This window comes from Thunnus maccoyii, chromosome 21 (assembly GCF_910596095.1).
Source record: "Thunnus maccoyii chromosome 21, fThuMac1.1, whole genome shotgun sequence".
Taxonomy (NCBI): Eukaryota; Metazoa; Chordata; class Actinopteri; order Scombriformes; family Scombridae; genus Thunnus; species Thunnus maccoyii.
In genome coordinates, this window is record NC_056553.1 from 142262 (window position 1) to 214350 (window position 72089).

At 40.2% G+C, this 72089-nt stretch overlaps 3 protein-coding genes and 1 long non-coding RNA gene across 11 annotated transcripts in view; 2 read left to right on the forward strand and 2 right to left on the reverse strand.

The window, feature by feature from the left end:
- Positions 1-575, forward strand: part of LOC121888255 (glutamine-rich protein 2-like) — a 2647-nt gene extending 2072 nt beyond the window's left edge. The window contains exon 2 of the mRNA XM_042399691.1: positions 1-575. This exon is cut by the window's left edge and continues 1362 nt beyond it. The gene's annotated coding sequence lies outside the window, so the exon portion shown is untranslated.
- Positions 576-9271: 8696 nt separating this feature from the next.
- On the reverse strand, positions 9272-12081 carry LOC121888108. 3 transcript variants are annotated; one of them, XR_006093143.1, is made up of 3 exons: positions 11995-12081; positions 10122-10193; positions 9272-10043 (listed from the first exon to the last, which is right to left on the reverse strand). It is a non-coding gene; the product is annotated as an uncharacterized LOC121888108 (long non-coding RNA). The 3 variants fall into 3 exon arrangements; XR_006093142.1 differs by having other exon boundaries at positions 9272-9482; positions 9760-10193; XR_006093141.1 differs by having other exon boundaries at positions 9272-10193.
- A 1101-nt stretch (positions 12082-13182) lies between these two features.
- On the forward strand, positions 13183-28136 carry zbtb14 (zinc finger and BTB domain containing 14). Of its 2 annotated transcripts, XM_042399546.1 has the most exons (11): positions 13183-14117; positions 14647-14905; positions 19913-20101; positions 20187-20357; positions 21501-21596; positions 21676-21819; positions 22103-22347; positions 22812-22897; positions 23047-23186; positions 24732-24827; positions 27113-28136. In XM_042399546.1, the coding sequence occupies exons 3-11, from the start codon at positions 19913-19915 to the stop codon at positions 27251-27253; spliced, it is 1308 nt and encodes a 435-aa protein (XP_042255480.1). In that variant the 5' UTR covers positions 13183-14117; positions 14647-14905; the 3' UTR covers positions 27254-28136. The 2 variants fall into 2 exon arrangements, with proteins under 2 accessions (XP_042255480.1, XP_042255479.1); XM_042399545.1 differs by lacking the exon at positions 14647-14905 and having other exon boundaries at positions 13184-14117.
- Positions 28137-31687: 3551 nt separating this feature from the next.
- Positions 31688-49975, reverse strand: arhgap28 (Rho GTPase activating protein 28). 5 transcript variants are annotated; one of them, XM_042399544.1, is made up of 14 exons: positions 48729-49975; positions 48441-48658; positions 44154-44265; positions 41391-41638; positions 40584-40746; positions 40067-40158; positions 39854-39931; positions 37701-37863; positions 37072-37154; positions 36657-36872; positions 36455-36580; positions 33492-33619; positions 32066-32103; positions 31688-31984 (listed from the first exon to the last, which is right to left on the reverse strand). In XM_042399544.1, exons 1-14 carry the CDS (start codon positions 48889-48891, stop codon positions 31902-31904), a joined length of 1911 nt encoding a protein of 636 aa, XP_042255478.1. In that variant the 5' UTR covers positions 48892-49975; the 3' UTR covers positions 31688-31901. The 5 variants fall into 5 exon arrangements, with proteins under 5 accessions (XP_042255478.1, XP_042255475.1, XP_042255474.1 ...); XM_042399541.1 differs by having other exon boundaries at positions 36657-36902; XM_042399540.1 differs by having other exon boundaries at positions 48441-49975.
- Between the last annotated feature and the right edge of the window lie 22114 nt (positions 49976-72089).

Here is a 72089-nt window from a genome sequence, read left to right on the forward strand (position 1 = left end):
GTTTGGCTGTTTCTCAGGTGAAAGAAACATGATCAAATCAGCGTCTTAATGTGAGCATCAAACCTCATGAACTGGTCAAAAATCAGACCGAGAAGATGAGGATGAGGCATTGAGGTTCTGCCTGATCCATGAGAGAAGATTATCAAGACCAAGCATCAAGACTTCAGGTTTATCTGCATTTAACTGCAGAAAATTATTTGCCATTATTATTTACCAAATTATTATTGATGAATTATAATTATTTGCCATCCATCACACATCAACTTTGATGTATTTTGCTTCCTTTAGTTCTGTCTAGTCTTTCACATCTATCAGATGTTAGTGTTACTCAGTAACATTTAGATTAATGTCTGAATCTTACATTAATGTCATTCAGGTGTCACTGAATGTAAAACATCAGTACTGATGTGTGTCAGATTCTGCAGCAGAAACCAGAAGTGTGTCTTTAAACTGAGACAGTGACGTGTGCATTTACCGAGCAGAAACCTCCAGGACTGACGCATGAAGTTAACATGAAGCAGGAGACTGCAGTTCCTTGAACAGCCACTTGAGGCTCCAAAAGTGAGTCAGTCCCCAAAGACGCTCATGTTAAAATGCCAACTTTACAGCAGAAATAAACATGTTTACAGCCTGGTACAACAAACACTTTTGGTCTCTGTAGCTAATTTCCACATTCATGACAACTGTACAGGGTGAATTTTTATATATCTCAGCCATTTAAATTTCAGTAAGGCTTAAATTTCATTCAGTTATCCATAATTAAGGACGTGGCTGCTTTGAGTGACAGGTGGGTGCCGTCACAGGCAAGTTGCTACCATGGCAACAACATTGGTTAGGTAACGTAACATTAGTGTAACCCCAGATTCACAGAGTTTAGTCGTAGCGTCCCTATTTCAGTGTGTTTTCAGTTCATGAAAGTTAATTGTAACATTTTGGTCCTAAAAAGTCTTGTTCAGTGTTTGGTTGTAATTAAAGATCCTCTACAGAGTCAATGTTCAGTTTTTCTGATAAGTACATTTTGTTTCAATGGTTTTCAGCCTATTTTTCACAGTGAAAATTACTATTAGCATTATCACAGTTAACCATAGACTGTAAATGCACAGTGTTACCCAAGCAAGCAGCTAACAGATAGCAGCTAGCGTTAGGGTCAGCTCCACCCTCTCGTCCATATATGGTCACTTTTGGCTCCAAAAATCCAAGATGGCGACGGTCAAAATGCAAACTCGAGGCTTCAGAACAGGAGTCCACAAACCAACAGGTGACGTCACAGCGACTACATTCGTTATTTTTTTTACAATCTATGGCATTAACACATGTGACACAGCAACAGTAACTTTGTTAACAGGATCAGTCAGGATTTAAAGGTAATTCATTTTCTGTGTTCAGCTGTTAAACTGATTCATGCACTAAATGGAGTTTCAGTGTTTTAATTGCAGATGTGAACTTTTTAGCTGCTCAGCTGCTGAACCTGGGCCTCTTTCCTACTGGTCCATTTAAAGGGTCAATTCACCCCTTTTTCCTCCCATAACTCCCATAAACATAATTTTTCTACCCAAAATATGATGACCATGATTGCCCTGGTGCATCTTGCACCATTAAAACTGGAACTAAAACAACTCATTTAAAACTACTGAAAAGTTGTTAGTGATGATTGTTGAGTGTTTTTATGTCTTCAAAAATCTTTAAATGTCCTCACTAGAACCTCTCTGATGTTTCCCTGTAAGTTTGTTCCAACAAACTCTCTAAATCACTGGTTTCAGCCTGATGAACATCACCTGTTCATGAGGAGATTTTATCCTTAACATCATTGACGCCCCCTAAAATCTCCATATAAGGCCCTGTGTGAGTTTCATTCTCAGAAAAAAGAAGAATAAGAAACCAGCAGACACATTTCTCAGTATCAGTAGTCGTATTAGAGGAGCTGAAATAATCAGAAAATATTAATCCAGTGGGAACACTTTGACATGAAGTTAGATGCTAGAAACATCTTTCTAAAGCAACGTGCTCCATGTCTAATATGAGAGGTGTCATGTTGTGGCAGTTCTCTTACCCCAGAAGAGGCCTGAGAACCAGGAGTCTGTTTCAGGAAGCAGGTTTAGTGAAAACTCTGAGTTTATTCACCCAGAGTTGAGGGAAATTCTGGGTTTTCAGTTTCAGAAAGAGAGCTAGCTTAAACTCTGGGTCAGTAACCATGGTAACTCAAACTCCAGGTGAGTTACCATGGTAACTGACTCTGTGAAGCTAACCTGCTTGCTGGCAGGTTTTCTCTCTGTTTCTTCTTCATTCATTCAGTCGTATCAAAGCTTGAAGCTCGTTCATTAGTGGAGCTTTACTTTCTGTCAGAATCTAAATCCTGGTTGGATATTAATTTGTTACTCAGGACTTTCTAAAGATTTTATGCATCAATCATTTCTTTGAACAGCAATTCAAATATTCCACAGTGTGAATTGATCCTCAGCTCAGAATCAAACTCATGTCCTTCTGTTCATAACTCTGAGACTCTGACAGTTTGTTAGAGCAGCTGCTGGCCTCAAATCTTTATTACACATAATGTTTAATCTCAGTTTAAATTTAAACAATCTGTATGAAGCTTGAGATACGTGGGATCAATGAATAATGATCCCTATCAGTCTGTGACTGGTCCACTGATGGATCATCGTTCCTATAATATTGTAGATTATATGTTAATATTTCTGAGTGAGCAGCATCACTGAATGATGTTGAGCTGAGATACAAACAGACGTCTGAACATTTAAAATCTGCTGTATTTTAACCTCGACGCAAATCAGCAAACACATTATTATTGATCAGACTGTGAGCTACAGTCACCTCTCTGTGTCTTTGATCAATATATGTTTTAAATCTCTAACTATATTTTTCATCTTCAGTTGCTGCTTCCCGTGTTTTGTCCGTCAGATTAAAGCTGAACAAATATATTTAAAATGTAATGTAGCTGCAGCCTGATACACAGATTCCACTTTATCATCATTAAGGAAATGTAAGTCTGATAAATAATCAATTAATGGATGACACTGAACAAAACTTTATTGACACTTTTCCAGCTCGGACTCAGACTCTTTTGAAAAGATAAATGTGCATCGTCTGCATACACATGCATTAATATCTCTACGTTCACTTGATTCACACGGGGGCTCTACCTTTTATTTACCTGTTGCCATGGTGACTCGTAGTATCGGAGCTCCATTGATGATGACTGTTTTCATTCATCATCATGAGTTGATTGAACTAACTCTCATCAGCTGTTCTGTCATCTCAGGTTCATCAGCTCAGAGTTCAGGTTAGTCAGAGTTTGATAAACCTGCTTTCTAAAACAGACCCGAACCAATTCAACCACGTAAAAACAGACCCGAACCAGTTCAACTACGTAAAAAACAGACCCGAACCAGTTCAACCACATAAAAACAGACCCGAACCAGTTCAACCACATAAAAACAGACCCGAACCAGTTCAACCGTGTAACACCAGACCCGAACCAGTTCAACTACGTAAAAAACAGACCCGAACCAGTTCAACCACGTAAAAACAGACCCGAACTAGTTCAACCACATAAAAACAGACCCGAACCAGTTCAACTACATAAAAACAGACCCGAACCAGTTCAACTACATAAAAACAGACCCGAACCAGATCAACTACGTAAAAACAGACCCGAACTAGTTCAACCGCATAAAAACAGACCCGAACCAGTTCAACTATGTAAAAAACAGACCCGAACTAGTTCAACCACATAAAAACAGACCCGAACCAGTTCAACTACATAAAAACAGACCCGAACCAGATCAACTACGTAAAAACAGACCCGAACTAGTTCAACCGCATAAAAACAGACCCGAACCAGTTCAACTATGTAAAAAACAGACCCGAACCAGTACAACTACATAAAAACAGACCCGAACCAGTTCAACCACTTAAAAAACAGACCCGAACCAGTTCAACTACGTAAAAACAGACCCAAACCAGTTCAACCGTGTAAAAAACAGACCCGAACCAGTTCAACTACGTAAAAACAGACCCAAACCAGTTCAACCGTGTAAAAAACAGACCCGAACCAGTTCAACCACGTAAAAACAGACCCGAACCAGTTCAACCACATAAAAACAGACCCGAACCAGTCCAACCACATAAAAACAGACCCGAACCAGTTCAACCACATAAAAACAGACCCGAACCAGTTCAACCACATAAAAACAGACCCGAACCAATTCAACTACGTAAAAACAGACCCGAACCAGTTCAACTACGTAAAAAACAGACCCGAACCAGTTCAACCACGTAAAAACAGACCCGAACTAGTTCAACCACATAAAAACAGACCCGAAACAGTTCAACTACATAAAAACAGACCCAAACCAGTTCAACCGTGTAAAAAACAGACCCGAACCAGTTCAACCATGTAAAAAAACAGACCCGAACCAGTTCAACTACGTAAAACCAGACCCGAACCAGTTCAACCGCGTAAAAAAACAGACCCGAACCAGTTCAACCGTGTAAAAAACAGACCCGAACCAGTTCAACTACGTAAAAACAGACCCAAACCAGTTCAACCGTGTAAAAAACAGACCCGAACCAGTTCAACCACGTAAAAAACAGACCCGAACCAGTTCAACTACGTAAAAACAGACCCAAACCAGTTCAACCGCATAAAAAAACAGACCCAAACCAGTTCAACTACATAAAAACAGACCCGAACCAGTTCAACTACATAAAAACAGACCCGAACCAGTTCAACTACATAAAAACAGACCCGAACCAGTTCAACCATGTAAAAACACAGACCCGAACCAGTTCAACTGCGTAAAACCAGACCCGAACCAGTTCAACCATGTAAAAACACAGACCCGAACCAGTTCAACCATGTAAAAACACAGACCCGAACCAGTTCAACCGTGTAAAAACAGACCCGAACCAGTTCAACCATGTAAAAACACAGACCCGAACCAGTTCAACCACGTAAAAAACAGACCCGAACCAGTTCAACTGCGTAAAAACAGACCCGAACCAGTTCAACCACGTAAAAAACAGACCCGAACCAGTTCAACCACGTAAAAACAGACCCGAACCAGTTCAACCACATAAAAACAGACCCGAACCAGTTCAACTACATAAAAACAGACCCGAACCAGTTCAACCACATAAAAACAGACCCGAACCAATTCAACTACGTAAAAACAGACCCGAACCAGTTCAACTACGTAAAAAACAGACCCGAACCAGTTCAACCACGTAAAAACAGACCCGAACTAGTTCAACCACATAAAAACAGACCCGAACCAGTTCAACCACGTAAAAACAGACCCGAACCAGTTCAACTATGTAAAAAACAGACCCGAACCAGTTCAACTACATAAAAGCAGACCCGAACCAGTTCAACCACTTAAAAAACAGACCCGAACCAGTTCAACTACGTAAAAACAGACCCAAACCAGTTCAACCGTGTAAAAAACAGACCCGAACCAGTTCAACTACGTAAAAACAGACCCAAACCAGTTCAACCGTGTAAAAAACAGACCCGAACCAGTTCAACCACGTAAAAACAGACCCGAACCAGTTCAACCACATAAAAACAGACCCGAACCAGTTCAACCACATAAAAACAGACCCGAACCAATTCAACTACGTAAAAACAGACCCGAACCAGTTCAACTACGTAAAAAACAGACCCGAACCAGTTCAACCACGTAAAAACAGACCCGAACTAGTTCAACCACATAAAAACAGACCCGAACCAGTTCAACTACATAAAAACAGACCCAAACCAGTTCAACCGTGTAAAAAACAGACCCGAACCAGTTCAACCATGTAAAAAAACAGACCCGAACCAGTTCAACTACGTAAAAACAGACCCGAACCAGTTCAACCACTTAAAAAACAGACCCGAACCAGTTCAACTACGTAAAAACAGACCCGAACCAGTTCAACCGCGTAAAACCAGACCCGAACCAGTTCAACCACATAAAAACAGAACCAAACCACTTCAACCGCGTAAAAAACAGACCCGAACCACTTCAACCGCGTAAAAAAGAGACCCAAACCAGTTCAACCACGTAATAAACAGACCCGAACCAGTTCAACCGCGTAATAAACAGACCCGAACCAGTTCAACCGCGTAATAAACAGACCCGAACCAGTTCAACTACATAAAAACAGACCCGAACCAGTTCAACTACATAAAAACAGACCCGAACCAGTTCAACCGCGTAAAACCAGACCCGAACCAGTTCAAGCGCGTAAAAAAACAGACCCGAACCAGTTCAACCACATAAAAACAGACCCGAACCAGTTCAACCACATAAAAACAGACCCGAACCAATTCAACTACGTAAAAACAGACCCGAACCAGTTCAACTACGTAAAAAACAGACCCGAACCAGTTCAACCACGTAAAAACAGACCCGAACTAGTTCAACCACATAAAAACAGACTCGAACCAGTTCAACTACATAAAAACAGACCCAAACCAGTTCAACCGTGTAAAAAACAGACCCGAACCAGTTCAACCATGTAAAAAAACAGACCCGAACCAGTTCAACTACGTAAAAACAGACCCGAACCAGTTCAACCACTTAAAAAACAGACCCGAACCAGTTCAACTACGTAAAAACAGACCCGAACCAGTTCAACCGCGTAAAACCAGACCCGAACCAGTTCAACCACATAAAAACAGAACCAAACCACTTCAACCGCGTAAAAAACAGACCCGAACCACTTCAACCGCGTAAAAAAGAGACCCAAACCAGTTCAACCACGTAATAAACAGACCCGAACCAGTTCAACCGCGTAATAAACAGACCCGAACCAGTTCAACTACATAAAAACAGACCCGAACCAGTTCAACTACATAAAAACAGACCCGAACCAGTTCAACCGCGTAAAACCAGACCCGAACCAGTTCAAGCGCGTAAAAAAACAGACCCAAACCAGTTCAACCGCGTAAAAAAATAGACCCAAACCAGTTCAACCACGTAAAAACAGACCCAAACCAGTTCAACCACCTACAATACAAAAACAGACAAAACATTTTTACTTGGAGAAACAACCTCACAACGTCTCCTTAATAGTAACGAACACACACACACACACACACACTGTGCAACATAACATGAAAGTGAACAGAGAGCTGCAGCTGTTCACTGCTGACAGAAACATCTGGCAGCAAGATGATGATGATGATGATGATGATGATGATGATGATGAAGACGTGAAAGTTTCAGGTCAGACGAGAGTTTAGAAAGAAAGTCGCAGGATCATTCAGAATAATCGTGTCAACATTTCACCGACTACACACGCACGATGATGTTGATGATGAAGAGCAGATAAGACGACATGTTTGACACAGACAACAACATGATGTCACTTTATACATTAGAGATGAGTTTTACCTGTGCAGGTGACCAGACGGCTCCCTGATGAAGATGAAGATGAGGATGAGATGAAGGCTGAATGCGTCCTCTGTGTCTGTCTGTTGTTCAGATGGATTATTGCTTTTTACTCTGACACATCAGGCCCCGCCCCCGCAGATTAACGCGCCCCCCCCCCCTCCCCCGCTCCGGGGCATCACTCAGTCATGATGCGTTCAGGGGCTGCAGTGCATTGTGGAGCTTGTAGTGGTGAGAGGTGATCAGTCAGCAGCTGTCCAGGTGTGACTCCTGCAGCTGACACATGTTGTCCAATCAGAGGCTGAGAACAGCGGCTGGTTTTACTACAAACATGCACTGAACAGTTAATATCTGTTGTCGTGGAAACGGTTCTAAACAGGCAGACTGATGAGAGAAAACATCTGTTCACAGTGATGACACTGAGCATGCTCAGTATTGATCTGCACAGCCAACATGATTTAATGCTGTGTTCACTGGAGGTGGGAATTTCTGCTTTTACCACCTGATTGGTTGTAACAGAAACCAGTAAGTGCTGATGTTTTTATTATTTATGACCAGTCATCTTCACCTTTACTTATGTATATGATATATATATATATTAGGAATGTGCAGAGAGCCCAGTATTTGTATCTGTATCTGTTTTTAGTACACTTTTAATTTTAGAAAATTAAAGTATTAAAGTTAAAGTATAAATCACAACTGAAGACTTTTCTGTTTGCCGCCTTTTATTAAACCAAATTTGAGGGTTAATATTTAACACTGCACTGTAACTTTTATTCTCCTATTTTTTCTGTCTTATTCTTTTTTAGCTTCTTTTTATTTCCTAATTTAACACTTTTTAATTGTCTTTAAATGTCTTTTTACTTGTGTTGCTTTTATATTCTGTCTTGATGCCTTTTATGCTCTATGTAAAGCACTTTGAATTGCTTTGTTGTTGAAATGTGTTATACAAATAAACTTGCCTTGCCTTGTTATGATAAGTGTTCATGAATAAACTATCTTATGACGTTGGTCCCCACACCGGGTCTCCAACTGGAGTCTCCCAGATCATAGACGACTGCGCTGACTACTGAGCTAAAACTTTACTCATCGCCTCATTGAATACAGACCTCTACTTCTTTATTCACCCATAACACAGTGACAGCACAGCGTGTAACGTGTAGAGAAACACCTCAAAGGTGATTTTTACTTTGCACTTTTCATTTATTGTCTATTTTTTACAACCTAACTTTGTGGAAAGGAGAAGAGGAACAACAGAATATGGAGAGTCTCTTGAGAGCACTTCATGTGTCAGTAGTTCAGCTTTATCTCTGGGGAACACCCCCAACTCCAGGACTGATGTCAAAATGTGGAAATGTGCGTCATGCAGCAGGTGGATGTGACTCCCCTCGTTGAGACCTGCTGATAGACGTCACAGCGGAGCAGAGGAGAGACACTGAGATAGTGATGTACCGACCCGCGAGCTGATATCTGACATGTTTTTATTTTCTTCCCGAAAACAAATAAGTTAAAAATATTTGTATGAAACAAATATTTTTAAAAAAACTCCACTATTTGTGCTTTGCCAAATAACGTATTTGTATTCAGGCACACTCCTAATATATATATACCGTATGTGTACATACAGTATATGCAGTTTATTAGTACCTGTAATATTAATGTATTTGCACATCATTGCATTTTCAGACGAGCTTTGAAGGTCACATGATGTAGAGTTAATATTTCATTTGTGTTTGTGATGTGATTATTACGTCCTGATACTTTACCTTGTTAATCTTAATATTTGTTATATATTTCCGACAGTTAGAAATAAATAAAATAAATAAACTCTGATTTCAAAAGATTTACACACAAAAGAGCCATGACGACATCTCTCTGATATACACTTGTTTATTTATAATATAATGCAGATAAGATGAGATCAACAGTTAAATAAAACTAGAATTATGTCCAACATGATTACATGAATTATAATATGTTTGATAAAACTGATTCATGATAATTAAAGGTGAAAGATCAATGACTGAAATAAACACTTGATAATAAAATAACTGTGACAGTTTAGTGATGAATCTTCCTGAAGACCTGAGAATAAAGCCAAAACAATACAATCAATCATCATATTGATCAGTGGAATCTTTCACATCCACGTGTTCCTATTGACCAATAACAAAGTTTTATAAAGCACACAGATTAATTTCACTGTGACAATGTATTCAATTAATAAAATGATGTCATTGGTAAATGTGATGTGATGTTGGTGGATTTGTTTCCAAATCTTTTGATTGACAGGAAGTTCAGAAACAGAAAACCAAACGTTAAATCAGAAATAAATCAGAATGTTGCTGCTTTAATAACTCACGTCTACTGCAGCTGTGGATCCATAACCAACCTGAAGTCCAGCATGGAGAGGCCAGCATGTGGTCTGGACTCTGGAGGACCAACGACCTGAGAGGGTTAGGGTTAGGGCACATCTGGTCTTCAACCAGCTCCCGCCTACCTGAACTCCTCCCTCCCGACGCCACCGCAGCTGGACTCTTCTCCTCTATAGTCCCCCGATGGTGGAACGATCCACAGAGTCCCTCTCCATCTTTAAGAAAAAGCTAAAGATCCAGCTGTTTCACGAACATCTCCGCACCTGATGGACTGAAGAGAGAAAAAAATGAAATAAAATAAAATAAATCTGCTTCTATGCATCTCTCTGCGTTGCTTGCTGGCACCTACGACGTGGTCTGATGTCAAATGAAGAAAGAGGAAGGAGAACATTCAGCAGGTTGTTGTTCCTGGTTTCCACCACTAGATGGAGACAGAACATTACTGATGAACAAGAAGCTGCAACATCTGTTAGAAATGAAAATCTGAAAAACATCAGATTCCTACTGAGAAACATGTCTGAGTTCAGGTTATAAATAAACCAGAGTAATTATAAACTCTCACACTGAGAGAATCCAGGACCAAACTGGAGAAGAAGGTGTCTGTTTGACATCAGCAGTAATATTTTAACCACTGAATCACTTTTAATCTAATTTAATACCTTTTCATTTGTTCTGTGGTTCAGCCTTTCAAAAGCAAACAAAACTCCTGCTTCTAAAATCTTCATCAGGCAGTTTCATCAACATCATCATAACATTGTTGTTACACCACAGTCATCATCATCTTCATCAATAACATCATCATCTTACTGAACATTTCTGACTTTGGTGACTCAGTAGAATAAAACAGTTTTTATAAAAACACACACTGCCTTTCACTTCAATCACATTTACTCTCTAAATGTTCCAGCTGTGGTTCTGAACTACATCTGGAACAAAAATAACAATAAAGCACAAAGCAGCAGGGTTCATTCAACACCAATGACAAGCTTCAGTTTATGACACAAACGAACTGTGAACAAATACTCCGAGAGCTCAGTGACAGAATTACAACACAATATTACACCAGTATTTACACAACGACAGCAGAGTCTGTAATGACATTCTGTACATTTTATAGACTGTATTGATTGATTGGAGAAAATAATCCATTGTCTCTGGTTCTTCCTCTGTTTCCTTGGTTCTAGACCATTTTAAGGACGAGTTCCTGCAACTAAATCTGGTCTCTGCTGAGGAGGTCTAAATCCAGGTTTAAGTACCTTTAGGGGTTAAAATCAGTGTTGTTTATTATGATTGGGCAGATGTGATGTAACTTTGACACAACTTATACCATTTATTTGTGATTGTATATATAATGTGTGAAGAGGCTGTGGGCACTAACTGGGTTAACACACACACACACACACACACACACACTCTCTCAAATTCATGACATGGACACTAAATACATTTACCATTTCAATCATAATATTTTTATGTTTATGTGAGAGGTCAATTGATATTTACAAGATTGTTTATGCTTATTATTTTTGTATTGGTTATCAGGGACCCCACAATTTACTTGAGTATAATTCAATTTAATTCACTTAATAGATTAATTTAAAATTCTTTTCTCTGCAGGTTATGTTTATATTCCAAGATGCAGTGATCTGGCATGTTTTCCAGGATAAAGTGTTCATAATTTAATATTTTCTGCAGCATTAATCTGTGTTGTACGGTTTCCGCCACCAGGTTGTGTCTTTGAGTAAGATGAGAGTTTTGAAGCAGATGTAGTAGATGAACATATGAACAGACTTGGCGGTGCGCCCGTGTTCAGTCACCAGTCTGCTGTGGTAGGTTGATCCCTACTGAGCTCCATTAATGCCTTTTGTAACTTCATTTTCATTTTTCAATATGTTCTAATACTTCTAGACGTCAGAGGGAAATATTGTACTTTTCCTGCAGTACATTTATCTGACAGATTAAACACTGAATTATAATACGTACATAAAGTCTGAGGCAGTGCTCTTGAATCAACTTGAATTATATTTTTTTGCTTTAAAACGACAACATTTATTATAATTCAACATTACAAGAAAATTGAAATGAACACAGATGAAGGAACACATGTTCCTGTGCTCACTGGGAGGACGGACACTGTGACAGATTTAAATGTGTTTGTTGATGCTGTTTCTTCATGTTGCTGAGCTGAACCATGCTGACTGGCTGCAGGGTGTTACCTCTACCTTTCTTCAAGTCTTCAAACATGAGTCAGCTGCTCGTAAACACTGAAACAGGTTTTTCCCGCTGTGTGTTCATACAGTTCATACTGTGGTGTCTTTCCTCTGCAGCTCACACACACCTAAAAACACTTGAATTAAAATGAATTCAGTCTGTTGCAGCTTCATATTAATGTCAGAATATGTTTACACAGAACCAGGACTTATTTAGAGGCATGTTAGTGAGGTGATCTGTTAGTGGTTGCAGCTCACCTGAGAGTCAGCGACTCACCCGAGAGTCTGAGGCTCACCCGAGAGTCTGAGGCTCACCCGAGAGACTGAGGGTCACCCGAGAGTCTGAGGCTCACCCGAGAGTCTGAGGTTCACCCGAGAGTCTGAGGGTCACCCAAGAGTCAGCGACTCACCCGAGAGACCGAGGTTCACCCGAGAGACCGAGGCTCACCCGAGAGTCTGAGGTTGACCCGAGAGACCGAGGCTCACCCGAGAGTCTGAGGTTGACCCGAGAGACCGAGGCTCACCCGAGAGTCTGAGGTTGACCCGAGAGACCGAGGTTCACCCGAGAGACCGAGGCTCACCCGAGAGTCTGAGGTTGACCCGAGAGACCGAGGTTCACCCGAGAGACCGAGGCTCACCCGAGAGACCGAGGTTCACCCGAGAGACCGAGGCTCACCCGAGAGTCTGAGGTTCACCCGAGAGACTGAGGCTCACCCGTTAGTCATCAGCAGACATGTTCCTGCTGACCAAGGGTTAGGGTAACTAACCCTAACTAACCCTTAATAACCCTAACTAACCCGTAATAACCCTAACTAACCCTTAATAACCCTAACTAACCCGTAATAACCCGTAATAACCCTAACTAACCCGTAATAACCCTAACTAACCCTTAATAACCCTAACTAGCCCTTAATAACTCTAACTAGCCCCAACTAACCCTTAATAACCCTTAATAACCCCAACTAACCCTTAATAACCCTAACTAACCCTTAATAACCCTAACTAGCCCTTAATAACTCTAACTAGCCCCAACTAACCCTTAATAACCCTAACTAACCCTTAATAACCCTTAATAATCCTAACTAACCCTTAATAACCCTTAATAACCCCAACTAACCCTTAATAACCCTTAATAGCCCTTAATAACCCCAACTAACCCTTAATAACTCTAACTAACCCTTAATAACTATAACTAACCCTTAATAACTCTAACTAACCCTTAATAACTCTAACTAACCCTAACGGTAACTAATGGTGACTAATAATTGGCCAGTAGCGCCGCCTGGTGGCAGAACCACTGAACTGACTGTATACAGTCTGATGATGTCAGCACATGTTGTCTAAACACGATCTGCTAAACAAACACTGAACATCACGACTCTCCCTATAAACTTTATTGATCAGAACATCAGCAGTGAGACAGACCTGTATTATTGATCAGAATATGAGCAGTGAAACACACAAGCCATCACTAAGTGCAACTAATGATTATGCTCACTATCAATGAATCTGATCAGTTTATTTTATCTACAAGATCAGTTATCTGAAAGTAAATATTGAAACGTCCTGTTCTTCATTTTACTGTCACATGAAAAAAGAGCAGCAGCTGAGAAGATAAACGGATACTTTATTGATCCCAAAGTGAAATTAAAACTAACAACAAATAATTCATAATAATCAATTATCAGAACAGTTGCTGAGTCATTTCCTGTCGCGTGATTGACTCCTTGATTCATCTCTGGTGCAGGCATCATTGACGCGGACGGTTATACTTCTATTAATATAATAATTACTATAATGATTATACTTAAATCTCAGAGTGAGTGACATCATGATGACGTCACACGGCTAGGTCCTGTGTACAGCATCAGGGCACGCGCCGCAGATCTGCGTACGTCACGTACTGTTGGACCATGTGACCAGCTCGTGCCCTCTCTCTGTGAGGCCCGAGCACAGGCGGAGGACGCATGCGCGAGAGGCAGTGATCCGTTTGGCCCGCGCCTGCGTGCCCTGCAGTGTCCGCGTGCCCTGTGCTCGTCCTCAGCAACAACAACAACAACAACCGGACAGAGTTTACCGGCCGCCGGTGCGCTGACCCCCCTCGAGGAGCACCCTGACACTGGGCCGTAGTGACGGTAAGTCCGCTCTCCGCTCTCCGGCCCCGCGCCCTTTCTCCCCGCACCGCCGCCGCCGTCTCCGCGGGATGGCTGCGCGCTCTCGAGCCGTTCATGGCCGCTCGAGCCTTCTCTCGTTCGTGTCGCCGCTGCTCGCGTGCCTGCGTGTCGGTCCCGGGGACGGCGGAGCGTAGCAGCCGGCACGCGGCCCCGCGGCCCGCTCACCGGCCGCCCGGTGCCGCTGCCGGTCCGCGGGTCACTGGCGAGCGCTGGCGGCCGACAGAGAGCAGAGAAACGCCATTTTGTTTCAGCAGGCGGACTGTCCGCCATTTAACACAAACATAGTTTCATCTGACGTTAAAGCACCTGCCTCCGGTACACACCGACAGTTACAGTAACGTTACAGCTGCCGGTAAACACGGAAAACACACAAGGCAGCAGGGGTGCCGTTTATCTACGGTGTTTAATTATCATGTTAGCTACAGGCTAACGTTAGCCTTACAGGTGACCGTCTGAAGGCTCCGGTAAACCGTTATTCTCCCTGCTGCAGGTTCCGGTCTGATCCCGGTCTGAGGATCTAATCCAGTCGGTAACGTTAGCCCGGGACCCGGAGCCGCTGCGGTCTGAAGAGGACCGGAACTCGGTGTCGGTTAAGGGTCCGGGCTCAGGTTCACCCCGGACTGTGGAGGTTCACAGATGAACCCGGTCCCGTTGTGTCCGGTGCTGACAGTCGGTCTGCCGTCTGTCCTCCCGGTGAGAGCATCACGGTGCGTGCACACGCCCTGGCGCGCGTGTCCGCGGTACAAGAGGTACATGAACTGTGTGTGTGTGTGTGTGTGTGTGTGTGTGTTTGGGGGGGTTAAGATGCTCCACATTCCTCACGTGAACTCTGACGTCTCTTATCTTTCCCTCCTAAACAGGCTGTTACATTTTTTTTGAATTATTTCTCATGAAAGTGCGACTTCTTGTCGTAATATTCTGGGTTAGGGTTTCCTGGGATGTCAGTGGTTTTCCTGTCAGTGGTTTTCCTGTCAGTGGTTTTCCTGTCAGTGGTTTTCCTGTCAGTGGTCCTGATACTGGAGGATGAAAACCAGCATCATTATCAGCTTCATGTCAAACAATCATCAGAACCATGAATGAAACTGAATATTTATATCCAGTAAGAACAAAACAACACACAGGAGGAAAAACTAAAGACAGGCGTACAGATCACTGGCCCGTCTCAGAAGTTAAAAAACATATTAATGTTATTTTTCTGTTTGTGTTTTTGTATTTTTAGTTATTAAATTTCCAGTGAAGTTTATTGTTTCAGTGCAGTGATTTAAACATCGTGTCTTGTATTTGATATTTGAGGGATCATTGCAAAAATTGTGTGTGTGTATAAATATATACAGACGGGTGACAAATGAAAAGAAAACCTGGTCCAGGTCTGGATGCTGGACCCCTGCAGTGAGGGGGTCTGGTCCAGGTCTGAATGCTGGACCCCTGCAGTGAGGGGGTCTGGTCCAGGTCTGAATGCTGGACCCCTACAGTGAGGGGGTCTGGGGGCTCTGTTATGCTGGCAGGGTTTGGGGAAGGGTCACTGCTAATCAATACAAAGTAGTTGTGAGTGATCAGCTGTATCCTGATGGGAGTGGTCTCTTCCAGGATGAATCACATGTTACGACCTTCACAGTCACCTGATCTCAACCCAGCTGACGTGTTAGACAGCGCTCTGCATCACCATCATCATCATCACAACACCACATGAGGAAGATCTTTATGAACAATGATGTTCATCCTTCTATAAGAGTTCAGAGACTGTAGAATCAATAACAAGGCTGAGGAACAGCACCCTCCTCTGACATACATACACATATATAAATATATATATATATATACACATATTCATCAATATATCAATGTCAGAATTCTTTTAGTCCCTAATATCAGTGTCAACATCGGCCCCACTAACCCAGTATCAGTCGGGCTCTAGTTCAGATTAATAATCAAGTAACATTAGTCACTAATTTCACAGCTTGGCTAGAGAGTTGTAATAGAGCTCCATATCGATTAGAAATAAGATGAAGTTTGTTTTTTTATTGGTACATTTCATTTAATGTTTGTGGAATTAAATTATGAACAGCCGGATTAAAAATCTCACATTCTTGTTCACAGAGTTATTTTGTTTAGAGTATTTCACATTGCGACCAGATAGAAAGTTTACATACATGAAAACATAAGTGAAAATAGCTTGATTGTTTAGACTACAGAATTCAGAAGAATAATAAATATTCAGTTTTAAGCTTTGCAGGATATACTCTATGTAAAAGTTTAAATGAGTCCTCTTTCATTTTATTGTTAAAACAATATTTGTCTAATATTCTCAGTGACTTTTTTATTTTGATTGAATTCTCTGGCACTTTATTACCTCCTTTATATGTTACTGTTTTCAGTAAAGTTGAGGGGAAAAGTACTGAATAAGATATGATGAAACGGTGATTAGAGAGGGGAATTATTAAGATTTTATTGATACCAAAGCCATTATCGGCTTATTGGTCCAATTCTTTATCAGTTCCCTTATCGATTGCTGATCAATTTTCTGTGTGGAAAAAAGGAGGCCTACACAGCGTTTCATGCCTTGCATGCTGATGATTATATGAAACATAACTGGTAGATAAGATAAATGGTCCACAAACAAAAGTTAATTGTGTTAATTAATGAATGAATTAATGTGAAAGCATCTTACAGTCTCCTGCCTGTATGAGAATAACAAACTGAGGGGAGGAGGAGGCGGTGAACTGCTCCTCTGTGTTATTAACATCATGTCTCCAGCAGTGAGCAGCCTCTCTGCTCCGCTGTGTTATTAACATCATGTCTCCAGCAGTGAGCAGCCTCTCTGCTCCTCTGTGTTATTAACGTCATGTCTCCAGCAGTGAGCAGCCTCTCTGCTCCTCTGTGTTATTAACATCATGTCTCCAGCAGTGAGCAGCCTCTCTGCTCTGCTGTGTTATTAACATCATGTCTCCAGCAGTGAGCAGCCTCTCTGCTCCTCTGTGTTAACATCATGTCTCCAGCAGTGAGCAGCCTCTCTGCTCCTCTGTGTTATTAACATCATGTCTCCAGCAGTGAGCAGCCTCTCTGCTCCTCTGTGTTATTAACATCATGTCTCCAGCAGTGAGCAGCCTCTCTGCTCCTCTGTGTTATTAACATCATGTCTCCAGCAGTGAGCAGCCTCTCTGCTCTGCTGTGTTAGTAACATCATGTCTCCAGCAGTGAGCAGCCTCTCTGCTCCGCTGTGTTATTAACATCATGTCTCCAGCAGTGAGCAGCCTCTCTGCTCCTCTGTTATTAACATCATGTCTCCAGCAGTGAGCAGCCTCTCTGCTCTGCTGTGTTATTAACATCATGTCTCCAGCAGTGAGCAGCCTCTCTGCTCCTCTGTGTTATTAACGTCATGTCTCCAGCAGTGAGCAGCCTCTCTGCTCCGCTGTGTTATTAACATCATGTCTCCAGCAGTGAGCAGCCTCTCTGCTCCTCTGTGTTATTAACGTCATGTCTCCAGCAGTGAGCAGCCTCTCTGCTCCGCTGTGTTATTAACATCATGTCTCCAGCAGTGAGCAGCCTCTCTGCTCCTCTGTGTTATTAACGTCATGTCTCCAGCAGTGAGCAGCCTCTCTGCTCTGCTGTGTTATTAACATCATGTCTCCAGCAGTGAGCAGCCTCTCTGCTCCGCTGTGTTATTAACATCATGTCTTCAGCAGTGAGCAGCCTCTCTGCTGCTCCGTCAGCTCCGGGGAAAAACATCGCTGTCCAACACGCTGAGCGGCCGCAGGGTTTCTGAGGTGAAACAGACTGAGCACCGAGTTATTTTCTTCTAATTTTCTGTTTTCTTTTCTTTTTCTCACCTCAGAGTCGGTTTAGGTTGTTTAATGCAGCATTGTGCGTTATTCAGCCGGTCTCATTTGTCACTGCTGATTGCTGCTCTGCTCTGCTAACGTTAGTCTCTGAGCGATGGCGTAGAAAGTTCACAATATACTTCACGTTCGTCTTGCAAAGGTAATTATTTACTCATTAAATCAAGAAATGCTTACAACTGCTGCTTTTGTAAAAGATGAGTTACAAAATAAACAAAGATAACTCTGGCATATGCGCTGTAGACCGGAGGCTGCACTGACGTCACAGGTGAGTTCCACCTTTTTCGTTACGTCAACATCACGTCTGGGCATCGATATGTGGAACTGATGAGCTCAGAGGCGTACGATTCCAATGGACCGGACAATTTGGAACCGGTTTTTAACTGGAACCGGTTCTTGATTCCCTCACAGTGATACTAATAACCTGCAGCTCTTTTTAAGCAAAAGTAGAAAATCAAATTCAACAATGTGAAGAGTAAAAGATGTGGAAACACTAGAAATCATTTCCATATATAAATATTAAAAATAAGCTTGAAGTAGGTGTGAGTGATTATATGTGACTGTAGTACAGAGAGAGTATTTCTGCTTTGTAGTTGGATGATGAAGTGATAGAACAAGCGAACAGCTGATGTCTGACCAACATGTTGTATTTATACTGATGGGAGCTCATTAACAGCAGGGATTATTTTCCTGATAAAAGACAACAGAGGGTTTGGTTTTTATTTCCAGCTGTCTCATGTTATTCTGAGCTGCAGTGATGAATCAGAGTGTTGAGTATTGACCCTGTCAGCAATCACTTTGGGGATTAATTAATACAGTTAATGCACAATTAAGATGCAGCTAATCATGTTCATGAGTTTAGTGTTATAACTATCTCTCTGTTTGTCAGAGGAAACCCAGAGTGGAAGCCTGGAAACATATATATTATATATATATATATATATATATATATATATATATGTATATATTTCTCAGTTTAACTCGTCACTTTATTGTAACACAGGACTTGTGTACACGTCAGGATCCTGTAGGAGTGATGACTCTATTTCCAGTGATCTGATTCGTCAGTGGTAGGACAGCTAACTTGCTCCAGAGCAGGTCAGCTGTTCAGCATAGGTTACCTTGGTGATTCATTTGGTTACCATGGTGATTTATCCTGGTTACAAGTGAGCCAGCTTTGTGATACCTGAAACCCTGAGTTAAGCCCAAAGTGACGTACTGACCTCACTTCATGGTGCAGATCTCACATCTACTAACTAGTACTGTATGTGTATCAAAGCTGATATATCTGATTAAAAACACGTCAGTGAGTCTCACCGCTGCTCTGGGTCACATGTTCCTTCATCATGAAGAGTTTGGTCATGTTTGTTTGTTTAGAAACGGCTCCAAAGACTAATAACAGCATCACGTTTTTAGTCTCCAGAGAGCAGTTCTGTGTAAGACAAACGCTACTGAGCATGTGCAGGAACGCTGTTCTGTTTACAGCTTCACCAGTTTGTTGTGCTGCAGATCACAACCTCTGACTTTGTACTGAAGTTGTTGAGAAATTAATGATGTAGGCTGAAGAAGAAAAATATATAAAATCACCAGAATGATCCTTTAAAGGGAAAGTTTATGGAAACAGAGACTAAGTTCACAAACTGCCAGAACATAATGAGTGGAGGTTTTGATCATTAAACGTTGATTGTTCATTATTTTCTGTTAATCCATGAGTAGTTTAATTGAGTAATTATTTTAGCAGCAGCAGGAGAGAAGACTAAACTGAGCACTGCCATCTCAGCAGGAGGAAGCGCTATCGCCTGGCCTGAGAAATATCACCTCTTATTGTGTTCTCATCTGTTAGATGATCTTCCTACAGAGCCTCAGAAAGCCCTGAAACATGATCTATTTTACCTTGACCTGAGTCTTCTCTGTGTTCAGATGGCGGAGACAGTGAAGTACGTGGACGACGAACATAAGAGCATCTTCCTGAAGCTGCTGAACGAGCAGCGACTGGAGGGCGAACACTGTGACATCGCTGTGGTGGTCGAAGACGTCAAGTTCCGCGCTCACCGCTGTGTGCTGGCGGCCTGCTCCAACTACTTCAAAAAACTCTTCAAAAAGCATGAGGTACTGTCCAAAACTGAGTACTTTAACATGTACTCTCTAAATACTTAAAAATATACTCTCTGAATACTTGATACTGTTTATGCAGGTGGACAACTCTTCTGTGATCGAGATCGACTTCATCCGTTCAGACATCTTTGAGGAGGTGTTGAACTACATGTACACCGCCAAGATCTCGGTCAAGAAGAGAGACGTCAACCTGATGATGTCATCAGGACAGATCCTGGGGATCCGCTTCCTGGATAAACTCTGCTCTCAGGTAACACACACACAGGTAACACACACACAGGTAACACACACACAGGTAACACACACACACAGGTAACACACACACACAGGTAACACACACACAGGTAACTAACACACAGGTAACTAATCCAAACACAGGTAACACACACACGGGTAACACACACACACAGGTAACACACACACAGGTAACTAACACACAGGTAACACACACACAGGTAACACACACACAGGTAACTAACACACAGGTAACACACACACAGGTAACACACACACAGGTAACTAACACACAGGTAACTAATCCAAACACAGGTAACACACACATAGGTAACACACACACAGGTAACACACACACAGGTAACACACACACAGGTAACTAACACACAGGTAACACACACATAGGTAACACACACATAGGTAACACACACATAGGTAACACACACACAGGTAACACACACACAGGTAACACACACACAGGTAACTAACACACAGGTAACACACACATAGGTAACACACACACAGGTAACACACACACAGGTAACTAATCCAAACACAGGTAACTAACACACAGGTAACACACACATAGGTAACACACACATAGGTAACACACACACAGGTAACACACACACAGGTAACACACACACAGGTGACTAATCCAAACACAGATAACACACACACAGGTAACACACACACAGGTAACACACACACAGGTGACTAATCCAAACACAGATAACACACACACAGGTAACACACACACAGGTAACACACACATAGGTAACTAATCCAAACACAGGTAACACACACACAGGTAACACACACACAGGTAACACACACACAGGTAACACACACATAGGTAACTAATCCAAACACAGGTAACACACACACAGGTAACTAATCCAAACACAGGTAACACACACACAGGTAACACACACACAGGTAACACACACACAGGTAACACACACACAGGTAACACACACACAGGTAACACACACACAGGTAACTAACACACAGGTGAAGTTTGTGGCGTTCTCCTCAGGTTCAGTCTGAACACACTGATGTTTTACATCACTGTGTGACTTCAGCCTGTTGTTTACCTGTGTTAGTCAGACAGGTGAAGCTCCTTCTCCTGTGTGATGGTGCGTTCATGTTCCCTCAGAAACGAGACGTGTCATCAGAGGATAAAGAGAAGTTCCCCTATGACATCGTGAAGATGGCGCTGCCGCCTGAAGCTCAGCTGGCTGCTGACGCTGAGGTACACTGTTCGTTACTGACCAGTTAGTTTATTCTACATCGTTGTTATTATTATCAATATTACAACTGTGTGTTTGCAGGTGCTCGGTGAGCATGATGACACGCCCACCACTGATGACCTTGTTGAGGCCTCGGCCAATCAGGAGTTAGATAAGTCTCCCAGTGCGGCGCTGCGTGTCCAGGAAGCCATCCTGAAAGAACTGACCAATGAGGACATACATAAGGTACAAACACTCTCCATGTTTATCTTTATTATCTAGTTTCATGTTTCTGTCTTTACGTTAATCATCTTAATATTTACATTCTACTTCTACTACATGTTTATCTTTAAACTCTTTATGTTTAATCTTTCTTTATCGTTAGACTACATCTATTTCTTTACTCTCTTGAATCGTTAATAAAATGCTCCCACTTCATTAGTGTCCAAGTACTAAAACTGGTCCTCACAAAGCTAGACGTACCAGAGAAGGTAAGCACCAGATGTGACTACACCTGTTTGTCTGCCAGGTGACGTGCTACGACCAGGATGTGGTGACAGAGATGGAGGCGGAGCCTAAAGAGCTGGGGGCGGAGCACCATGGCACCCAGACGCTGACATTTGCAGACAGTATGGGGGAGGTGAAGGACGAGCAGCCGCCCGGCTGGTCGACAGCGACGACCGACATGAAGTTTGAGTACCTGCTGTATGGACACCGAGAGCAGCTCGCCTGCCAGGTGTGTGGGAAGACCTTCCTGGATGAGACCAGACTCAGGTAATCTGATACACCTGGTCAACACACCTGACCTTCACACCTGGTCAACACACCTGACCTTCACACCTGACCTTCATACCTGACCTACACACCTGACCTACACACCTGACCTTCACACCTGGTCAACACACCTGACCTACACACCTGACCTACACACCTGACCTACACACCTGACCTACACACCTGACCTTCACACCTGAACTACACACCTGACCTACACACTTAACTGTCACACCTGACCTACACACCTGACCTTCATACCTGACCTTCACACCTGACCTACACACCTGACCTTCACACCTGACCTACACACCTGACCTTCACACCTGACCTTCACACCTGACCTTCACACCTGACCTTCACACCTGACCTACACACCTGACCTACACACCTGACCTTCACACTTAACCCGCACACCTGACCTTCACACCTGACCTTCACACCTGGTCTGTGTCTGTCTTTAGGAAACATGAGAAGCTTCATTCAGCAGAGCGTCCCTTCGCCTGTGAGATCTGCACTAAAGCTTTCACCACCCACGCTCACCTGAAAGGTAGAGAAATCCCACTGCACCTGAACTCAGCTATGTTCACCTGAGTGCTGATGTCATCAGATACTCCTGTAGATTACTGCTCTCTCTGTAGATAAATGTGCTTTCACTGACATAAAGTGTTTGACTCCGCCCTCACCTGTGTGTTACAGAACACCTGAAGATTCACACGGGCTTCAAGCCGTACAGGTGTGACGTTTGTGGGAAATCGTTCATTCGAGCTCCAGACCTGAAAAAACACGAACGAGTTCACAGCAACGAGCGGCCGTTCGCCTGTCAGATGTGTGAAAAGGTCTGTCTGTCTGCTAACCTGTCTGTCTGCTAGCCTGTCTGTCTGCTAGCCTGTCTGTCTGCTCACCTGTCTGTCTGCTAGCCTGTCTGTCTGCTCACCTGTCTGTCTGCTCACCTGTCTGTCTGCTAGCCTGTCTGTCTGCTAACCTGTCTGTCTGCTCATCTGTCTGTCTGCTAACCTGTCTGTCTGCTAACCTGTCTGTCTGCTCGCCTGTCTGTCTGCTCGCCTGTCTGTCTGCTAGCCTGTCTGTCTGCTAACCTGTCTGTCTGCTCATCTGTCTGTCTGCTCACCTGTCTGTCTGCTCATCTGTCTGTCTGCTCGCCTGTCTGTCTGCTAGCCTGTCTGTCTGCTAACCTGTCTGTCTGCTAACCTGTCTGTCTGCTCACCTGTCTGTCTGCTCATCTGTCTGTCTGCTCATCTGTCTGTCTGCTAACCTGTCTGTCTGCTCATCTGTCTGTCTGCTCACCTGTCTGTCTGCTAACCTGTCTGTCTGCTCATCTGTCTGTCTGCTAACCTGTCTGTCTGCTAACCTGTCTGTCTGCTAACTTGTCTGTCTGCTAACTTGTCTGTATGCTCACCTGTCTCTCTCACCTGCCTCTCTCTCACCCATCTGTCTCTCACCTGTCTCTCACCTGTCTGTCTCTCACCTGTCTGTCTCTCACCTGTCTCTCTCACCCGCCTGTCTCTCGCCCGTCTGTCTCTCACCTGTCTGTTTCTCACCTGTCTCACCTGTCTCTCTCACCCGCCTGTCTCTCGCCCGTCTGTCTCTCACCTGTCTGTTTCTCACCTGCCTCTCTCACCTGCCTCTCTCTCACCTGCCTCTCTCACCTGTCTCTCTCACCTGTCTCTCTCACCTGTCTCTCTCACCTGTCTGTCTCTCACCTGCCTCTCTCACCCGCCTGTCTCTCACCTGTCTGTCTCTCACCTGTCTGTCTCTCACCTGTCTCTCTCACCTGTCTGTCTCTCACCTGCCTCTCTCTCACCTGTCTGTCTCTCACCTGTCTGTTTCTCACCTGTCTCTCTCACCTGTCTCTCTCACCTGTCTGTCTCTCACCTTTCTCTCTCACCTGTCTCTCTCACCTGTCTGTCTCTCACCTGTCTGTCTCTCACCTGCCTCTCTCACCCGCCTGTCTCTCACCTGTCTGTCTCTCACCTGTCTGTCTCTCACCTGCCTCTCTCTCACCTGTCTGTCTCTCACCTGTCTGTCTCTCACCTGCCTCTCTCTCACCTGTCTGTCTCTCACCTGTCTGTCTCTCACCCATCTGTCTCTCACCTGTCTGTCTCTCACCTGCCTGTCTCTCACCAGTCTGTCTCTCACCTGTCTGTCTCTCACCTGTCTGTCTCTCACCTGCCTCTCTCTCACCTGTCTGTCTCTCACCTGCCTCTCTCTCACCTGTCTGTCTCTCACCTGTCTCTCACCAGTCTGTCTCTCACCTGTCTGTCTCTCACCTGTCTGTCTCTCACCTGCCTCTCTCTCACCTGTCTGTCTCTCACCTGTCTCTCACCTGTCTGTCTCTCACCTGTCTGTCTCTCACCTGTCTGCAGGCGTTTAAGCACAAGTCCCACCTGAAGGATCACGAGAGGAGACACAGAGGAGAGAAACCGTTCGTCTGTCCGTCCTGCACGAAGGCCTTCGCCAAGGTCCTGATACTACAAATACTACAAATACTACAAATACTACTACTGCTGATACTACAAATACTACTACTACTAATACTACGAATACTACTACTGCTGATATTACTAATACTACTCATACTAATACTATGAATACTACTACTGCTGATACTACTAATACTACTACTGATTCTACAAATACTATGTATACTATTGCTGTGAATACTACTACTGCTGCTATTAATACTACTACTGATACTACTAATACTACTCATACTAATACTATGAGTACTACTGCTGCTGCCACCAATACTACTGCTGCTACTGCAAATAGTACCTATACTAATATTATGAATGCTACTACTACTGATACTACATATACTACGAATACTACCACTGCTGATACTACAAATACTACTACTGATACTACTAATACTACTACTGATACTACAAATACTATGAATACTACTACTGTGAATACTAATACTACTGCTGCTACTGCAAATCGTACTGATAGTAATACTACGAGTACTCGGGGTATTCGGGGTTTATCTGCCTCAGGAGGAAACGACGACGACATTTATTAATATAACAAAACGTCTTAATTAAACCTGATAGAGGAGAATAAAACAGAGACTAACGAGCCTTTAAAGGAGAAAGAACTGATTGTTTATAATATTTAGACAAACCTGACGTACAAACAATATATTATAGTGAAGTCACAACAACAACTAGATAACTGTAAACATTCAGACCACATGGCTTCAAATATAAATTCCATATAACTCTTCATAATATAAAAACAACCAATATGACTCTTTGTCTAATTAAACTATCAAAATATAATTTGACTAATATTTAAACAGTTCGACAGCAGTTCATGAAACAACCCGACGCCCGTCCTCTACCTGTACCTGTACCTCTACCTCTACCTGTACCTCTACCTCTACCTGTACCTCTACCTGTACCTCTACCTCTACCTGTACCTCTACCTCTACCTGTACCTCTACCTGTACCTCTACCTGTACCTCTACCTCTACCTGTACCTGTACCTCTACCTCTACCTGTACCTGTACCTCTACCTGTACCTCTACCTGTACCTCTACCTGTACCTCTACCTCTACCTGTACCTCTACCTGTACCTCTACCTCTACCTCTACCTGTACCTCTACCTGTACCTCTACCTCTACCTGTACCTCTACCTCTACCTGTACCTGTACCTCTACCTCTACCTGTACCTCTACCTGTACCTGTACCTCTACCTGTACCTCTACCTCTACCTGTACCTCTACCTCTACCTGTACCTGTACCTCTACCTGTACCTCTACCTCTACCTGTACCTCTACCTCTACCTCTACCTGTACCTCTACCTGTACCTCTACCTGTACCTCTACCTCTACCTGTACCTCTACCTGTACCTCTACCTGTACCTCTACCTGTACCTCTACCTCTACCTGTACCTCTACCTGTACCTCTACCTGTACCTCTACCTGTACCTCTACCTGTACCTCTACCTCTACCTGTACCTCTACCTCTACCTCTACCTGTACCTCTACCTGTACCTCTACCTGTACCTCTACCTCTACCTCTACCTGTACATGTACCTCTACCTCTACCTATACCTCTACCTGTACCTGTACTTCTACCTCTACCTGTACCTCTACCTGTACCTCTACCTCTACCTGTACCTGTACCTCTACCTCTACCTCTACCTCTACCTGTACATGTACCTCTACCTCTACCTCTACCTATACCTCTACCTGTACCTGTACTTCTACCTCTACCTGTACCTGTACCTCTACCTCTACCTCTACCTGTACCTGTACCTCTACCTGTACCTGTACCTACCTATAACACAGCTATCACAATTCATTACTCAAGCAATGTTATGACAAATACCATCATATGATTTACATATGATTAGACATTTAATTCACCCAATTTTCAGGTTTAGTTACAATAAGGGTTTAAATAATGAATGTTCTTCAGTTTTCTGACGGGTCTGGCGATACGCTGAACCTTTCTGTCCCAGTTCAGATGACTTCAAGGTCATTTAAATGCGTTTCAGTCGTTCATGTTGTCAGCCAGCTGGTTTTCCAAGAGTTCTGACACAGTGTTGGATTCTGGCCAGCGTCATGTTATCAGACCCCCACTTGGGTGAGAGGTCAGTTTGTGTGGGTCCAGGTGAGACCTTCACCTCATATCATGATACTAATACTACTGACACTGTTGCTGCTGATTGTAGTACTCTTATTGTGACCGTGTGTATTTGTACCCGTGAAGAGTTCAGTGTCACTCTGTACTTTCAGGCGTCTGATCTGAAGCGTCATGAGAACAACATGCACAGTGAGAGGAAGCAGCTGAACCCTTTACAGAGCGACACAGAAACACTGCAGGCCGCTGCCATGGCTGCTGAGGAGCAACATCTGGACAACATCAGCTGCTCCTAACACCTGGAGGACGTCAGCTGCTCCTAACACCTGGAGGACGTCAGCTGCTCCTAACACCTGGGCGACGTCGGCCACCCCCAACACCTGAACGACGTCGGCCACCCCCCAACACCTGAACGACGTCGGCCACCCCCCAACACCTGGACGACGTCGGCCGCCCCCCAACACCTGGACGACGTCGGCCGCCCCCCAACACCTGGACGACGTCGGCCACCCCCAACACCTGAACGACGTCGGCCACCCCCCAACACCTGAACGACGTCGGCCGCCCCCCAACACCTGAACGACGTCGGCCACCCCCCAACACCTGGACGACGTCGGCAGCCCCCCAACACCTGGACGACGTCGGCCGCCCCCCAACACCTGAACAACGTCGGCCACCCCCCAACACCTGGACGACGTCGGCAGCCCCCCAACATCTGGACGACGTCGGCCACCCCCCAACACCTGAACGACGTCGGCCACCCCCCAACACCTGGACGACGTCGGCAGCCCCCCAACGTCTGGACGACGTCGGCAGCCCCCCAACATCTGGACGTCAGCTGACTCTGATCAGTCTCAGTTTATTAATAAAAGTATTTTTCTGTATCTATATTGATTGTTTTTGTAAAGTCTGGTGTTTCTTTGCTGAATCAGTGAACATGAACTGACTCTAACATGAACTGATGACCTCAGCGATCATGTGATCAACACGTTAAACATGGACGCTTCTCCTGCGCCTTCATGTATGATTTGTAATTTTGTCTGTAAATGTTCAGGATGTTTTTCAGTCTGAACCAAACTGTACAGAAAACGGTCGATTTTGAAGCTGTTGGTTTGTGTTGTAAATAAAACTGTTGCTCTGTTCAGTTTAATGAGCAGAGCTGCTGCGTTTTAAACCTTTCATCTGTTTTTAATTATACTTTATAACTTTCACTGAACTACAGAAGCCCTGGGAGGACATGTTTATTCACAGGACTGTGAGTCCTGAACTAGAATGAACTAGAAAGTGCATTTCCTGTGGAAAATGTGTGCTAATGCAGACAGCTGAAATAAATTGCAAAGCATTGCTGAAAATGCAGAATTCTGCAGCAATTTTTTTAAATTTAAAAGATTTAAAATCCCGTAGTCCCACCGACAGGTGACATTGTATCAGATGCTACAGACTTCAGCAGGGAATGTTACATTATAGAGACGTGGCAGTGAATGTTTTATTAACAGCCACAAGAACTTGTGTACCAAGTTTCATTTGATTAATGACAACAGACTTGCAGAAATATGATGTTATAATGTTACAGTAGCGCCCCCTGTGGGTAGAACTGTATCAAATGTTACATACTTGTGCAGTGCGGCTGTATAAACAACATTTCCAAATTTGTTTGAAGTCCAGTTCAGTATTGAAGAGTTTCGGTCTGTTGACGGCATCAGGCCTTCAGAAGTTTAGTAACCAGTTCCAGACAAACAGCAGTGATACCAGTATCACCTGTAAATATGGTCTATACCAAGTCTGCTGAGGATTAGATGAAATATGCGCCAGGAGAAGCAAAAAACGTCTTCACCAATAAATCCAAAATGGCTGAAAATTTTTCCAGCAGAGTCAAACTCTTGGCTCTCATTGGACGAGACCCGCTGGAAAGGCAGCGGATTTCCTCCTCGCGGCTGTGACGTCACTGAGAGTATAAACACCGGAGGCCCTCTTTGAACAGAGCTTCCAGCTGTTCACACAGCCGACGAAAGAAGTAACTCCGGCCGAACAATCCCGACCTCGCTGGACGAGCACGCTACCGGATCCAAAGAAGACCGCTGTGCGCTTTCCCACCTTTCCTGCAGGAGAGGATGGAGCATAACCTCTGTCCCCGCTCACCTTTAACTGAGTCGAGAGGACGGCCCCCGTCAGCATCTGAGCTGAGGAACTGATCCGGGCCTGAAAGATGGACTGAAACACACCCTGCTCGCTTCCTGAAGTGACACAAGAGGCTGAAGTCTGGGCAGAGACGAGTTATTAAAGTGTTATTTTCAGCTTTATTGCTGTTTGTTGTGCAGTTAACGGACGGTGAGTTCGGTTGTTGCTGCTGAAAGTATTATTGTTGGTTGCTTCTTATTCTGGTTGCGTTTATCACACTGAACCGATCGGCTTCGTGTTCGCTGGACATCGTGTGTAGACCGTCGGTTGCATTTTATTTATTGAAATCAGACCACAGCTGACGAATAAAGACGTTTCCACACAACATCTGTGTGGAAATAAAAGCAACTTCCCCTCAGCTGAGATCTTCTGTTCTTTGGTGTTTTTCACCCTCTCGTCTCTACTGACCCACTTACACATCAGGGACGTGCAGAGTCCAGTATTTGTATTTGTATCCGTATTTGTTGAGGCAGCAAAATTATTTGTGTTTGTATTTGAATAAAAGTGGAAAGAGGCTTAAAAACCCTGTTTTTGTTTTTATTAGAAAATTAAAGCGTTATAATAATAAGTGTTCATGAATAAACTACCTTATGAAGTTGGTCCCCACACCGGGTCTCCAACCAGAGTCCCAGATCAGATCAGAGACGACGGCGCTGACTACTGAGATAAAACTTTACTCATCACCTCCCTGCAGACAGACCTCTACCTGTTAATACACCCGTAACACACAGACAGACCTCTACCTGTTAATACACCCGTAACACACAGACAGACCTCTACCTGTTAATACACCCGTAACACACAGACAGACCTCTACCTGTTAATACACCCGTAACACACAGACAGACCTCTACCTGTTAATACACCCGTAACACACAGACAGACCTCTACCTGTTAATACACCCGTAACACACAGACAGACCTCTACCTGTTTATACACCCGTAACACACAGACCTCTACCTGTTAATACACCCGTAACACACAGACAGACCTCTACCTGTTAATACACCCGTAACACACAGACAGACCTCTACCTGTTAATACACCCGTAACACACAGACAGACCTCTACCTGTTAATACACCCGTAACACACAGACAGACCTCTACCTGTTAATACACCTGTAACACACAGACAGACCTCTACCTGTTAATACACCCGTAACACACAGACAGACCTCTACCTGTTAATACACCCGTAACACACAGACAGACCTCTACCTGTTAATACACCCGTAACACACAGACAGACCTCTACCTGTTAATACACCCGTAACACACAGACAGACCTCTACCTGTTAATACACCTGTAACACACAGACAGACCTCTACCTGTTAATACACCTGTAACACACAGACAGACCTCTACCTGTTAATACACCCGTAACACACAGACCTCTACCTGTTAATACACCTGTAACACACAGACAGACCTCTACCTGTTAATACACCTGTAACACACAGACAGACCTCTACCTGTTAATACACCCGTAACACACAGACAGACCTCTACCTGTTAATACACCCGTAACACACAGACAGACCTCTACCTGTTAATACACCCGTAACACACAGACAGCACAGCCTGGAACATGTAGAGAAGAACTTCAAAGTCGATTCTTGCTTTGCACTTTTCACTTTGTGCGTCATGCAGCAGGTGGATGTGACTCCCCTCACTGAGACCTGCTGACAGACGTCACAGCGGAGCAGAGGAGAGACACTGAGACAGTGATGTAATCGACCTGCGAGCTGGTATTCGCCATGTTTTTGACTTTTTTTTAATTTCTGAAAACAAATAATTTTAAAAATATTTCTGTGAAATAAATATTCATAAAAAAACACTATTTGTGCTTTGCCGAATATCGTATTTGTATTCGGGCACACCCCTAATAGACACACACACGCACACACACTACTCTGTAGTCAGACGTGTTGCTAGGCAACAGAGATGCTCAGATTTGTCCAATGCCATTGTAGTGATCGGAGGCAACACACACACACATTCTTCTGTTTATAACTGCCGTTGTTGCTTGTTTTACTGTAGTTGCATGATAGACGTTTATTAATTGAAGCTTTATTGATTAGTAATTGATCACAGTAATGTTAATAAAGTGTGATTGTGTGTATTCATACTGTGATAACAGCTTGCTGACGTTCAGAGTTCCTCCTGTAATGTTCTTGGATTAACAGCCTTCATCAGTCCCTGCCCTCATCAATATTCATTTCCATTAATAATTGTATTGATTTTCAATAATTAATAATTATCTTCAATAATTATTAATTATTGCTAATAAGCAAACCTGCTCCTAACTGAGTCCCAACAAGCTGAAGTCTGCAGAAGTAGAAGCAACCAAAAAACATTAATAAAGATTTGAATAGAACAAAAAATGTATTTAAATTGGTGTGTGCTGCTGGTCACGTGATCCACAGCTGGTCACGTGATCCACAGCTGGTCACGTGATCCACAGCTGGTCACGTGATCCAGCGCTGGTCACGTGATCCACAGCTGGTCACCTGATCCACAGCTGGTCACGTGATCCACAGCTGGTCACGTGATCCACAGCTGCATCACATTGACAGCTGATATTTGAGCAGCTTATACTGACATGAATGTGAAACAAACACCATCAGCAGGACTTTACGTCTTTAATATGAGCACAACATTTAATCAATAATCATTTATCGATCAGTTTATCAATAGAAACCAAAGTTTGACCTGAGAGGATTCAAAATAAACAGTTCATACAAAGAAAACTGTTCCTGTGTGTCAGGGTTTGATCAGCCAATCACAGCGAGGGTTAACACGGTAAACGTCCAATAGAAGACAGTCGGCATGGAGACGACGTTCACCTGAAACACGGAGACACACGTCTGAGTGTCACATGATGCTAAAACTACATGTGGAAAAGAACACGTGTGTTAATGACTCACAGATGTTTCCGCCGACTTCATACAGATGCTGAACAGGACTGCAGGTAGACACACACACACACACACACACACACAGTAACACACACACACACACACACAGTAACACACACACACACACACACACACACACACACACACACACAGTAACACACACACACACACACACACACACACACACACACACAGTAACACACACACACACACACACACACACACACACACACACAGTAACACACACACACACACACACACAGTAACACACACACAGTAACACACACACACACACAGTAACACACACACACACACACACACACACAGTAACACACACACAGTAACACACACACACACACACACACAGTAACACACACACACACACACAATAACACACACACACACACACAGTAACACACAGTAACACACACACACACACACACACACACACACACACAGTAACACACACACACACACACACACAGTAACACACACACACAGTAACACACACACACACACAGTAACACACACACACAGTAACACACACACAGTAACACACACACACACACAGTAACACACACACACACACACACACACACACACAGTAACACACACACACACACACACAGTAACACACAGTAACACACACACACACACACACACACACAGTAACACACACACACAGTAACACACACACACACACACACACAGTAACACACACACACAGTAACACACACACACACACAGTAACACACACACACAGTAACACGCACACAGTAACACACACACACACACAGTAACACACACACAGTAACACACACACACACACACAGTAACACACACACACACACACACACACACACACACAGTAACACACACACACAGTAACACACACACAGTAACACACACACACACAGTAACACACACACAGTAACACACACACACACACACAGTAACACACACACACACACACACACACACACACACACACACACAGTAACACACACACACAGTAACACACACACAGTAACACACACACACACACACACACACACAGTAACACACACACACACACACACACACACACAGTAACACACACACACACACACACACACACACACACAGTAACACACACACACACAGTAACACACACACACACACAGTAACACACACACGCACAGTAACACACACACACACATACACACACAGTAACACACACACACAGTAACACACACACACACACACAGTAACACACACACAGTAACACACACACACACACACACACACACAGTAACACACATACACAAACACACACACACACAGAGGGAGAGAGAGGGAGACAATCAATGTTTACTGTGTGTGTGTGTTACTGTGTGTGTGTGCGTGCGTGTGTGTGTATGTGTGTGTGTGTGTGTGTGTGTGTGTGTGTGTGTACCTGTTCTCACACTCGAAGCGTGCAGTGATGTCTTTGGCTCTCGTCTGTCCGTCAAGTTGTATCGCCATGGAAACCTTGGTGTGCAGGGGGGCGTGAACCCGGATCACACCCTCACACAGCTCAGTGACCTACAAACACACACACACACACACACACACACACACACACACTGATGTCCTGTCCTGTTTCATCACGACAAGCCCCGCCTCCCACCTGTCCATCACTTTGGACTTTGAAAGGGGTTCTAGAGATGAGAGTGAGTTCTCCTGTCTGTCTCACCTGGTTCCTGTCTGTCTCACCTGGTTCCTGTCTGTCTCACCGGGTTCCTGTCTGTCTCACCTGGTTCCTGTCTCACCTGGTTCCTGTCTGTCTCACCTGGTTCCTGTCTCACCTGGTTCCTGTCTGTCTCACCTTGTTCCTGTCTGTCTCACCTTGTTCCTGTCTGTCTCACCTTGTTCCTGTCTGTCTCACCTGGTTCCTGTCTCATCTGGTTCCTGTCTATCTCACCTGGTTCCTGTCTGTCTCACCGGGTTCCTGTCTGTCTCACCTGGTTCCTGTCTGTCTCACCTGGTTCCTGTCTCATCTGGTTCCTGTCTGTCTCACCTTGTTCCTGTCTGTCTCACCTGGTTCCTGTCTGTCTCACCTGGTTCCTGTCTCATCTGGTTCCTGTCTGTCTCACCTGGTTCCTGTCTGTCTCACCTTGTTCCTGTCTGTCTCACCGGGTTCCTGTCTGTCTCACCTGGTTCCTGTCTCATCTGGTTCCTGTCTGTCTCATCTGGTTCCTGTCTGTCTCACCTTGTTCCTGTCTGTCTCACCTGGTTCCTGTCTGTCTCACCTGGTTCCTGTCTCATCTGGTTCCTGTCTGTCTCACCTGGTTCCTGTCTGTCTCACCTTGTTCCTGTCTCATCTGGTTCCTGTCTGTCTCATCTGGTTCCTGTCTGTCTCACCTTGTTCCTGTCTGTCTCACCTGGTTCCTGTCTGTCTCACCTGGTTCCTGTCTCATCTGGTTCCTGTCTGTCTCACCTGGTTCCTGTCTGTCTCACCTTGTTCCTGTCTGTCTCACCTGGTTCCTGTCTGTCTCACCTGGTTCCTGTCTCATCTGGTTCCTGTCTGTCTCACCTGGTTCCTGTCTGTCTCATCTGGTTCCTGTCTGTCTCACCTTGTTCCTGTCTCACCTGGTTCCTGTCTCACCTGGTTCCTGTCTGTCTCACCTTGTTCCTGTCTCACCTGGTTCCTGTCTCATCTGGTTCCTGTCTGTCTCACCGGGTTCCTGTCTGTCTCATCTGGTTCCTGTCTGTCTCACCTGGTTCCTGTCTCACCTGGTTCCTGTCTGTCTCACCTGGTTCCTGTCTGTCTCACCTGGTTCCTGTCTCATCTGGTTCCTGTCTGTCTCACCTGGTTCCTGTCTGTCTCACCTTGTTCCTGTCTGTCTCATCTGGTTCCTGTCTGTCTCACCTTGTTCCTGTCTGTCTCACCTGGTTCCTGTCTGTCTCACCTGGTTCCTGTCTCATCTGGTTCCTGTCTGTCTCACCTGGTTCCTGTCTGTCTCACCTTGTTCCTGTCTGTCTCACCGGGTTCCTGTCTGTCTCACCTGGTTCCTGTCTCATCTGGTTCCTGTCTGTCTCACCTGGTTCCTGTCTGTCTCACCTTGTTCCTGTCTGTCTCACCGGGTTCCTGTCTGTCTCACCTGGTTCCTGTCTCATCTGGTTCCTGTCTGTCTCATCTGGTTCCTGTCTGTCTCACCTTGTTCCTGTCTGTCTCACCTGGTTCCTGTCTGTCTCACCTGGTTCCTGTCTCATCTGGTTCCTGTCTGTCTCACCTGGTTCCTGTCTGTCTCACCTTGTTCCTGTCTCATCTGGTTCCTGTCTGTCTCATCTGGTTCCTGTCTGTCTCACCTTGTTCCTGTCTGTCTCACCTGGTTCCTGTCTGTCTCACCTGGTTCCTGTCTCATCTGGTTCCTGTCTGTCTCACCTGGTTCCTGTCTGTCTCACCTTGTTCCTGTCTGTCTCACCTGGTTCCTGTCTGTCTCACCTGGTTCCTGTCTCATCTGGTTCCTGTCTGTCTCACCTGGTTCCTGTCTGTCTCATCTGGTTCCTGTCTGTCTCACCTTGTTCCTGTCTCACCTGGTTCCTGTCTCACCTGGTTCCTGTCTGTCTCACCTTGTTCCTGTCTCACCTGGTTCCTGTCTCATCTGGTTCCTGTCTGTCTCACCGGGTTCCTGTCTGTCTCATCTGGTTCCTGTCTCACCTGGTTCCTGTCTGTCTCACCTGGTTCCTGTCTGTCTCACCTGGTTCCTGTCTCACCTGGTTCCTGTCTGTCTCACCTGGTTCCTGTCTGTCTCACCTTGTTCCTGTCTCACCTGGTTCCTGTCTCACCTGGTTCCTGTCTGTCTCACCTGGTTCCTGTCTGTCTCACCGGGTTCCTGTCTGTCTCACCTGGTTCCTGTCTCACCTGGTTCCTGTCTGTCTCACCTGGTTCCTGTCTGTCTCACCTGGTTCCTGTCTCACCTGGTTCCTGTCTGTCTCATCTGGTTCCTGTCTGTCTCACCTTGTTCCTGTCTGTCTCACCTGGTTCCTGTCTGTCTCACCGGGTTCCTGTCTGTCTCACCTGGTTCCTGTCTGTCTCACCTGGTTCCTGTCTCACCTGGTTCCTGTCTGTCTCACCGGGTTCCTGTCTGTCTCACCTGGTTCCTGTCTCACCTGGTTCCTGTCTGTCTCACCTGGTTCCTGTCTCACCTGGTTCCTGTCTGTCTCACCTGGTTCCTGTCTGTCTCACCTGGTTCCTGTCTGTCTCACCTGGTTCCTGTCTCACCTGGTTCCTGTCTGTCTCACCGGGTTCCTGTCTGTCTCACCTGGTTCCTGTCTCACCTGGTTCCTGTCTGTCTCACCTGGTTCCTGTCTCACCTGGTTCCTGTCTGTCTCACCTGGTTCCTGTCTGTCTCACCTGGTTCCTGTCTGTCTCACCTGGTTCCTGTCGTTTTTGTCGTTCTTCCTCCTCAGTAGTCGTCTTGTGGTCTTAGTGAGGCCCCACTCTCTTTGATTGGACATCTGGTTCATCTGTCTCACTTGAGACAGCAGGAAGGTGGGAACCTACCACAGGAAACAGGAAGTGATGTCACAGAGATGCTAGGTGAGGCTGTGAAGGGGCAGGTGTGGTCTGACTCACGGTCCACAGCAGGTCCTGGTGTGTGATCATCAGTTGGACTAGATGAGCCCCTCTCACCGCCTCCTCCATCTCCGCCTGCTGCATGGCGACGGTGTGCTTGTTGCCACGGTGACGGCAGGCAAACAGGTTGGGCGCCAAGACCATGGAGACGTTCCAGAGAGTCATCCTGTTCTGGTCCTGATGAGAGACCACCTTACGCAGGAAGACCAGCAGAGCCTGTAACCATGGAAACAGGTTCAGGTTTGTCTGTAACCAAGGAAACAGTACCAGGTGTCTGTAACCATGGAAACAGAGCTGTAACCATCTAAACAGGTCCAGGTAGAGCTGTAACCATGGAAACAGAAACAGATTTAAGGTGGAAAGAACAAGTGATGTCACAGGTGTGACATCACTTGTTCTGTGAGCTGTGATTTACTCTCAGTGTGTCTCTGTGGGACTCAGGAAGCAACAAGGACAACAGCTGCAGAGCCTGAACCTGGTGGACCAGCGATGACACACCTGCAGACACACAGCAGACAGGTGAGACAGGTACACACACCTGCAGACACACAGCAGACAGGTGAGACAGGTACACACACCTGCAGACACACAGCAGACAGGTGAGACAGGTACACACACAGCAGACACACAGCAGACAGGTGAGACAGGTACACACACCTGCAGACACACAGCAGACAGGTGAGACAGGTACACACACCTGCAGACACACAGCAGACAGGTGAGACAGGTACACACACGCCTTCATTCAAATGTCATTCAAAACAAACTCCACTCATGGTACAGACGACAGTGTGTGTGTGTGTTACTGTGTGTGTGTGTGTGTGTGTGTGTGTGTGTGTGTGTGTACCCAGCACGGCGTGGTAGGTGGACAGGTGTGTGTGTGTGTGTGTGTGTGTGTGTGTGTGTGTGTGTTTGTGTGTGTGTACCCAGCACGGCGTGGTAGGTGGACAGGTGTGTGTGTGTGTGTGTGTGTGTGTACCCAGCACGGCGTGGTAGGTGGACAGGTGTGTGTGTGTGTGTGTGTGTGTGTGTGTGTGTGTGTACCCAGCACGGCGTGGTAGGTGGACAGGTGTGTGTGTGTCAGCAGAGGTGTCGGCAGCTCTCTGATGAAGAGCTTCAGCAGACCTGCAGCGTCCACCTGTCTCACTGCAGACCAGTCAAACCCTCCAGGACTCCCTGAACACCTGTCTAACTCTCTGCGCAGGTGCTGCAGATAGACAGACAGCCAAGAAATACCTTTTAAAATAAATAGTGTGTACATATACATACATATATGTATGTATGTATATATATATATATATACACACATAAGTGTCTTATAAAGTATTTGTGTTTAAAGACTAATGTTTCTAATGTCAGATGAAGGCTAAAACCAACAGATCACATAGAGAGACAGTTTGTCCGTACATCGGTTACCACCCCGTCATAATGGTTACCACACCGTCACATCGGTTACCGTCACGTCGGTTACCGCCCCGTCACGTCGGTTACCGCCCCGTTACGTCGGTTACCGCCCCGTTACGTCGGTTACCGTCACGTCGGTTACCGTCACGTCAGTTACCACCCCATCACGTCGGTTACCACCCCGTCATAACGGTTACCACCCCATCACATCAGTTACCACCCCATCACGTCAGTTACCGCCCCGTCATAATGGTTACCACCCCATCATAATGGTTACCACCCCATCATAATGGTTACCACCCCATCATAATGGTTACCACCCCGTCATAACGGTTACCACCCCATCACGTCAGTTACCGCCCCGTCATAATGGTTACCACCCCATCATAATGGTTACCACCCCATCATAATGGTTACCACCCCATCACATCAGTTACCACCCCATCACATCAGTTACCACCCCATCATAATGGTTACCACCCCATCATAACGGTTACCACCCCATCACATCAGTTACCACCCCATCACATCAGTTACCACCCCATCATAATGGTTACCACCCCATCATAATGGTTACCACCCCATCATAATGGTTACCACCCCATCACATCAGTTACCACCCCATCACATCAGTTACCACCCCATCATAATGGTTACCACCCCATCATAATGGTTACCACCCCATCATAATGGTTACCACCCCATCATAATGGTTACCACCCCATCACGTCAGTTACCGTCACATCAGTTACCACCCCATCACATCAGTTACCACCCCATCACGTCGGTTACCACCCCATCATAATGGTTACCACCCCATCATAATGGTTACCACCCCATCATAATGGTTACCACCCCATCACGTCAGTTACCGTCACATCAGTTACCACCCCATCACATCAGTTACCACCCCATCATAATGGTTACCACCCCATCACATCAGTTACCACCCCATCACATCAGTTACCACCCCATCATAATGGTTACCACCCCATCACGTCAGTTACCATCACGTCAGTTACCGTCACGTCGGTTACCACCCCTCCCTCAGGTGGGGCCCTTCTGGCTGTTACAAAGTCGAGGCTTAAATCTGAAGGTGACCGTGCTTTTGCCATCAGGGCCCCTCGCAGGAGATACGGCTTTAAAATCAGTAACCTCTCTTAAATCACTACTTAAAACTCATTTATACAGATTTGCTTTTATGTGATGTCGTCTTTTCATCGTCTTTTAATCTTTTTATCATCTCTGTATTGTTTTTCATTGTCTTCTACTGTCGTCTTCTAAATGTCGGCCTTGTTATTGCTTTCTGTGTCGTGTCTTTGCTTTTGTATTGTACTGCCTTTGTTTTTAAAGGTGCTATATACATAAAGTTATTATAAATATTATTATTATTATTATCAGCTCACCTGGCACTCTGTGATCACTCAGCTGTTGAAATGGTTGCTTGCAACAGTCATTATTTGGTATATATGTGTATATAGACATGTTTTGCATGTAGTCCTCATACAGGCCGTTTATAATGGAGATGACGACATTTAGCATCTTTGACTTTGCATCAGTGTGAGGCTACTATGGCGTCTGTAGGCTCATGTCCATCTATGGTGTCAGGTGTTTTGGTTGTCTTATATTTGCTGTAGTATGTGTGTTAATCTTGTACTTCAGCAATAAGTTCATATAAATCTGTGGTCTCTATACGCACAGTAAATTTCACTTTTTCATGTGTGAGTGGGAGGAGGGGAGCGTGGTGTGGTCGCCCTCAGATGACTGAATGATATGATGTGTGTGTGTGTTACCTTCAGTCTAGCAGCTGATCCTGATACTCTGAGAATCCCTTCAGTCTGCAGGCCGCTCTGCTCTAATATACACAACAACTACACACACACACACACACACACACACACACACACACACACACACAGGTGGACGTGTGACTGACGTGAGTTTGTAGTCTCGACCACTAAATGTGTTTTTATGTTTGAATCATGTGATCGATGCAGATTCTTCACCTTCTGGAAGACGACAGGAACTTTGACTCCAGGAAACTTCTTCTTATCGTTTTCCAGCAGCGTGACGAGAGGAACGCCAAACACACCGCTGTCTGAGAGACAGACAGGCAGAGAGACAGACAGACAGTAAGACAGACAGACAGACAGACAGACAGTAAGACAGACAGACAGACAGACAGACAGACAGACAGACAGACAGACAGACAGACAGACAGGCAGACAGACAGACAGGCAGTAAGACAGACAGACAGATACTGGCTTTACCCCCCCCCCCCCCATGAATACATGTACAGTCCCACTGAGGTTGTTATTATTAACAGGTGAATATTAACATAATGTTAATGTTTTATTTAAGAGCTGATATAAAGATCAGTTTCCTGTCAGGTGTTAATAAATATCAAACACACACATATTTTTAAAACAAACATCTTATCCAATCAGCTGCCTCCTCTGTCTCTCTGACATCTCATTGAGTTAAACTCAGTCGTTTAAACTGTGATGTAAAAATGAAGCGCACCTCGGCTCCTGCGACGAGGCGGGCGGGTGCATTTGGTTTGGATGCCCAGAGCGAGCAGGAAGGTGGAGAGCTCGATGTGAGTGATGAAGCCAAGCTGCGTGAGGTCACCTGACGACAGGTCGTCTGCCCAGGTGAGACCCTGAGAGGGAGAGACAGGTACAAACTACACACACACACAGTAACACACACACAGTAACACACAGTAACACGTACACACACACAGTAACACACACACACACACAGTAACACGTACACACACACACACAGTAACACACACACACACAGTAACACGTACACACAGTAACACACACACACAGTAACACACACACAGTAACACACACACACACAGTAACACACACACAGTAACACGTACACACACACACACACAGTAACACACACACAGTAACACGTACACACAGTAACACACACACACAGTAACACACACACAGTAACACACACACACACAGTAACACACACACAGTAACACACACACAGTAACACACACACACACAGTAACACGTACACACAGTAACACACACACACAGTAACACACACACAGTAACACACACACACACACAGTAACACACACACAGTAACACACACACACACAGTAACACACACACAGTAACACGTACACACACACAGTAACACACACACACACAGTAACACACACACACACAGTAACACACACACACACGTCATCATTTATTCACTAAGTCTGTTTACATTTGCTTAGTTAACTTGTTTCATTTGTCTCGGCAGCAGGAAGTTCAGAGGTCAAACAGGAAGGTCAGAGGTCAAACTCACTGGCAGGTCACTGCTGTTTTCTCCATGGAAACGCAGGCAGTCCCGACAAGTCCCGCCCTGTTTGTGTTCGGCCACGCCCTCTGAGTACGGACAGTCCCGCAGCAGCCAATCGGCTCGTCTCCCCCGATCAACGGGCGGGGAGGGGGTGTGAGGAGGAGACGGTGTGTGTTTGGCAGAGTGTGTGTGTGTGTGTTTGGCAGAGTGTGTGTGTGTGTGTTCAGGAAGGAAGATGTGCAGCGTCGGTCTCACTGTAAAACATGAACATGTGGAGTTCCTCAGGGTTCCAGTCTGGGTCCTCTAGAGTTCCTGTTACAGCTGCCTGAAGAACAGCATCATCATCATCTAACCCACGCAGACAGACAGGTACACACACAGACAGGTACACACACAGACAGGTACGCACACAGACAGGTACGCACACACACAGACAGGTACGCACACAGACAGGTACGCACACACACAGACAGGTACGCAGACAGACAGGTACACAGACAGACAGGTACGCAGACAGACAGGTACACACACAGACAGGTACGCACACAGACAGGTACACAGACAGACAGGTACGCAGACAGACAGGTGCACACACAGACAGGTACGCACACAGACAGGTACACACACAGACAGGTACACAGACAGACAGGTACACAGACAGACAGGTACACAGACAGGTACACAGACAGACAGGTACGCAGACAGACAGGTACGCACACAGACAGGTACGCACACAGACAGGTACACAGACAGACAGGTACACAGACAGGTACACAGACAGACAGGTACGCAGACAGACAGGTACGCACACAGACAGGTACGCAGACAGACAGGTACGCACACAGACAGGTACGCAGACAGACAGGTACACAGACAGGTACACAGACAGACAGGTACGCACACAGACAGGTACGCAGACAGACAGGTACACAGACAGGTACACAGACAGACAGGTACACAGACAGGTACACAGACAGACAGGTACGCAGACAGACAGGTACACAGACAGGTACACAGACAGACAGGTACGCAGACAGACAGGTACGCACACAGACAGGTACGCACACAGACAGGTACACAGACAGGTACACACACAGACAGGTACACAGACAGACAGGTACACAGACAGACAGGTACACAGACAGGTACACACACAGACAGGCACACAGACAGGTACACACACAGACAGGTACACAGACAGGTACACAGACAGACAGGTACGCAGACAGACAGGTACGCACACAGACAGGTACACAGACAGGTACACACACAGACAGGTACACAGACAGACAGGTACGCACACAGACAGTTACACACACAGACAGGTACACAGACAGGCACACAGACAGGTACACACACAGACAGGTACACAGACAGGTACACAGACAGACAGGTACGCACACAGACAGGTACACACACAGACAGGTACACAGACAGACAGGTACACAGACAGGTACACAGACAGACAGGTACGCACACAGACAGGTACACACACAGACAGGTACACAGACAGACAGGTACACAGACAGGTACACAGACAGACAGGTACGCACACAGACAGGCACACAGACAGGTACACACACAGACAGGTACACAGACAGACAGGTACGCACACAGACAGGTACACAGACAGACAGGTACACAGACAGGTACACAGACAGACAGGTACGCACACAGACAGGTACACACACAGACAGGTACACAGACAGACAGGTACACAGACAGGTACACAGACAGACAGGTACGCACACAGACAGGTACACACACAGACAGGTACACAGACAGACAGGTACACAGACAGGTACACAGACAGACAGGTACGCACACAGACAGGCACACAGACAGGTACACAGACAGACAGGTACGCAGACAGACAGGTACGCACACAGACAGGTACGCAGACAGACAGGTACGCACACAGACAGGTACACAGACAGACAGGTACACAGACAGGTACACAGACAGACAGGTACGCACACAGACAGGCACACAGACAGGTACACACACAGACAGGTACACAGACAGACAGGTACGCACACAGACAGGTACACAGACAGACAGGTACACAGACAGGTACACAGACAGACAGGTACGCACACAGACAGGTACACACACAGACAGGTACACAGACAGACAGGTACACAGACAGGTACACAGACAGACAGGTACGCACACAGACAGGTACACACACAGACAGGTACACAGACAGACAGGTACACAGACAGGTACACAGACAGACAGGTACGCACACAGACAGGCACACAGACAGGTACGCACACAGACAGGCACACAGACAGGTACACAGACAGACAGGTACGCAGACAGACAGGTACGCACACAGACAGGTACGCACACAGACAGGTACACAGACAGACAGGTACGCACACAGACAGGTACACACACAGACAGGTACACAGACAGACAGGTACACAGACAGGTACACAGACAGGTACACAGACAGACAGGTACACAGACAGGTACACAGACAGGTACACAGACAGACAGGTACACAGACAGGTACACAGACAGGTACACAGACAGACAGGTACACAGACAGGTATGCAGACAGACAGGTACACAGACAGACAGGTACACAGACAGGTATGCAGACAGACAGGTACACAGACAGACAGGTACACAGACAGGTACACAGACAGACAGGTACACACACAGACAGGTACACAGACAGGTACACGGACAGGTATGCAGACAGACAGGTGAGCAGACAGACAGGTGAGCAGACAGACAGGTGAGCAGACAGACAGGTACCTGTGGCTGTGTTTCGGCGGATGGTTTTGGTGGTGGTGTGGTATCGACTCTGTGGTGACTCGTGGTGGTGAGAGAGAGGGGCGGGGCATCCGTCTGCTGAGTCATCGTCCGGCTGTGTGTGTGTGTGTGTGTGTGTGTGTGTGTGTGTGTGTGTGTGAGAAGACAAAATTATTTAAGAAGTTATGTTCAGTCATTCTTTGTATTAAACTTTATTTATAATGTTATAAAGTTCAGACGCAGGATAGGATATTTTGCCTTCATGAAATCTGTTTCGGGGAATTTTGGATAATTTCCAAATGATGGAAATACTTTAGTTCTACTGTAAGACTAATATTCAATGAATCTTATTAAAAAAGAAAAAGTTCAGTGAAAAAACTCACACTGAGTTATAATCCCAGTTACAGACTATAACTGAGGATTTTACACATTAAATGCAGATTTTATTTTCAAAAGTAGAAACAACAAAAACAATGTTACGTAACGTCATAGTTCAACGTCCCTTCTTGTACATTTTACATTTCATACATTTTTTACATTTAATACATGTTTCTACATTTTGTACGTTTTTTAATACTTCTTACACGTCTTAAACGGCTCAACACTCACTCATGTTGACTTTTGAGACTTTGGAGGTGGGATGGAAAAGACGGTCCGCTCCTTTGATTGGTCACTTTGAATACTGACCGTGACCTTTGATTGGTTGTTTGGTTTGACCACTGAGAGGAAGACAGACAGCTGGCTGAGAGAACAAAGGGAAACATTAATGATATTTAGCGGCTGACTCTCCGTTTTTTCAGGAATCAGCAAAAACCTGTTTCAACCCACTTTCAGATTTGTGAAACCTTTTTTTTTAATGGCAGAAAATATTTTTCACAAATATGAAACTGTACTTTAATGATTCTCTGGAGTCTCCTTGGTAATCTAGTCCACATGTGACAGGTCTACGTAGTGGTTTTTGATCTGGAGCTGGGGTCCATTCCAGGTTTAACAAACTCTGACTAACTCTGAACTCTAAACTGATGAACCTGAGATGAAAGTTTTTCGGCTCCAGAACAGCTGATCAGGATGTATGAGTCAGGAGGGCAGGAGCTGCTCAGTGACATCAGAATAATAATAATGATGATGATGATGATGATGATGATGATGATGATGATGAGTGGAAGACAAACTAATTTCAAGGACTGTCTTTTTTCACTAACGTAATATTGCACTGACTAGGCCACATACTTGTTACTTCTAGGCTGGATTATTGCAATTCCTTATTATCAGGCTGCTCTAACAAGTCTCTAAAGACTCTCCAGCTGGTCCAGAATGCAGCTGCACGTGTTCTGACTAAAACTAGAAAAAGAGACCACATTTCTCCCATTTTAGCTTCGCTGCATTGGCTTCCTGTAAAATCTAGAATAGAATTTAAAATCCTTCTCCTGACTTACAAAGCCCTTAATGGTCAGGCACCATCATATCTTAAAGAGCTCATAGTACCGTATTATCCCACTAGAACACTGCACTCCCAGTATGCAGCTTACTGGTGGTTCCTACAGTCTTTAAAAGTAGAATGGGAAGCAGAGCCTTCAGCTATCAGGCTCCTCTCCTGTGGAACCATCTTCCAGTCTCTCCGTCTGTGACTGACTGCTGCAGAGCTGCAGTCCACTGCTGCTCCGCGGTGGACTGGTTCAGTAATGGTGGAGCGACTGGCTGGGATGACGAGGAGCTCGGTCTTAGAGAGGTTGAGTTGAAGGTGGCGTTCTTTCATCCATGCTGATATATCAGCGAGGCATGACGAGATCTGAGCTAAGACCGTGTGGTCTTCTGGCGGTAACGACAGGAAGAGCTGATTATCATCTGCATAGCAATGGTATGAGAAACCATGGAAACCATGGGAGTGGATGATGGTGCCAAGTGAGGTGGTGTATTTTGAGAAGAGGAGACCAAGCACTGACCCTTGAGGAACCCCTGTGGATAAGCTGTGCGGTTTGGAAACTTCTCCCTTCCAAGATACTCTGAAATATATTAGACTCATTCTACCATTTGTGTAAATTTCATGATGTGGAGAACTCTCAGATGTTCCTCTGGCCCTGGTCTTGCCTCTGGTCTTTTCAGGACTGATTTTAAACAGCAGATGACAGATTGAGCCATTTTCAACCAAGCAGGAAGCTCCAGGTCTGACAAGTTAAGCCAATGAGGAAGTGCCTTAAACCTGCATTCTCTCTAATGGCCAGCAGGGGGCGTCTCTACTGGCTGCAATCAGAAGTCTATGAGAAAATGACGTATTTCTCACTGGGTTTATGACCTCAGTAAACACTTTCCTAATGAGTTTATGGTCTCAATCACTAGTTTCAAGTCTTCTTCAGTACAGCATGATGTTTAGTAAATTCTGGTCCCTTTTAGAGTAAAACAGACGATGAAGCAGTGTATGCTTTAGGGCGGGGCTACATTGTGATTGACAAGTCGCTACCACGGTGACAACACTGGTTAGGTAACGTAACCATGGCGTAACCCCAGATTCACAGAGTATTGGCGTAGCCGTCGCCATCTGTGTTCATGAAAGTTATTTGTAACATTTTGGTCGCCTAAAACAGTCGTGTTCAGCGTTTGGTTGAACTAAAAGATCCTCGAAGGAATCGGATGTTCAGTTTTTCTGGTAAGTTCATTTTGTTTTAATTGTTTTAAGCCTGTTTTTCTCTAGTGGAAATTAGCATTAGCATTAGCATTATCACAGTAGACTGTAAAGGCACAGTGCTAACCAAGCTAGCAGCTAGCATTAGGGTCAGCTCCACCTTCTTGTCCAAATATGGTCACTTCTGGCTCCAAAATTCCAAGATGGCGACGGTCAAAATGCAAACTCGAGGCTTCGGAATGGGAGTCCACAAACCAACGGGTGACGTCATGGCGGCAACGTCCAATATAATTTTTATATATTATTACATTATTTTTACAATCTATGTTTTCAACTCATGAAATGCTAATTTTCATACATTTAGTGTCAATGTGAGTATTAACACCAGCATCGATGTTTCATCACAGTATAACATATAATCAATATTATAGAAATGATGATTCATTAGTGATCAATCACATCACGAGTCATGGAGATAATTATTCATTGATCTTATGTGTCTAAAGCTTCATATTGATTGTTTAAATTAAACTGAGATTACAGATTATGTGCAGCAAACATTTCAGGTGATTGATCCGCTCTGATGACCAGCAGGTGATTGATCGATGTGATCAGAGTCTCAGAGTTATAACAGAAGAATGTAAACGGTTTGAGGATGAATTCACGCTGTGGAATATTTGAATGTGAGAGAAAAAACGCTGTTCAAAGAAATGACTGATGTGCATAAAAGGAATAAGTCCTGAGTAACTGGAATAGTAACTGGAATAGTAACTGGAACACAGCACTGGTCTACTGTGGTTTGAATGGAGAAATATCAATGAAACCTTGTTTCTGTTTTTATAAGCAAAGTAAAGGTTTTATAAATCTGACAGTGGGTTGAAACAGGTTTTTGCTTCGATGTCGCTAAATATTATTATTAATGTTTCCCTTTGTTCTCTCAGCCAGCTGTCTGTCTTCCACTCAGTGATCAAACCAAACAACCAATCAAAGGTCACAGTCAGTATTCAAAGTGACCAATCAAAGGAGCGGACCGTCTATTCCATCCCGCCTCCAAAGTCTCAAAACTCAACTTGACGAGCGAGCGAGTGTTGAGCAGTTGTGAGTGTCACAGCTCCGTGCTCGTGGGACCACATTTGTGCACGTGCACATGCTTGGTTTTCATGTGTGCGGGTTCTGAGACTAATTAAACGCCATATTTTAGGCTCAGGACAGACTAACCCACTTTCATTTCCAGCTGATGGGGACTCAGCTGGGTGGAGGGCGGGCAGGTATGGACGCTTTGCAAAGCATATGAAGTCTTTGTTTAATTGTTTATTTTACATTTAAAAGCCCATCATCCAAGTTACAAGACCCTGAGACCCTGTTAATGTCTGACCCGGCTGCACAGACACCATGACATCATCTTTATATTACAACCTTCTCTGTAAAAAGTGTTTTTTCTTAAGGTTACACATCATGGTGGCTCAGTGCTTAGCACTGTTGCCTCACAGCAAGAAGGTCGTGTTCTCCCCATGTCTGCTCGTTTCCTCCCACCATCAACGTCATGTATGTTAGAGTTAATACTCCCCTGACCGCGGCACTGGAGCTGGTCCCACGGTGATATAGATATATATATATATATATATATATATATATACATGTGTGTGTGCGTGTGTGTTTGTGTTTCCCACCACAGTGAAGATGTCACGGACGTCTCTGATTGGCTGCCTGTTTCTCCTCTTCAGCGTCTCGTTGTAGTTGTCCAGCCTCCTCCTCACCGTGGCGACCTGTTGCTGTGTCAACGTTGACAGCAGCGCCTCGGCCGGTGGCGACGGCTCCTCTGATGACGAGCCCGTCACCAGGGAGGATAACCCCGCCTCCGTTAGCCACGCCTCCTCCAGCTCCACCTCTGCAGTTAAACAGAGAGGTGGAAGTGAGAGGGAAAGACGACGTCTCACTCTGCTGTCAGTTTGTCTTACCGTCCATACTCTTTCTCTCTTCTTCCTCCTCCTCTTCCTCCCCCTCCTCCTCCTCGATGCTCTGCACTTCTTTCCAGAAGGTCTCCATGGCAACGTGTTGGGGGTCAGAGGTGTGATGGGATGGATACGTGGTGGAGGAGGTGGCGGGTGGAGACGACAACATCCTGCAGAGACAGACATGGATCCTATCAGCCAATCAGAGACTGTTTCTGAGTGATTAAACCAGTGTTGCCAATTTAGCGACTTTGTCGTTAGATGCAGCAACTTTTCAGACCTCTTTAGCAACTTTTTCTCAAAAAAGCAGCTAGCAACTTATCTAGCGACTTTCTGGACAGGCTTTAACTCGTCTCCTTGAAGGGAGTCGCCAGTATTCCTCAGTGAACGAGGCTGATGTGTCTCTCTGGACTGATTCAGTGGACCAATCATCAGCCAGAGGCGTGAATTAGCTGTGAATGTGTGAAGTTAACGTTTGTCATAATAGTCAGTTAACAATAGTGAATTTATTGCAGTGCGTGATCATCTCTCTATTCATGATACTTCAGTTAAAGTTGATACGACCTGCATGAATATTATTATTAGAGGTAGATTTAGATGCTTGAAAAGAAAAATAGCTAACGAAGCTAACGAAGCTAACTCCGACGCTGACACTGTATCCAGTTCTCTTTATCATCCATGACTCAAGAAGTGGAGATGCGTCGTCCATCTTTATGTACAGTCTATGGATTCAGTATATCAGCTGTGCCTGTTAGGTGCAGCACTCTGGTAGGTGTCCCTTTGAGTTTTGAAGTGTTTTATCATCTGTTTGATATACTCTGGTCCCCCTCCACGTGTTGAGCCTTCTGTGTGGGTGTTGTGCAGTAATCAGCCAGGCTGACGTTATGTGTCTGTTTGGTGGCGAGTTCATTCATTTAATCTGTTTTCTTGTTACTTTCTTTTTGTTACGTGCCAGTCCTGCATGACACTCTTTGCTAAATAACATAGACGTGTTATTAACTAAGTTTAATAATATACATCATTGTAGCTGCCACACGGCACTAATATAGTGAATTTAACACGTGTTCTCTGCTTTTGTTCGAGTGCTGTAGGGCCGATGGCGAGCATGGCGTCCAGGTGATAGAGGTCCTTACCTGTGCTTCACACCCCCAGAATTGTGTTTGTTGGTTTGTATTTGTGTGTGTGTGAGAGAGAGAGAGAGAGAGAGAGAGAGAGAGAGAGAGAGAGGAAGTCAGCTTCTTCCAGTGTATTGATCAGTGTATTGTGGGGGTTGGGGGAGGGGGACCTTGGTCTAATGGTTTTAGTTCCCCGGGGAGGACAGAGTGGGGTGCACAGGCTAGCGCTAGCTGCTGCTGTGAGTCCATTAGGAGGAAATAGATGGTGTCAGCCAATCAGAGCGTCAGCAGTAAGTGTCTTCACTTAGTTATCTGAGCTGCAGGACGGCCGACTGTCAGCTCACTTTACTGCAGTTTAAGTTATTTTAACAGTTTTTACTTTAACATGCTGCTCATATTCTGAGCTGTCACAGTATTTCCTCATAATTAGTCTCATCAGTCACAGATGAACATGTGATGAATCCTTAATGAAGCTTTCAGACAGCAGAGAGACTTTATTCTCTAGTTTTTATACTTCAATCACACTAAACAGTGGTGCAATGTTACATTAAACAGGATCGCATCATGATGTCAGTGAGTTATATTACATGAAGAATGTTTTAAATAAATATGGGTCAAACACTCCACAAAATGTATATTAGCTGCACAAAATGTTTATAAAAAGTTGAAATATTTCCATGTTTGTGTATTCTGGGTCACATGAGGAGGATGTTTTTATGTGACCCTGAACAGCATGTTGTTAAGATTTAAGTTTGATGTCATTCTGTCTGCATATAAACCTGTAAATCTGTTTATACATTGATATATAATATACGATACTGATCAGATAATCATATCGTCTGAGCTCTGAGTCCGCTTACATCTGCTAATCAATACCATCAGTGCAGTCAGACTTCTCAATATGTTATCAATATATCATCAATATGTTATCAATATGTTATCAGTCATCAAAAGAGACACAAAGAACAGAAACAGACTCACCTCCATCTGGTCCAGCTTCTGCTCTGAGTGAAAACGGGGAGTGATGACTACAGAGATCAGCTCTGATTGGTCAGTCTGATCAGTTGACAGTTTAGACCAACAGCTGAACATTTCTCAGACTGGGAGTGCTGGGAATCTCCATCAGCTGTTAGTGTAGCTTAGCATAAAGACTGTATACTATAAGGAACTGTCCACTCAACCTCCTTTAACCAATGAGGATGAAGCATAAGGATTTTAAACCAATCAAATGACTTCTTAACTGTTTGACCAGAGACGAGATAAACAAGGCGATGACATCACTGAGAAACAATAAATGTTGACATGATACATATACACATGATTTAAGAGGTACATACATGATACATACATGATACATATACACATGATTTAAGAGCTACATACATGATACATACGATACATACATGATACATATACACACGATTTAAGAGCTACATATATGATACATACATGATACATATACACATGATTTAAGAGCTACATACATGATACATACATGATACATATACACATGATTTAAGAGCTACATACATGATACATACATGATACATATACACACGATTTAAGAGCTACATACATGATACATACATGATACATATACACACGATTTAAGAGCTACATACATGAGACATACATGAGACATACATGATACATACATGATACATACATGATACATATACACATGATTTAAGAGCTACATACATGATACATACATGATACATACATGATACATACATGATACATATACACATGATTTAAGAGGTACATACATGATACATACATGATACATATACACACGATTTAAGAGCTACATACATGAGACATACATGAGACATACATGATACATACATGATACATATACACATGATTTAAGAGGTACATACATGATACATACATGATACATATACACATGATTTAAGAGGTACATACATGATACATACATGATACATACATGATACATATACACATGATTTAAGAGCTACATACATGATACATACATGATACATACACACATGATTTAAGAGCTACATACATGATACATATACACATGATTTAAGAGCTACATACATGATACATACATGATACATACATGATACATATGCACACGATTTAAGAGCTACATACATGATACATACATGATACATGTATACATGATTTAAGAGCTACATACATGATACATACATGATACATATGCACACAATTTAAGAGCTACATACATGATACATGTATACATGATTTAAGAGCTACATACATGATACATACATGATACATATGCACACAATTTAAGAGCTACATACATGATACATACATGATACATATACACATGATTTAAGAGCTGCATACATGATACATACATGATACATACATGATACATACATGATACATATACACATGATTTAAGAGCTACATACATGATACATACATGATACATATACACATGATTTAAGAGCTGCATACATGATACATACATGATACATACATGATACATATACACATGATTTAAGAGATACATACATGATACATACATGATACATATACACATGATTTAAGAGCTGCATACATGATACATACATGATACATACATGATACATATACACATGATTTAAGAGGTACATACATGATACATACATGATACATGTACACATGATTTAAGAGGTACATACATGATACATATACACATGATTTAAGAGCTGCATACATGATACATACATGATACATACATGATACATATACACATGATTTAAGAGGTGCATACATGATACGTGTATACATGATTTAAGAGGTACATACATGATACATACATGATACATACATGATACATATACACATGATTTAAGAGGTACATACATGATACATACATGATACATACATGATACATATACACATGATTTAAGAGGTGCATACATGATACATACATGATACATACATGATACATATACACATGATTTAAGAGGTGCATACATGATACGTGTATACATGATTTAAGAGGTACATACATGATACATACATGATACATACATGATACATATACACATGATTTAAGAGGTGCATACATGATACGTGTATACATGATTTAAGAGGTACATACATGATACATACATGATACATACATGATACATGTATACATGATTTAAGAGGTGCATACATGATACGTGTATACATGATTTAAGAGGTACATACATGATACATACATGATACATACATGATACATATACACATGATTTAAGAGCTACATACATGATACATACATGATACATATACACATGATTTAAGAGCTACATACATGATACATACATGATACATACATGATACATATACACATGATTTAAGAGGTACATACATGATACATGTATACATGATTTAAGAGCTGCATACATGATACATATACACATGATGTAAGAGGTACATACATGATACATACATGATACATATACACATGATTTAAGAGGTACATACATGATACATACATGATACATATACACATGATTTAAGAGGTACATACATGATACATACATGATACATACATGATACATATACACATGATTTAAGAGCTACATACATGATACATACATGATACATGTATACATGATTTAAGAGCTGCATACATGATACATATACACATGATTTAAGAGGTACATACATGATACATACATGATACATATACACATGATTTAAGAGGTACATACATGATACATACATGATACATATACACATGATTTAAGAGGTACATACATGATACATACATAATACATACATGATACATATACACATGATTTAAGAGCTACATACATGATACATATACACATGATTTAAGAGCTACATACATGATACATATACACATGATTTAAGAGCTACATACATGATACATACATGATACATATACACATGATTTAAGAGCTACATACATGATACATACATGATACATACATGATACATACATGATACATATACACATGATTTAAGAGCTACATACATGATACATATACACATGATTTAAGAGCTACATACATGATACATATACACATGATTTAAGAGCTACATACATGATACATACATGATACATATACACATGATTTAAGAGCTACATACATGATACATACATGATACATACATGATACATACATGATACATATACACATGATTTAAGAGCTACATACATGATACATATACACATGATTTAAGAGCTACATACATGATACATATACACACGATTTAAGAGCTACATACATGATACATACATGATACATACATGATACATATACACACGATTTAAGAGCTACATACATGAGACATACATGAGACATACATGATACATACATGATACATACATGATACATATACACATGATTTAAGAGCTACATACATGATACGTACATGATACATACATGATACATACATGATACATATACACATGATTTAAGAGGTACATACATGATACATACATGATACATATACACATGATTTAAGAGGTACATACATGATACATACATGATACATACATGATACATACATGATACATATACACATGATTTAAGAGCTACATACATGATACATACATGATACATACATGATACATACATGATACATACATGATACATATACACATGATTTAAGAGCTACATACATGATACATACATGATACATACATGATACATACATGATACATATACACATGATTTAAGAGCTACATACATGATACATACATGATACATACATGATACATACATGATACATACATGATACATATACACATGATTTAAGAGGTACATACATGATACATACATGATACATACATGATACATACATGATACATATACACATGATTTAAGAGCTACATACATGATACATACATGATACATACATGATACATATGCACACGATTTAAGAGCTACATACATGATACATACATGATACATGTATACATGATTTAAGAGCTACATACATGATACATACATGATACATATGCACACAATTTAAGAGCTACATACATGATACATGTATACATGATTTAAGAGCTACATACATGATACATACATGATACATATGCACACAATTTAAGAGCTACATACATGATACATACATGATACATATACACATGATTTAAGAGCTACATACATGATACATACATGATACATACATGATACATATACACATGATTTAAGAGCTGCATACATGATACATACATGATACATACATGATACATACATGATACATATACACATGATTTAAGAGATACATACATGATACATACATGATACATATACACATGATTTAAGAGCTGCATACATGATACATACATGATACATACATGATACATATACACATGATTTAAGAGGTACATACATGATACATACATGATACATGTACACATGATTTAAGAGGTACATACATGATACATATACACATGATTTAAGAGCTGCATACATGATACATACATGATACATGTACACATGATTTAAGAGGTACATACATGATACATATACACATGATTTAAGAGCTGCATACATGATACATGCATGATACATACATGATACATACATGATACATATACACATGATTTAAGAGCTGCATACATGATACATACATGATACATATACACATGATTTAAGAGGTACATACATGATACATACATGATACATACATGATACATATACACATGATTTAAGAGGTACATACATGATACATACATGATACATACATGATACATATACACATGATTTAAGAGGTACATACATGATACATACATGATACATACATGATACATATACACATGATTTAAGAGGTACATACATGATACATACATGATACATACATGATACATATACACATGATTTAAGAGCTACATACATGATACATACATGATACATATACACATGATTTAAGAGCTACATACATGATACATACATGATACATGTATACATGATTTAAGAGCTGCATACATGATACATATACACATGATTTAAGAGGTACATACATGATACATACATGATACATATACACATGATTTAAGAGCTACATACATGATACATACATGATACATACATGATACATACATGATACATACATGATACATATACACATGATTTAAGAGGTACATACATGATACATACATGATACATACATGATACATACATGATACATATACACATGATTTAAGAGCTACATACATGATACATACATGATACATACATGATACATATGCACACGATTTAAGAGCTACATACATGATACATACATGATACATGTATACATGATTTAAGAGCTACATACATGATACATACATGATACATATGCACACAATTTAAGAGCTACATACATGATACATGTATACATGATTTAAGAGCTACATACATGATACATACATGATACATATGCACACAATTTAAGAGCTACATACATGATACATACATGATACATATACACATGATTTAAGAGCTACATACATGATACATACATGATACATACATGATACATATACACATGATTTAAGAGCTGCATACATGATACATACATGATACATACATGATACATACATGATACATATACACATGATTTAAGAGATACATACATGATACATACATGATACATATACACATGATTTAAGAGCTGCATACATGATACATACATGATACATACATGATACATATACACATGATTTAAGAGGTACATACATGATACATACATGATACATACATGATACATATACACATGATTTAAGAGCTACATACATGATACATATACACATGATTTAAGAGCTACATACATGATACATATACACATGATTTAAGAGCTACATACATGATACATACATGATACATACATGATACATATACACATGATTTAAGAGGTACATACATGATACATATACACATGATTTAAGAGCTGCATACATGATACATACATGATACATGTACACATGATTTAAGAGGTACATACATGATACATATACACATGATTTAAGAGCTGCATACATGATACATACATGATACATACATGATACATACATGATACATATACACATGATTTAAGAGCTGCATACATGATACATACATGATACATATACACATGATTTAAGAGGTACATACATGATACATACATGATACATACATGATACATATACACATGATTTAAGAGGTACATACATGATACATACATGATACATATACACATGATTTAAGAGGTACATACATGATACATACATGATACATACATGATACATACATGATACATATACACATGATTTAAGAGCTACATACATGATACATACATGATACATACATGATACATACATGATACATACATGATACATATACACATGATTTAAGAGCTACATACATGATACATACATGATACATACATGATACATACATGATACATACATGATACATATACACATGATTTAAGAGCTACATACATGATACATACATGATACATACATGATACATACATGATACATACATGATACATATACACATGATTTAAGAGGTACATACATGATACATACATGATACATACATGATACATACATGATACATATACACATGATTTAAGAGCTACATACATGATACATACATGATACATACATGATACATATGCACACGATTTAAGAGCTACATACATGATACATACATGATACATGTATACATGATTTAAGAGCTACATACATGATACATACATGATACATATGCACACAATTTAAGAGCTACATACATGATACATGTATACATGATTTAAGAGCTACATACATGATACATACATGATACATATGCACACAATTTAAGAGCTACATACATGATACATACATGATACATATACACATGATTTAAGAGCTACATACATGATACATACATGATACATACATGATACATATACACATGATTTAAGAGCTGCATACATGATACATACATGATACATACATGATACATACATGATACATATACACATGATTTAAGAGATACATACATGATACATACATGATACATATACACATGATTTAAGAGCTGCATACATGATACATACATGATACATACATGATACATATACACATGATTTAAGAGGTACATACATGATACATACATGATACATGTACACATGATTTAAGAGGTACATACATGATACATATACACATGATTTAAGAGCTGCATACATGATACATACATGATACATGTACACATGATTTAAGAGGTACATACATGATACATATACACATGATTTAAGAGCTGCATACATGATACATGCATGATACATACATGATACATACATGATACATATACACATGATTTAAGAGCTGCATACATGATACATACATGATACATATACACATGATTTAAGAGGTACATACATGATACATACATGATACATACATGATACATATACACATGATTTAAGAGGTACATACATGATACATACATGATACATACATGATACATATACACATGATTTAAGAGGTACATACATGATACATACATGATACATACATGATACATATACACATGATTTAAGAGGTACATACATGATACATACATGATACATACATGATACATATACACATGATTTAAGAGCTACATACATGATACATACATGATACATATACACATGATTTAAGAGCTACATACATGATACATACATGATACATGTATACATGATTTAAGAGCTGCATACATGATACATATACACATGATTTAAGAGGTACATACATGATACATACATGATACATATACACATGATTTAAGAGCTACATACATGATACATACATGATACATACATGATACATACATGATACATACATGATACATATACACATGATTTAAGAGGTACATACATGATACATACATGATACATACATGATACATACATGATACATATACACATGATTTAAGAGCTACATACATGATACATACATGATACATACATGATACATATGCACACGATTTAAGAGCTACATACATGATACATACATGATACATGTATACATGATTTAAGAGCTACATACATGATACATACATGATACATATGCACACAATTTAAGAGCTACATACATGATACATGTATACATGATTTAAGAGCTACATACATGATACATACATGATACATATGCACACAATTTAAGAGCTACATACATGATACATACATGATACATATACACATGATTTAAGAGCTACATACATGATACATACATGATACATACATGATACATATACACATGATTTAAGAGCTGCATACATGATACATACATGATACATACATGATACATACATGATACATATACACATGATTTAAGAGATACATACATGATACATACATGATACATATACACATGATTTAAGAGCTGCATACATGATACATACATGATACATACATGATACATATACACATGATTTAAGAGGTACATACATGATACATACATGATACATACATGATACATATACACATGATTTAAGAGCTACATACATGATACATATACACATGATTTAAGAGCTACATACATGATACATATACACATGATTTAAGAGCTACATACATGATACATACATGATACATACATGATACATATACACATGATTTAAGAGGTACATACATGATACATATACACATGATTTAAGAGCTGCATACATGATACATACATGATACATGTACACATGATTTAAGAGGTACATACATGATACATATACACATGATTTAAGAGCTGCATACATGATACATACATGATACATACATGATACATACATGATACATATACACATGATTTAAGAGCTGCATACATGATACATACATGATACATATACACATGATTTAAGAGGTACATACATGATACATACATGATACATACATGATACATATACACATGATTTAAGAGGTACATACATGATACATACATGATACATACATGATACATATACACATGATTTAAGAGGTACATACATGATACATACATGATACATACATGATACATATACACATGATTTAAGAGCTACATACATGATACATACATGATACATATACACATGATTTAAGAGGTACATACATGATACATACATGATACATATACACATGATTTAAGAGCTACATACATGATACATACATGATACATACATGATACATGTATACATGATTTAAGAGCTGCATACATGATACATATACACATGATTTAAGAGGTACATACATGATACATACATGATACATATACACATGATTTAAGAGGTACATACATGATACATACATGATACATATACACATGATTTAAGAGGTACATACATGATACATACATAATACATACATGATACATATACACATGATTTAAGAGCTACATACATGATACATATACACATGACTTAAGAGCTACATACATGATACATATACACATGATTTAAGAGCTACATACATGATACATATACACATGATTTAAGAGCTACATACATGATACATACATGATACATACATGATACATACATGATACATATACACATGATTTAAGAGCTACATACATGATACATATACACATGATTTAAGAGCTACATACATGATACATATACACACGATTTAAGAGCTACATACATGATACATACATGATACATACATGATACATATACACATGATTTAAGAGCTACATACATGATACATACATGATACATATACACATGATTTAAGAGCTACATACATGATACATACATGATACATGTATACATGATTTAAGAGCTGCATACATGATACATATACACATGATTTAAGAGGTACATACATGATACATACATGATACATATACACATGATTTAAGAGGTACATACATGATACATACATGATACATATACACATGATTTAAGAGGTACATACATGATACATACATAATACATACATGATACATATACACATGATTTAAGAGCTACATACATGATACATATACACATGATTTAAGAGCTACATACATGATACATATACACATGATTTAAGAGCTACATACATGATACATATACACATGATTTAAGAGCTACATACATGATACATACATGATACATACATGATACATACATGATACATATACACATGATTTAAGAGCTACATACATGATACATATACACATGATTTAAGAGCTACATACATGATACATATACACACGATTTAAGAGCTACATACATGATACATACATGATACATACATGATACATATACACACGATTTAAGAGCTACATACATGAGACATACATGAGACATACATGATACATACATGATACATACATGATACATATACACATGATTTAAGAGCTACATACATGATACATACATGATACATACATGATACATACATGATACATATACACATGATTTAAGAGGTACATACATGATACATACATGATACATATACACACGATTTAAGAGCTACATACATGAGACATACATGAGACATACATGATACATACATGATACATATACACATGATTTAAGAGGTACATACATGATACATACATGATACATATACACATGATTTAAGAGGTACATACATGATACATACATGATACATACATGATACATACATGATACATATACACATGATTTAAGAGCTACATACATGATACATACATGATACATACATGATACATACATGATACATATACACATGATTTAAGAGCTACATACATGATACATACATGATACATACATGATACATATACACATGATTTAAGAGCTACATACATGATACATACATAATACATACACACATGATTTAAGAGCTACATACATGATACATATACACATGATTTAAGAGCTACATACATGATACATACATGATACATACATGATACATATGCACACGATTTAAGAGCTACATACATGATACATACATGATACATGTATACATGATTTAAGAGCTACATACATGATACATACATGATACATATGCACACAATTTAAGAGCTACATACATGATACATGTATACATGATTTAAGAGCTACATACATGATACATACGTGATACATATGCACACAATTTAAGAGCTACATACATGATACATACATGATACATACATGATACATATACACATGATTTAAGAGCTGCATACATGATACATACATGATACATACATGATACATACATGATACATATACACATGATTTAAGAGATACATACATGATACATACATGATACATATACACATGATTTAAGAGCTGCATACATGATACATACATGATACATACATGATACATATACACATGATTTAAGAGGTACATACATGATACATACATGATACATGTACACATGATTTAAGAGGTACATACATGATACATATACACATGATTTAAGAGCTGCATACATGATACATACATGATACATGTACACATGATTTAAGAGGTACATACATGATACATATACACATGATTTAAGAGGTACATACATGATACATATACACATGATTTAAGAGCTGCATACATGATACATACATGATACATGTACACATGATTTAAGAGGTACATACATGATACATACATGATACATACATGATACATATACACATGATTTAAGAGCTGCATACATGATACATACATGATACATATACACATGATTTAAGAGGTACATACATGATACATACATGATACATACATGATACATATACACATGATTTAAGAGGTACATACATGATACATACATTATACATACATGATACATATACACATGATTTAAGAGGTACATACATGATACATACATGATACATATACACATGATTTAAGAGGTGCATACATGATACATACATGATACATACATGATACATATACACATGATTTAAGAGGTGCATACATGATACATACATGATACATACATGATACGTGTATACATGATTTAAGAGGTACATACATGATACATACATGATACATACATGATACGTGTATACATGATTTAAGAGGTGCATACATGATACGTGTATACATGATTTAAGAGGTACATACATGATACATACATGATACATACATGATACGTGTATACATGATTTAAGAGGTACATACATGATACATACATGATACATACATGATACGTGTATACATGATTTAAGAGGTGCATACATGATACGTGTATACATGATTTAAGAGGTACATACATGATACATACATGATACATGTATACATGATTTAAGAGGTGCATACATGATACGTGTATACATGATTTAAGAGGTACATACATGATACATACATGATACATACATGATACATGTATACATGATTTAAGAGGTGCATACATGATACGTGTATACATGATTTAAGAGGTACATACATGATACATACATGATACATATACACATGATTTAAGAGCTACATACATGATACATACATGATACATATACACATGATTTAAGAGCTACATACATGATACATACATGATACATGTATACATGATTTAAGAGCTGCATACATGATACATATACACATGATGTAAGAGGTACATACATGATACATACATGATACATATACACATGATTTAAGAGGTACATACATGATACATACATGATACATATACACATGATTTAAGAGGTACATACATGATACATACATGATACATACATGATACATATACACATGATTTAAGAGCTACATACATGATACATACATGATACATATACACATGATTTAAGAGCTACATACATGATACATACATGATACATGTATACATGATTTAAGAGCTGCATACATGATACATATACACATGATTTAAGAGGTACATACATGATACATACATGATACATATACACATGATTTAAGAGGTACATACATGATACATACATGATACATATACACATGATTTAAGAGGTACATACATGATACATACATAATACATACATGATACATATACACATGATTTAAGAGCTACATACATGATACATATACACATGATTTAAGAGCTACATACATGATACATATACACATGATTTAAGAGCTACATACATGATACATACATGATACATATACACATGATTTAAGAGCTACATACATGATACATATACACATGATTTAAGAGCTACATACATGATACAGATACACATGATTTAAGAGCTACATACATGATACATATACACATGATTTAAGAGCTACATACATGATACATACATGATACATACATGATACATACATGATACATATACACATGATTTAAGAGCTACATACATGATACATATACACATGATTTAAGAGCTACATACATGATACATACATGATACATATACACATGATTTAAGAGCTACATACATGATACATATACACATGATTTAAGAGCTACATACATGATACATATAGACATGATTTAAGAGCTACATACATGATACATACATGATACATACATGATACATACATGATACATATACACATGATTTAAGAGCTACATACATGATACATATACACATGATTTAAGAGCTACATACATGATACATATACACACGATTTAAGAGCTACATACATGATACATACATGATACATACATGATACATATTCACACGATTTAAGAGCTACATACATGAGACATACATGAGACATACATGATACATACATGATACATACATGATACATATACACATGATTTAAGAGCTACATACATGATACGTACATGATACATACATGATACATACATGATACATATACACATGATTTAAGAGGTACATACATGATACATACATGATACATATACACACGATTTAAGAGCTACATACATGAGACATACATGAGACATACATGATACATACATGATACATATACACATGATTTAAGAGGTACATACATGATACATACATGATACATATACACATGATTTAAGAGGTACATACATGATACATACATGATACATACATGATACATACATGATACATATACACATGATTTAAGAGCTACATACATGATACATACATGATACATACACACATGATTTAAGAGCTACATACATGATACATATACACATGATTTAAGAGCTACATACATGATACATACATGATACATACATGATACATATGCACACGATTTAAGAGCTACATACATGATACATACATGATACATGTATACATGATTTAAGAGCTACATACATGATACATACATGATACATATGCACACAATTTAAGAGCTACATACATGATACATACATGATACATATACACATGATTTAAGAGCTACATACATGATACATACATGATACATACATGATACATATACACATGATTTAAGAGCTGCATACATGATACATACATGATACATACATGATACATACATGATACATATACACATGATTTAAGAGATACATACATGATACATACATGATACATATACACATGATTTAAGAGCTGCATACATGATACATACATGATACATACATGATACATATACACATGATTTAAGAGGTACATGCATGATACATACATGATACATGTACACATGATTTAAGAGGTACATACATGATACATATACACATGATTTAAGAGCTGCATACATGATACATACATGATACATGTACACATGATTTAAGAGGTACATACATGATACATATACACATGATTTAAGAGCTGCATACATGATACATACATGATACATACATGATACATACATGATACATATACACATGATTTAAGAGCTGCATACATGATACATACATGATACATATACACATGATTTAAGAGGTACATACATGATACATACATGATACATACATGATACATATACACATGATTTAAGAGGTACATACATGATACATACATGATACATACATGATACATATACACATGATTTAAGAGGTACATACATGATACATACATGATACATACATGATACATATACACATGATTTAAGAGCTACATACATGATACATACATGATACATATACACACGATTTAAGAGCTACATACATGATACATACATGATACATGTATACATGATTTAAGAGCTGCATACATGATACATATACACATGATTTAAGAGGTACATACATGATACATACATGATACATATACACATGATTTAAGAGGTACATACATGATACATACATGATACATATACACATGATTTAAGAGGTACATACATGATACATACATAATACATACATGATACATATACACATGATTTAAGAGCTACATACATGATACATATACACATGATTTAAGAGCTACATACATGATACATGTACACATGATTTAAGAGCTACATACATGATACATATACACATGATTTAAGAGCTACATACATGATACATACATGATACATACATGATACATACATGATACATATACACATGATTTAAGAGCTACATACATGATACATATACACATGATTTAAGAGCTACATACATGATACATATACACACGATTTAAGAGCTACATACATGATACATACATGATACATACATGATACATATACACACGATTTAAGAGCTACATACATGAGACATACATGAGACATACATGATACATACATGATACATACATGATACATATACACATGATTTAAGAGGTACATACATGATACATACATGATACATATACACACGATTTAAGAGCTACATACATGAGACATACATGAGACATACATGATACATACATGATACATATACACATGATTTAAGAGGTACATACATGATACATACATGATACATATACACATGATTTAAGAGGTACATACATGATACATACATGATACATACATGATACATACATGATACATATACACATGATTTAAGAGCTACATACATGATACATACATGATACATACATGATACATACATGATACATATACACATGATTTAAGAGCTACATACATGATACATACATGATACATACATGATACATACATGATACATATACACATGATTTAAGAGCTACATACATGATACATACATAATACATACACACATGATTTAAGAGCTACATACATGATACATATACACATGATTTAAGAGCTACATACATGATACATACATGATACATACATGATACATATGCACACGATTTAAGAGCTACATACATGATACATACATGATACATGTATACATGATTTAAGAGCTACATACATGATACATACATGATACATATGCACACAATTTAAGAGCTACATACATGATACATGTATACATGATTTAAGAGCTACATACATGATACATACGTGATACATATGCACACAATTTAAGAGCTACATACATGATACATACATGATACATACATGATACATATACACATGATTTAAGAGCTGCATACATGATACATACATGATACATACATGATACATACATGATACATATACACATGATTTAAGAGATACATACATGATACATACATGATACATATACACATGATTTAAGAGCTGCATACATGATACATACATGATACATACATGATACATATACACATGATTTAAGAGGTACATACATGATACATACATGATACATGTACACATGATTTAAGAGGTACATACATGATACATATACACATGATTTAAGAGCTGCATACATGATACATACATGATACATGTACACATGATTTAAGAGGTACATACATGATACATATACACATGATTTAAGAGCTGCATACATGATACATACATGATACATACATGATACATACATGATACATATACACATGATTTAAGAGCTGCATACATGATACATACATGATACATATACACATGATTTAAGAGGTACATACATGATACATACATGATACATACATGATACATATACACATGATTTAAGAGGTACATACATGATACATACATGATACATACATGATACATATACACATGATTTAAGAGGTACATACATGATACATACATGATACATACATGATACATATACACATGATTTAAGAGGTGCATACATGATACATACATGATACATACATGATACATATACACATGATTTAAGAGGTGCATACATGATACGTGTATACATGATTTAAGAGGTGCATACATGATACGTGTATACATGATTTAAGAGGTACATACATGATACATACATGATACATACATGATACATGTATACATGATTTAAGAGGTGCATACATGATACGTGTATACATGATTTAAGAGGTACATACATGATACATACATGATACATACATGATACATGTATACATGATTTGAGAGGTGCATACATGATACGTGTATACATGATTTAAGAGGTACATACATGATACATACATGATACATATACACATGATTTAAGAGCTACATACATGATACATACATGATACATGTATACATGATTTAAGAGCTGCATACATGATACATATACACATGATGTAAGAGGTACATACATGATACATACATGATACATACATGATACATATACACATGATTTAAGAGGTACATACATGATACATACATGATACATACATGATACATATACACATGATTTAAGAGCTACATACATGATACATACATGATACATATACACATGATTTAAGAGCTACATACATGATACATACATGATACATGTATACATGATTTAAGAGCTGCATACATGATACATATACACATGATTTAAGAGGTACATACATGATACATACATGATACATATACACATGATTTAAGAGGTACATACATGATACATACATGATACATATACACATGATTTAAGAGGTACATACATGATACATACATAATACATACATGATACATATACACATGATTTAAGAGCTACATACATGATACATATACACATGATTTAAGAGCTACATACATGATACATATACACATGATTTAAGAGCTACATACATGATACATACATGATACATATACACATGATTTAAGAGCTACATACATGATACATATACACATGATTTAAGAGCTACATACATGATACATATACACATGATTTAAGAGCTACATACATGATACATACATGATACATACATGATACATATACACATGATTTAAGAGCTACATACATGATACATATACACATGATTTAAGAGCTACATACATGATACATATACACATGATTTAAGAGCTACATACATGATACATACATGATACATACATGATACATATACACATGATTTAAGAGGTACATACATGATACATACATGATACATATACACATGATTTAAGAGCTACATACATGATACATACATGATACATATACACATGATTGAAGAGCTACATACATGATACATACATGATACATATACAAATGATTTAAGAGGTACATACATGATACATATACACATGATTTAAGAGGTACATACATGATACATACATGATACATACATGATACATATACACATGATTTAAGAGGTACATACATGATACATGTATACATGATTTAAGAGGTACATACATGATACATACATGATACATATACACATGATTTAAGAGGTGCATACATGATACATACATGATACATATACACATGATTTAAGAGGTACATACATGATACATACATGATACATACATGATACATATACACATGATTTAAGAGGTACATACATGATACATGTATACATGATTTAAGAGGTACATACATGATACATACATGATACATATACACATGATTTAAGAGGTACATACATGATACATACATGATACATACATGATACATACATGATACATATACACATGATTTAAGAGGTACATACATGATACATACATGATACATATACACATGATTTAAGAGCTACATACATGATACATACATGATACATACATGATACATATACACATGATTTAAGAGCTACATACATGATACATACATGATACATACATGATACATACATGATACATACATGATACATATACACATGATTTAAGAGGTACATACATGATACATACATGATACATACATGATACATATACACATGATTTAAGAGGTACATACATGATACATACATGATACATATACACATGATTTAAGAGGTACATACATGATACATACATGATACATATACACATGATTTAAGAGGTACATACATGATACATACATGATACATACATGATACATATACACATGATTTAAGAGGTACATACATGATACATACATAATACATACATGATACATATACACATGATTTAAGAGCTACATACATGATACATATACACATGATTTAAGAGCTACATACATGATACATATACACATGATTTAAGAGCTACATACATGATACATATACACATGATTTAAGAGCTACATACATGATACATACATGATACATACATGATACATACATGATACATATACACATGATTTAAGAGCTACATACATGATACATATACACATGATTTAAGAGCTACATACATGATACATATACACACGATTTAAGAGCTACATACATGATACATACATGATACATACATGATACATATACACACGATTTAAGAGCTACATACATGAGACATACATGAGACATACATGATACATACATGATACATACATGATACATATACACATGATTTAAGAGGTACATACATGATACATACATGATACATATACACACGATTTAAGAGCTACATACATGAGACATACATGAGACATACATGATACATACATGATACATATACACATGATTTAAGAGGTACATACATGATATACATGATACATATACACATGATTTAAGAGGTACATACATGATACATACATGATACATACATGATACATACATGATACATATACACATGATTTAAGAGGTACATACATGATACATATACACATGATTTAAGAGCTGCATACATGATACATACATGATACATGTACACATGATTTAAGAGGTACATACATGATACATATACACATGATTTAAGAGCTGCATACATGATACATACATGATACATACATGATACATACATGATACATATACACATGATTTAAGAGCTGCATACATGATACATACATGATACATATACACATGATTTAAGAGGTACATACATGATACATACATGATACATACATGATACATATACACATGATTTAAGAGGTACATACATGATACATACATGATACATACATGATACATATACACATGATTTAAGAGGTACATACATGATACATACATGATACATACATGATACATATACACATGATTTAAGAGGTGCATACATGATACATACATGATACATACATGATACATATACACATGATTTAAGAGGTGCATACATGATACGTGTATACATGATTTAAGAGGTGCATACATGATACGTGTATACATGATTTAAGAGGTACATACATGATACATACATGATACATACATGATACATGTATACATGATTTAAGAGGTGCATACATGATACGTGTATACATGATTTAAGAGGTACATACATGATACATACATGATACATACATGATACATGTATACATGATTTGAGAGGTGCATACATGATACGTGTATACATGATTTAAGAGGTACATACATGATACATACATGATACATATACACATGATTTAAGAGCTACATACATGATACATACATGATACATGTATACATGATTTAAGAGCTGCATACATGATACATATACACATGATGTAAGAGGTACATACATGATACATACATGATACATACATGATACATATACACATGATTTAAGAGGTACATACATGATACATACATGATACATACATGATACATATACACATGATTTAAGAGCTACATACATGATACATACATGATACATATACACATGATTTAAGAGCTACATACATGATACATACATGATACATGTATACATGATTTAAGAGCTGCATACATGATACATATACACATGATTTAAGAGGTACATACATGATACATACATGATACATATACACATGATTTAAGAGGTACATACATGATACATACATGATACATATACACATGATTTAAGAGGTACATACATGATACATACATAATACATACATGATACATATACACATGATTTAAGAGCTACATACATGATACATATACACATGATTTAAGAGCTACATACATGATACATATACACATGATTTAAGAGCTACATACATGATACATACATGATACATATACACATGATTTAAGAGCTACATACATGATACATATACACATGATTTAAGAGCTACATACATGATACATATACACATGATTTAAGAGCTACATACATGATACATATACACATGATTTAAGAGCTACATACATGATACATACATGATACATACATGATACATATACACATGATTTAAGAGCTACATACATGATACATATACACATGATTTAAGAGCTACATACATGATACATATACACATGATTTAAGAGCTACATACATGATACATACATGATACATACATGATACATATACACATG

Coding starts and splice junctions, on each gene's coding strand:
- zbtb14 (XM_042399546.1), top strand. CDS start 19,913: ATGGCGGAGACAGTGAAGTACGTGGACGACGAACATAAGAGCATCTTC. Junction 20,358..21,500: donor TGGATAAACTCTGCTCTCAG/GTAACACACACA, acceptor ATGTTCCCTCAG/AAACGAGACGTGTCATCAGA. Junction 21,597..21,675: donor AGCTGGCTGCTGACGCTGAG/GTACACTGTTCG, acceptor GTGTGTTTGCAG/GTGCTCGGTGAGCATGATGA.
- arhgap28 (XM_042399539.1), bottom strand. CDS start 48,908: ATGTCTGTCTCTGCAGGATGTTGTCGTCTCCACCCGCCACCTCCTCCA. Junction 37,155..37,700: donor CACCTACCACGCCGTGCTGG/GTACACACACAC, acceptor GTGTGTCTGCAG/GTGTGTCATCGCTGGTCCAC. Junction 36,903..37,071: donor CCCACAGAGACACACTGAGA/GTAAATCACAGC, acceptor CCTTGGTTACAG/ACAAACCTGAACCTGTTTCC.